The sequence below is a fragment of the Gracilinanus agilis genome, chromosome 3 (genome assembly GCF_016433145.1).
Source record: "Gracilinanus agilis isolate LMUSP501 chromosome 3, AgileGrace, whole genome shotgun sequence".
Taxonomy (NCBI): domain Eukaryota; kingdom Metazoa; phylum Chordata; class Mammalia; order Didelphimorphia; family Didelphidae; genus Gracilinanus; species Gracilinanus agilis.
The window spans coordinates 594,706,898-594,778,986 of NC_058132.1; the positions used below are offsets into that span (position 1 = coordinate 594,706,898).

At 37.9% G+C, this 72,089-nt stretch overlaps 2 protein-coding genes and 1 pseudogene across 2 annotated transcripts in view; 2 read left to right on the plus strand and 1 right to left on the minus strand.

Moving 5' to 3' along the window:
- The first annotated feature begins 6,146 nt into the window (after window positions 1–6,146).
- CFLAR (CASP8 and FADD like apoptosis regulator) lies at window positions 6,147–49,793 on the plus strand. The gene is made up of 10 exons (XM_044670639.1): window positions 6,147–6,207; window positions 14,163–14,586; window positions 19,234–19,339; window positions 22,211–22,346; window positions 23,873–23,928; window positions 27,941–27,998; window positions 30,483–30,532; window positions 31,396–31,474; window positions 45,005–45,524; window positions 47,237–49,793. The coding sequence occupies exons 2-10, from the start codon at window positions 14,213–14,215 to the stop codon at window positions 47,373–47,375; spliced, it is 1,518 nt and encodes a 505-aa protein (XP_044526574.1). The 5' UTR covers window positions 6,147–6,207; window positions 14,163–14,212; the 3' UTR covers window positions 47,376–49,793.
- On the minus strand, window positions 41,935–43,659 carry LOC123239195 (annotated as a pseudogene).
- A 14,235-nt stretch (window positions 49,794–64,028) lies between the features above and the next one.
- CASP10 (caspase 10) overlaps window positions 64,029–72,089 on the plus strand; it is a 27,965-nt gene continuing 19,904 nt past the window's right edge. The window contains exons 1-4 of the mRNA XM_044669399.1: window positions 64,029–64,128; window positions 69,067–69,423; window positions 69,927–70,020; window positions 70,537–70,672. Coding sequence (XP_044525334.1) covers window positions 69,110–69,423; window positions 69,927–70,020; window positions 70,537–70,672 — 544 coding nt within the window. The 5' untranslated portion in view covers window positions 64,029–64,128; window positions 69,067–69,109. The remainder of the gene's footprint in view (window positions 64,129–69,066; window positions 69,424–69,926; window positions 70,021–70,536; window positions 70,673–72,089) is intronic.

Sequence of the window (72,089 nt, forward strand, 5' to 3'; positions counted from 1 at the left end):
AGTTTTTTCTCTTTTAGTCCGTCAACAATCGAGTACTTTGCTATATGCTAATAATTGTTAGGCAGTATTTTGTGCATAGCACATTCTCAGGAAAAATTTGTACTAAGTATGTGTATGTGTTTATATGTTCCAGTGGGGTAGAGTGATCCTGGTTAAAGTTAACAAGGTTAAAGAATAAGGCCTTTGGGAGAGAAATAATAAGGCCTTTGTTCTGGCATTGAAATTGTTTCCTTGATAGAGGATAAATTCCAAGTCCATATATTCCATGGACTCCACCCAGAGAATTGGATTTTAAATAGTATGAAAGCAGAAAACCACAACCAAGAGGCTCAAGGTGAAGGGCTACAGGGATTGTGTTGGTTTATGATTTACTGGCCTCTTGTGAATCTTTGAGGCCCCTCCAAGGAACTACAAGACCATAAGAAAAGAGGAATCACAAGACCCAGGATTTAACAATTACTGATGACAGTCATGGAGGTTGAAGACTGTTTCAGCATACCTAGTGTTGACTGAGTTCTTGGGCTATGCAGGAACTAGGACTGAGGAGCTGTAAGGGATAGAGTCATGATGTAGAAGACCGAGATTTTCCCTTTCATTATTTCTAATAATTATGCAGACTGGGCAGTTCCTGGAAAAGGGAGTTCACTTTGTCAACTATAAGTGCATTCCCCTTTAGGGTATATTCACTAGTGAACCCTAATGCCTTCTTCCATTTTGAGAGTGTCCTCTTCTACAGATAAGTTCAGAGTACTCTCTAGGTCCCTGGGAGATGGGAATTAACCTTGGTTGTTGTGAGAGTGAGTCCTTTGTTCTTTGTAGTGTTTTGGGTTTGTTTGGTTGGTTTTTTTTGGTCTCTTTTGAATAATGTTGTTTCCACAATTCAACTAAATGCTTCCATGGAAGTGGAGTGCCCTTTTACCTATTCCCTTAAGACCTGGAAACTGTAGGTCTATTCTTATATGTATCCTACCAAGGTTGAACACCCTGGCTAGTTGTTCACAAGATAGCCTTGGCTGGTGAGCCTAAGGTTTGAGTGACTAGTGCCCTAGATTTTCAAGACATCTCAGATCTAAGAGGGAGTAACCTAGGGACTGATTCACAAGATATCCCAGATAAGATACAAGTTATACTTGTGAGTCTTGAGAGTGAGTGAATCAGGGAAGTTAGCTTGCAAGACATCTGAGGATGGAAAGCCTTAGGATTGAGCAGCTAACCCCTGCTGACAGGGAATCTGACAGGGTTCTAGACACCTTGGTTTCTTTTTATTTATTTATTCATTTATTTTAAAGTATTTTTTCACAGTTACATGATTCATGTTCTTCTCCCTCACCTCTTCCCTCTTCTCTCCCAGAGCTAACAAGTAATTCAACGGGGTTATACATGTATTATCACTTGATACCTATTTTCATATTATTCATTTTTGTAATAGAGGAATCTTTTAAAACCCAAACTCCAAATCCTATACCCATATAAACAAGTGATAAATCATTTTTTTCTTCTGTGTTTCTATTTCCCCAGTTCTTTCTGTTGAGGTGGATAGCATTCTTTCTAATAAGTCCCTCAGAATTGTCCTGGATCATTGCATTGCTATTTCATTTGATCATCCCAGTGTTTCAGCTCCTGTTTACAATGTTCTCCTGGTTCTGCTCATTTCACTCCACATCAGTTCATGGAGGTCTTTCCAGTTTTTATAGAAATCAAGCAGTTCATCATTCCTTTCCTCAAATAGTGTTCCATCAACATCAGATACCACAATTTGTTCAGCCTTTCCCCAATAGAGGGACACTCTCTCATTTTCCAATTTTTTGCCACCACAAAGAGCGCAGCTATAAATATTTTTGTACAAACTTTTTTTTATGTCTTTGGGGTACAAACCTAGTAGTGGTATTGCTGGATCAAAGGGCATGCATACTTTTAAAACTCTTTGGATATAGTTCCAAATTGCCTTCCAGAATGATTAGATCAATTTACAACTCTACCAGCAATGCATTAGTGTCATAGACACCTTGATTTGGATACAGATAAAGATCTGGGAATGGACTGGGGAAATCCAGAGTCACAAAAGGGATAAAACCCCAGCCTGTCTCCCCCTCCTGCAGATCTAGGAATGAAGGTGGTCAGAGATCAGCAGACTCAGAATGGCATATGGGAATTGGGCCTCTGGGACTGCTGAGGTTTGAAGTAGGTTTATTTACCTGTTGTCTCTCTCTTTTAACTCTGTGTTGTGGGTATTCACAGGTGGGAGGTTGAGAAGAAAAACCTTTATGTGATTTATTAGTTAACTCTGTCTCCCCACCATCATTCCAGAACATGGGGGAGGTTTGAAAGACAAGAGAATGAGTTAGGAGATTCAAAAAAGAACTTATATGTGAATTTTGAGGTTTTTTTAAACTCTAAGATAGCTTAACTGAATGAAAAGGGATTTTGCCCCCTGCTTTTTAGAAGACAAAGACTGGGAAAAGATCTGTTCAACACTTTTCCTCCTTTCTCCTCTGTTGGCCACAGAAAGGAAAGGTGGAAGAACAGAAAGAGATGTTTGATCTAAGAGGAATCCAATTAGAAAAGAGAGAAGGGACAAGGCCTAGAGATTCTCTCACACTCTTGAGGAGGACCAAAGAGACCAGTGGCTTCCCTGTCTAAAATTATAATTGATAAAGACAAGGCTGCTCTAATAGATAGAGATTGCATTCCAAATTCATGATGAACTATATGCCCTTAACCAGGCTCTGAGGATGCTAGGCAAACATAGATCAGAGTTGAGCACCTCATTCCATGGTATTTTGCAGGCGTTGATGAGGGCTTTGGAAATTGACCCGGACTCTTACACCCCATGATATCTCACCCCAGTGGGAAAATAGAGATAGAAATTATATATGTTTTTCTTCTCTTTAATCTTATTTTTCCTTACAGAAGAAAGCATTGATCTCTTAGACCCTACTTCTAGGTTTTCTGGTACACAAATTCCAGTTAGAAAATTGGATTTTTGATTCATGCCTAAGTTGATTCTGATTTGAAGGGGCCATTTCATATCTTCCTGACAACCATTATAGCTATAAGAACTTCCAAGAGAGGACTGTGTCCTGAACCAAGCTTGGAAAAATGATGGATTGATCCCAGTTTGAGAGATGCCCTTCCAGGTTCTCCTAGTAGACACAGCTGTGAGGATAGCTGAAAAAGTACTTACTGTGCCCAAGTGAAGGGGCCAGCAGCTCCTCTTGTCTTCTGAACAGCTGAGGCTTTGGAGGGTTAGCCCCAAAGGTGACATTCAGAACATTGGTGACTGATGATGAGATTGTATTGCCTGTATTTGGCCTGGGAATTTGTGTACTTTTAGGCATTTTAAGTCCTGATTCTTATTGTTTGTTATGTATTGTATGACCACCCTGATGGTGAGACCTAGAAGGGGACTACAGGGTTGGTATTGGGAGGGATCATTGTAATTTGGAAGATAGTGCTAGGTGTCAGAATCAGTGACACCAGAAATAGGGAGAAGTCCTGGAAAAGATTGGAGAAGTTACCAATTCCCCAATAACCATGATAGGCTCCTTTTTCTGTTTGTTCAAAGAAGAATGGGGCAGGTGGTATGGTTTTGGAGTAGAGACGGCAAGTTAAGATTACTTTGGAAAGTTTTTGATTGCCCCAGTCACCCACTGAAGCCTAGTTTGCTTCAACTAACAACTTCTCTGAGCATCCTACACTCAGCCTGATATAACAATGGCTAAGAATCTAAGGCAAGGCATTGAGATAGAGGTGAGGAGACTGAAATGGATGAAGCATAAAATCTGCAATTTGGTAAATCTGATTGTTATGCCTGCACAGGTGGGTGGCCAAGAGCACATGTTGTCACCCTTCCCTTTAGGGTTAGGTAAATATGATACTGAATTCAAATGTATGGTTACCCTCTTCTGAGAACTCAACCCAGAGAATTGCAGAGTGCTGGCTTCCCTACACTCACCCAGTAAGATAAGTGGCACAAAAGGGAGACCAGTGGCTAAAAGAGGGCTCTGGAATAACCACATGTATCTCATGACATGTGAGTAGAGAATTCAGTCCACAACAGCTGAAGCGAAGCCCAAGCATGGGTCATGACTGGCAACCCTGGTTTTGCAAATTTAAGCATCCCTCGGGCAAATCTCTGGTGGTAGAGCAAGAGAACCACACTGAAATGAGTCTTGATTAACTGGTCAGGAACATGGACCTTGGTAAAGTTGGAAATCCCATTCATGACAGTGTGTTTCAACCATTCTACCCATTCATATCAGTCACGGGAAAAGAGAGACACTTTTGGTCTCTCCTCAAGGCTCCTTCAATCAGTCAGTTTATTTAGATACAGTAGGAGTAGCTGGGAATGTCCTGGATGAGTTCAAAGCTAGAAACCCAATAGCAGAAAGATTTAACCCTGCAATTAGATACCTCTTGGGCTAATTGGTGGGACTTGATATCCTCAGACCCCTGGGCAAAGATTGTACCCATAATACTTGTTCTCATTTAGAGAACTGTGGGGATTCTAAGGAAACAAAAAGCCTTGGATCTAGATGGAATAGATGAGAGCACATTTAAACTGTAAGCTGAATTAATGCTTCAAAAATGGGGTGAGAAAACACACAATTAATGAAAAGAAAAAGGGGGAAATTGAATGGTATAAAATCTGTGTCTTTCTCATAAAAAGTATTAAATACCTAGATAGATGTTAGTACTTTCCCTTTTTTTTAGAACAACCACCCCCTCAAATAACCCAACAAAAAAACCCAACAAAAACCTTGTACTTTCCCATTTCAAAGGCCTTGAGGAGTGGAGTAACTCACAATCCATCAAATCTTGTGATTTACAACCCCAGTGATTCACTCATCTTTTACCTAGATGTCTAACTCACTTATCTTGTACAACCCAGTAATTCACTCATCTTTTTTTTTTTTTTAATAGGCAATTGGGGGGGTCAAGTGGCTTGCCCAGGGTCACACAGCTGGGAAGTGTCTGAGGCCACCTCCCATCTCTAGGCCCGGCTCTCAATCCACTGAGCTTCCCAGCTGCCCCCTTACTCATCTTTTAAAGTTGTCAAAGATGACCCAAAGTCTGACTGGAACAAAAGTTGGGAGGTGTGTGTGTGTGTGTGTGTGTGTGTGTGTGAAGATTATTTGATTGGAGACCCTATAAATTGAATCTTTTGGACTCAATACTTTGACATTCCTTAGGCACCAAAAGCTGAGGAATGTCCCTTTTGCTAAAGAATAAACTGCTGTCTTCTACTTTGGCTTCTGAGTTCCATTTGTGAACTTCTTTCAGTGGTAGGGCCCACTGTCTGCAGCCCCTTCCCATGCAAAGGGGAATTGGAAGGGAGGAGCTGGGAGAGATGATGGGGAAGTGACATGGAGGCCTTAGTCCAGGCAAGAGGTGGTGAAAATTCATCTGTGAGAGCCCATTTTTCAGAATTCAAAATTCTGTCGGGAAAGGGCATGAGGATTATGATAAGGTTGCCAGTACTCCATTAGGCCATTGTGAGGAAAATACTTTATAGACCTTGAAGTGCTCTATAAATGTAAGACCACATAATCTTGGCTAATAGGATCTTTTATAGATTGTCAATGGACAAGGAGAAATTTTGAAACTGCAGGCAAGTATTAGTTCATTAATAATTTCATAATTTAGTTTGCAAGTCTGGCCAAATACCAACCCTTCTCATTCCTCTTGGTTATTTGATGACTCCCCAGCAGTATCCTCTCTGTTTCCCCTCCCCCTAACTTCCTTCACAAAGAGAAATGAAACTGGTTCCAGAATTTTTGCCTCACATGACTCACTATGACAAACTGATTCTAACCATTGTTTTCTAGATTAGTTGATTGGGGGCTGCCACTTAATCTCTAAAGAATCTCCTTTATATATATGTAGTCATACTCTGGGCAGTGTAGCTTGGGGGAGCTGAAGTTAAGGGGTCAGTATATTCTTTAAATTAGCAAATGCTTTTCTGAGACACAGTATGAGGAGCTAGGTAATGCTATTTTCATAGTGGGCATTACAGATTCTTGCAAAACTAAACTAGTTTGTCAGTTGAGTTGGCAAAGGAACTATTTATAAGCTTAAATTGTAGTCTGAAAGTATTCAACAATTTTTGCAAACTACTTTGGATCTGTCTAGGATCCTGGAGATAGAACTGGAAGGAACTTCAGAGGCCATCTAGATTAACTCCTTCAGACGTGTGGTTTGTCCAAGGTAGGTCCACATAGATAGTAAGTGTCAGAAGTGGGATTTCAATGTATTGGCATAATGATATCATGATAAAGTATCTATTTCTCAGGTTGATCTTCCCACCCTCCTTTGGTAATTTAAACACATGCTTTAGTTGACTCTTAAAAACCTAACATTTCCCTATGTATCATCCTTTGGAACTTTAGAATCTAGTTTAAGGAAAAGGGCTATTCATTTCATGATACTTTATGGAGAAAGGTTGTTTTGCCTTTAGAATTTCTGTGGAAGAATCTTAATTCTATCAAAGTACTTTAATAATTTATAGTCTCACGTTTATTAAATTTGGGGTTTTTAAGTTTAACTTCAATTATTTCTAATTCTTAGGAAGTGATTCTATATGTTTCTATGTTCTTGAGCAAGGGGAAAAATCTCTGTCTAAAGATCTGAGTTCCAGTCCTGGCACTGACAGTTACGTGATTCTGGTTGCTCATATGAAAAATACTCATAGATAGAAAGACAGTTTTTTTCCTTAATTACATGAAATAACAATTTTCCATGTGTGTTTTCTTAAATTATAAGATCCAAATTGTCTCCTCCCCTCCCCTCCAGATGATAAGCAATTTGATCTGGGCTATACATGTATGGTCATGCATAACATATTTACATATTGGTCATTATTGTAAGAGAATATTCATATAAAATTAAAACTCAAAAATAAAAACATAAATAAACTAAGGTGAAAAATCATATGCTTTGATCTGCATTCTGACTCCAACAATTCTTTCTCTGGAGGTGGATAGAATTCTGTGTCATAAGTGGACATATGAACCAGTGGACAGTTCTTTGTCATAACTCCTTCAGAGTCGTCCTGGATCATTGTATTGCTGAGAGTAGCTAAGTTGACAGAAAGACAATTTACTAGATACTAAGCATTTTCTTTAGGATTAGAAATTAAACATGAAACGGTTAACTTGGAAAGATGATAAGTTCCAGAGAAGGGAGTTGTGAGTTAATAGTTTCTGTTGGAAGAGCTTGGTTATAGAGAAGTGTAAGATTTAAGGGTTGTGTGGATTCTTGTCTGTCTTTTAAGGTCTTTGTAGTGTAATGGCAACAATCAGCTATTTTGGTGGATAATTCCACATGACCTTGAGGAAGTCAGGCTCCTGAGAAGTGGAGTTATGCACTCCAGTATTTCAAGGATTTGTGATTTTTTTTTTTCACCAGTGTGGGGTACTACCTGTGGCCGTGACAATCAGCTCTTCTGCAAACCCAGGTAGAGAGTCTTCATGAGTTGCTCTAGCTGATCAATTTCATCTAGTACATGATCTTCTGGAATCATTTGGGCAGATTTCTTGGAATTTAACTAGGCTAGTCTTGTGGTTTGTCATGGTGTCTCTATCCAAAGTCTTCCCAGATCAAAGGGACCTCTTAGAGCTTAGTCTTTGCTGTTATTAAGTTTGAAGACCCAGGGTGACTTCTGTTACAGTGAGACATTGGGGTAGGATTTTCATGGTGAAAGGGCTTTATTGTAGTTTGTTTTAACCCTTACTTTCTGTCTTAGTAACACTCTTAAGATAGAAGGACAAGGGCTAGGCAAACAGAGTTAAGTGACTTGCTCAGGGTCACACACAGCTAGGAAGCAGCTGAGGTCAGATTTGAACTCAGATCCTCTCATCTCCAGACCTGGTATTCTGTCCACTGCACCACCTAGCTACCCATTTTATTGTGGCTTTAAAAGTTGTTCTAAAAATGGCCACCTTCGTTCACTTTTTTTTCCATTATTTCCCTTGATATTCTTGATCTTTTGTTCTTCCAAATGAACTTTGTTATAGTTTTTTCTAATTCAGTAAAAAAGTTTCTTGGTAGTTTGATAGGTATGGCACTAAATACGTAAATTAATTTGGGTAGAATGGTCATTTTTATTATGTTAGCTTGTCCTACCCATGAGCAATCAATGTTTTTCCAATTGTTTAGATCTAGTTTTAATTGTATGGAAAGTGTTTTGTAGTTGTGTTCCTATAATTCCTGTGTTTGGTAGGTAGATTCCTAAGTATTTTATATTGTCTAGGGTGATTTTAAATGGTATTTCTCTTTCTAACTCTTGTTGCTGAGATGTGTTGGAAATATATGGAACTGCTGATGATTTATGTGCTTTTATTTTGTATCCTGCAACTTTGCTGAAGTTGTTGATTATTTCCATTAGTTTTTTAGTTGATTCTCTAGGATTTTCTAAGTAGACCATCATATCATCTGCAAAGAGTGATAGCTTGGTCTCCTCATTGCCTATTTTAATAACTTCAATTTCTTTTTCTTCTCTAATTGCTACTGCTAGTGTTTCCAGTACAATGTTAAATAATAGAGGTGATAATGAGCATCCTTGTTTCACTCCTGATCTTATTGGGAATGCTTCTAATTTGTTCCCATTGCAGATGATGCTTGTTGATATTTTAAGATATATACTGTTTATTATTTTTAGGAAAGGCCCTTCTATTCCTATACTTTCTAATGTTTTCAATAGGAATGGGTGTTGTATTTTGTCAAAGGCCTTTTCAGCATTTATTGAGATAATCGTGATTTTTGTTGGTTTGCTTGTTGATATGGTCAATTATGTGGATGGTTTTCCTAATGTTGAAACATCCTTGTATTCCTGGTATAAATCCCACCTGATCATAATGAATAACCCTTGTGATTGCTTGCCTGGAGTCTTTTTGCTAGTATTCTATTTAAGATTTTTGCATCTATATTCATTAAGTAAATTGGTCTGTCGTTTTCTTTCTCTGTTTTTGATCTACCTGGCTTTGGGATCAGTACCATATTTGTGTCATAAAAGGAATTTGGTAGAATTCCTTCTTTGGTTATGTCAAATAATTTGAGGTCGCTAGTTGTTCTTTGAATGTTTGATAGAATGAACAATCCTATATTCTGTGGGTTACCTCATTAAACTTTGTTTAAAAAAAAACTATTGTATGAGCCCAAATTAACATGAACATATTTAATAATTATACCAAAGAACAAAAATTTATCTAAGAAAATAGATCTGAAGCTGGGAGGAATCAAAGAATCCAAAATTACAGACTTGGAAACTTAAGTGCAGAGAGGTTAAGTGATTTACCCAAGGTAGGTTCACCTATGTAGTAAGAAGCATCACCAGTGGAATTTGAATTCAGAGGCCCTGACTCTAGAGCAGTATTCTTTTCCACTGTACCATGCTGCCTCCTGAGATCTGATGAATCAATATTAAAAGTCAGAATTTTCCTGAAAATTATGTTTGTTTCCTCCTCCCCCCTTTTTTAAAAATAATTTTTATTTTTTAGAAAAGTTATCATGGTTACATGATTTGTGTTCTTATTTTCCCCTACACCCCCCATTCACCTCCCCCCCCCACCACCATAGCCGATGTGCATTTCCACTGGTTTTAACATGTGTCATCAATCAAGACTTATTTCCAAATTGTTAATACTTGCATTTGTGTGGTAGTTTCAAATCTACATCTCCAATCATGTCCGCCTCAACCCATGTGTTCAAGCAGTTGCTTTTCTTCTGTGTTTCTTCTCCTGTAGTTCTTCCTCTGAAAGTGATGAGCATTCTTTTCCATAAATCCCTCAGAATTGTTATGGATCATTGCATTGTTGCTAGTACAGAAGTCCATTACATTCTATTTTACTGCAGTGTATTGGTCTCTGTGTACAATGTTCTTCTGGCTCTGCTCCTTTCACTCTGCATCAATTCCTGGAGGTCTTTCCAGTTCACATGGAATTCCTCCAGTTTATTATTCCTTTGAGCACAATAGTATTCCATCACCAGCATATACCACAATTTGTTCAGTCCTCCCCCCCCCTTTTTTTTTTTTTTTAAATTTTAAACCCTTAACTTCTGTGTATTGACTTATAGGTGGAAGATTGGTAAGGGTAGGCAATGGGGGTCAAGTGACTTGCCCAGGGTCACACAGCTGGGAAGTGTCTGAGGCCAGATTTGAACCTAGGACCTCCCGTCTCTAGGCCTGGCTCTCAATCCACTGAGCTACCCAGCTGCCCCCCCCCCTTTTTTTTACCAGATCTCTTTCATGATTTGAAGCAGCTAGGTGGCACAGTGGATAGTGTGCTGGAATTGGAGTCAGAAAGACCTGAATTCAAATCCCACCTCAGACACTTACTAGCTATGTGAACCTAGGCAAGTCACTTAATCTCTCTTTGCCTCAGTTCACTCATCTGTAAAATAAGGATAATTCTTAGGTTATAATAGCACCCACTTCCCAGGATAGTGAGGGTCAAATATTGGTAACATATATAAGTTGTTCAGTCTGTTCTTCAGTTGCTTTGATCATGGTTCACCATTTCTTTCTCCAGCTCATTTTAACACATGTTAAGCAATCTTCAAATCTTAAAGCTCTTTAGTAATGCTAGCTGTTATATATTGCTTCTGTTGCCTTAGAATTGCATTTTATCCTACAAAATGGAAGCGTTCTGTTCAATTTAGCATCATAGGATTTTGGAACTGGAAGGGCCCTTAGAAGTCAGCTAATTTAATCTTATTTTGCAAATGAGCAAACACTCCACTTCTCAGAACTCTTAACTTCCTCAAGGTCATGTGCATCGCATATCATAGACCCGTTATTGTTGACTTGACTTAACATCTGACTGACATGTGGATCAGCATGTAATCTCTGTTCTACCTCTTATAATCTCTGCATATGACATATGCTCTCATTAAGGAATTCACCTGATTAGCACTGAAGAAATAAACAACTGCAAAATTCTTATGCCAAATGTAGGTTAATATTCTAGGGGCTAGAGGAAATAAATTACTCAGAAATATATATATATTTAAAAACTGACATCTTATTTTGTTGAATTGCACATAAATGTGTTTAGATAGAGTAGGGCTATATAACTGTGTATGTATGAGAGAGAGAGACAGAGAGAGAGAGTTTGGGGAGGGGAGAAGAAAGAGGGAAGGAGGAGGGAGAGGGAGAGACAGAGACAGAGAGAGGCACACACACAGAAAGGGAAGGGAGAGGGGGGGAAGAGAGAGAGAAGTGAAGCATTCATGGAGCTCTTTGCAAAATAATGTTTTCTTACCCATAATCATAATTGAAGGAGTCATAAGAGTTTTAAATTTCCCCTCTATTTTGGCTCCAGTATAGCCATTTTATTTGTGTATTTTAAATCTTTACCTTCTGCATTAGCATCAGTTCTTTTGTTTGCTTTTTCTTAAATCCTTACCTTCTGTCTTAGAATCGGTATTATATATTCGTTCTAAAGCAGAAGAGTGATAAGAGCTAGGTAATGAGAGTTAAGTGTCTTACCCAGGGACATACATCTAGGAAGTTTCCAAGGATAGATTTTTTTTGAAGGGAGTAGCATCAATGAGAACTCTAATGGGGATTGGAGCTAATAGGGGAAGGTGTCTAGCAGCAATCATCCCTCCATATCTGTCTTCCTTAAGTCAGGGACTGTCTATCCAAAATTGTGAACCATATTTTAATTTGTCACTTAATTATAAAACTTAGAGCTATGGTGGCAAATCTATGCATGCCAGAGGGGGCACTCAGAGTCTTCTCTGTGGGCACACCTGCATTACTCCAGTCCAGGGATCACCAGAGTTGGTTACCAGGAAGTCAGAGGGACATGGGTCAGGCTGCTCCCCTCCCCCTCACCTGAGAACATTTCTCACATCGCCCACCCCTCTAAAAGGTTCACCATCACTGACTTAGAGGATACATTCTACCAAGGCTCATGAAAAATGAATGGTTTGCTGAAGCAAGTTAGTGGAAGACGTTTGAATTAGTACTGACAGCTCCTATTTCTTCAGTCCAATAGCTTGGTAACTGAACTCCCTTTATATCTTAGTTGAGGCTCATATGTTGACTTGCCTCCCAATCCAAATAACTACTCCCATTTGTGTAATGAATTAAGGTAAGGTGTATAGAGCATTTCCCTTACTATAATCTTGTGAGATACATAGTCATAGTATAATTAACCTAATTTTACAAGTAAAGAAAACTGAGGTACAGAGTTGAAATGATTTCCATCCAGTGGAATGGAATGGGGTCTAGTAATTGGCTGAGTGGGTACTCAAGCTCATCTAAACATGGTGTAGTGGACTTAGAATCAGGTAGACCTGGTTCAAATCCTATCTCTGATACTTTATAGCTTTATGCCCTTAGGCAAGTAATTCAGCTTCTCTAAGTCTCACCTTCCTCATCTATAAACAAAGGAGTTGGACCCAGATCAGTGGTTGTTAAAATTTTTTGATAATGTACCCCATAGATAAAATTTTTCCAGGGCCCCTCCTATGTATATATTTGTTTATTTGTAAATTACTTATTTACATGTACTAATATGCTAACAATGGTGTACATTATAAAAATTAAGCAAAACTATATATTAAAAAAAGAGGAGATAAAAATAAAATATTTGATCCTAGAGTCAATAGAGCATGACTGGATTTTATTGAGTGCGTTGCTTGGTCAGACCAATACTATGGAACATGGACTGGAGAGGAAAGAGACTCAAAGCATGGAGACTAATTAAGAGACTATTTCCATAGTTTAGTCCTGAGTTAATAAAGGTCTGAATTAAGGTATTGGGATGTTTGCAAGGATGTTATAGAAGCAGAAACAATATAATTTGGCAATTGATTGGATATGTGGTCTTAGAAAGAGGGAGGAACTGAAGGAGGATTCCAGAGCCAATAGGGACCTTTTTGTTTTTGGAATGATTTTTGAACTTGGGTACTCCAGAAAGATATTGGTGCTCTCAACAGAAATAGAGAAGTTTGGGAGAGGGATTGGTTGAGTTGGGAGGAGATAATAAAATGAGGTCTGCTATGATCCTAGTGCAATCCATCTTCTTAACTGTGAGACTCACTCTATTCGACTAGGAATAAAAAAGGAGATGCTTTTACTCATTAGCCATTATCAAGAGTGCTTTCCCCAACCCAGAAGTGATCTGGAGGACAGGCTGTGGGTATACTTTGTATGGGGGAAGGAAGAGGGAATTTTATCTATGCAGCTACTGGTGCATACCTAACCATCCTAAAATGTTAATCTAGTGAAGAAAGGAAGAGGTTTCTATTTTCCACAGGAAGTAGATAGAGTGGGCACAATAATTGATGAAGGAGGTGTTGTGATTGTTTTGGAGTCAAGCCCTAGTAAAGAGAGGGTAGACTAGGACCCATCTTCCCACTTTTCCATTGGTTGATCATATGTCATTATTGTTGTTCAGTCATTCAGTTGTTTGACTTTTTGTGACTCCATGGACCATAGTAGGTCAGGCCATTCTATCCACCATCATAACTATCTATCCAACTTCATGTTCATTGTTTCCATGATATTATATAACCATCTCATCCTCTGCTGTCTTTTTTGCCTTTTGCCTTCAATCTTTCCCGATATCATGTTCTTTTCTAATGAGTCATATATCATTAGTGATGTCATCCTCAGGGTTCTCTTTTTGGAGACCATGACCTAGATAGCCTAAAAGTACTCTTTCAACACAAAATCCACAACATTGAGATGCACCTTTATTTTCCTGATTCCTTTTCTCCCACCCACAAAAAACTCCTATCTGCTCATTACCTGTCATTTCTCTGGTACTTTCCCTTAAAACTTGTATGATAGATTCGTTTCTGACTTTTTAATTTAAAACAAGCCCCAGATAATTCATCATGCAGGGTATTCTTAGTTTCACATCCTTTGGAAATTTACAGTGGGCTTAATTTTCTGTATTTAAACAAACCTAATGTATGTTTTGATTTTCATCTTATTTGCTGGGGCCCTTATTGGTAACTAGACTGAGCATTTAATTGGCCAAGTCTCAGTAGAAAAGGGAAAGAGTTAAGTATCGATTCTAGATAATAGCTAACTTGGGATCAAAGGACCATTAGATTCCAGAGCCAGTAGGGACCTTTTTGTCCAAACCTTGATATGAGATTTTTCTTTCCTTTCCTTTAAAAAACTTTCTCCATAAATCCTACAGAAACCTCCCTGTTGGAAAGAAGTTCCCAAGAACAAGAGACGCAATTAGAGATGGCTTCAAAAGGCGTTTTGTTTCTCATTGAAAAAAGACAACCACATACAGCCCTAGTACCACAGTGCCTCGGAATGACAGGGCATAGGATGTCAGCTCAAGTCATTCATCAGGTTGAAGAGGAATTAGATGAAGATGAAAAGGAGGTGATTCTTTTCTTATGCCGGGATCTTGCCCCAGATTTAACCACAAAGTTGGACTTACGGGATCTTCTATGCACCTTGAATGAGAAGGGCAAGCTACCTCCTGCTGGTTTGGCAGAATTGCTGTACAGAGTAAGGAGGTTTGACCTGCTAAAGAAGATAATGAAAACAGACAAAGCTTCGGTGGAAGCCAGCCTGATCAGATACCCAAAACTGGTTTCTGACTATAGGTAATTCACTCTTGACTAATTCTTAAGAGATGTTGGTTGGTCAGTAATTTGGAGATTGGGGTGAATGAAAAGGAAGATGGTAGCTACCAAATGGTAGGTATGAGGGACAGAGTCATAATAAAGGTAAAACGTTATTAATGATAATGCCTCATAGGATAAGATTCATAAAGTGCTTTTCTTACAACAAGCCTGAGAAGTATGTTGTGAAAGTGTTATTCTCTTTTAACAGATGAGGAAATGAAGGGTTAAACTCTTGCCCATAGTCACATAGTCAATAAATGTTAGAACTAGGGGGGCAGCTGGGTAGCTCAGTGGATTGAGAGCCAAGCCTAGAGACAGGAGGTCCTAGTTTCAAATCTGGCCTCAGATACTTCCTAGCTGTGTGACCCTGGGCAAGTCACTTGACCCCCATTGCCTACCCTTACCACTCTTCTGCCTTGAAGCCAATACACAGTATTGACTCCAAGACAGAAGGTAAGGGTTTAAAAAAAATGTTAGAACTAGGATTTGAATACAGATCTCCTGACTCCTACTTCAATTTCAAGGTTCTTTCTTCCTCCCCTACCCTTCAGGCTATATGTTTTACATAATTAAATGAGAAAAAGAATTGTTTAATTTTTGTATTTATGTTCCCAGTGTCTGGTGTATTGTAGTTCCTTAATAAATGCTTGCTTTATAAATACTATAATAATAATATATACTATAATGTATAATAATAAATGCCACCCTTCCTTTCTATGCATCCTCTCCCTATTCTTCTCTTCCATCGCAAACAAAAGGGAAGTGTAGGTTCTAAATGCTATACAGAGTATCTTAGAGTTTATTTATTTTGTGGTTAAACCCTTGCAATTAAAATAAGAGGACAGATGGTTTCTGCTTGAATGAAGAGATGGAAGGAGACAGGAATGAATAAGAGCTAGTAATTTCTGCCAAATTCATGAGATTCAACTGGAGAAGAAGTTCCATCAGTAACATATCTATGTCATTCAGGCCCTCGCAATTTTGAGCCTCATAGAGTTGGAAATTCTAGGATGTAAAGGACTTGCTTTAGAACTCTAGGTTTCTGAAGAGTTTTTCTAATTTTTTCTTTATCCTCTGTATCCTTTGAATTTCAGCCCAACCTCAGTCAACTGTTAGCGGGAAGTTAATTTCCTCTTATTTTAGGCCATCAACCCATCAACAAGCATTTTTTAGTAACTATTATTTGCCTGGCACTACCTTAGCTGCTAAAGATTTTTAGATAAAAATGAAAATAGTTCCTGCCCTTAAGGAGTTTATAATCTATGTAAGGAGGAGGGGAGAAATAAAAAATGTTCATAGACTAATAAATGCAAAGTGGTAGATAATAAATAAAAAGTGATGAGGATGGGAGGAATTGGGAATGGTCTTTGGAAGGAAGTAACCTGTAAGCTCCTCTTGGAGGGAAGTAGCCACTCAAAGAACAGAGGAGGAAGAATATTCTTGGCATTTGGAACAACAACTAGACAAATCTATGGAGGCATGAGATGGAATGTCATTTATGAGCAACAGCAAATGGAAGTAGGTCAATATAGAGTTCACAAAGAGGAGTAATCTATAATGTGCATTGTTGTGAGGATCAAATGAAATATTTGTAAAGCACTTAGCCCAGTGCCTCACATACAGTATGTGTTTAATAAATGCTCCCTTCCTCAACCTTTCCCTATAAGCTTAGAAAGATAAACTGGGGCCATATTGTTAACAGTTTTCAATAGTAAGTGCCAAATAGAGGAATTTGTATTTGATTTAGTGGCAGTAAAGAGCCACTGAAATTTCTCAAGCAGGAGAATGGCTTGGTCAAAGTTATGCTTTGGGAATATCCTTTTGGCAACTGTCTGGAGGATAGAGCAGAGAGATTAGAGGCAGGGAAATCAACTGCAAAGCTATCACAGTAGTCTAAGCAAGAGGTGATGCTGGCTTGAATTAGTGTCTTTGTCATGGGAGTAGAAAGAGATATGGGCAGAGGTGAGAGAAATGGTGATGAGCTAGGACAGCCAGACCTCTCACATGTCAAAGATGTTGAAAAGGGAATTTCTGCATTGGATGGGACGGTTGAACTAGACCTGTAAGGGTCTAGTTATAGAGAGCCAGCTCCCTATATGGTAGGGGTCCTGAGTGGCGTTTTGTGGCATTGGATTGTTAAGACAGGAAAAAGAAAATGAGAACAACCATACTAGTGGTTAGCCTATTTGATCCAACGCTATGGGATTTGGACTTTATTTAATACTGGTTTCAAACAAAGAACACAAAGAAAGAGTTACAGCTGTGAAGGGGTTACAAATCATACACAATCCATTAAAATCTAAAAAGTAGAGATATAGGTACAAGGACAAGGGCCAAATTCCAACCACCAATTAGTAGGGATTAATTCAGGGAGCAGAAATATATTTCATGGAGATGTTTACTAATTACGTTCTGCCTTGATTTACAGGTCTGCACCTGGTCAGATAAAGTCCGTCTCCAGCTTATCTAAGTAATATTTTTTTAGGGTTTAGGCTTCTTAATTATCGAGGAAATTGTTAACTCAGTAGCTGCTGGTCTTATTAAGGACTCAAAGTTTTTCAATAAATCTATAATGTTTTTCCAATAAGAAAAGGTATGGATCATAAAAGGTGTTAAAAGAGGGGTCTCAGATTTTTATCTGTTCTCTTATTGGCTTCCCACATCTAGTTTCTCTAAGATTCTATTATTCTGTAATAATTTCGGCCTGTCTTTGTGTTCTTGGTCTGTCCTATAAAGGACCACCAGAACTGTCTTTAGCGGCTATGAGTATATATGCTTCCAAGGATGAACTTTTGAGTTGTTGGGAGAAAGTAGAACATAGCTTGCCTTTAAGAGGCAAAATCCTCTCAGATCAAGTGGTTATTTTAGCTGGAATGTCTTATGTCTTCTTGCATCTTTTCCAAGCCATCCAGCGACTTTTTTAGGCAGAATGGAGTTGAAGGTCCTAGGGATCACCACAAAACCTTGCTTTAAATAGTAAATCCTATTAGTGCTAGATTTGGATAGGTTAGGGCCTCTCTTTTCTCCTGATTCACCACCATCACCATGGTGAATGGAGAAGGGATTCTATCCTAGTTAGACAGAGAAAAACCCGGCACAAAGCAAGCTAAATCTCAGAGGTAGGACTCCCTACTGTAGCCCAGATGCCATTCTATATAAGCAAATCTGAACCTTGTTGTTCTAGTACAGGACAAAGTGACAAAACAGGGTGATTGGGAATAGTACCCAAGATGTGCTGGTGTTCTACAGGAAAATGGGAATTGATTCTATTTCTATCATGAACTTGATTTTTTTCTAAACCCTTACCTTATTTTAGAATCAATACCATGTATTGGTTCCAAGGCCAAAGAGTGATAAGAGCTTGGCAATGGGAATTAAGTGACTTTCACATAGCTAGGAAGTACCTGAGGCTGGATTTGAATTCAGGACCTCCCATCACTAGGCCTGACTCTCAATCCATGAACTTAATTTTGATGGACCATTCCTCAAATAGGTCAAGATCACTTTGAATTCTTCCTAACATACAAGGTGTTAGAGACATGGGTCCTTTACTAATAACTTTATTGCCATCTTAAAGAAAAAAGATAGGGATTCTTTGGGGGAAGTTTTTTCTTTCTCTTTGTGGAAATTAGCTATGTTATTTATTATTATTATTTTTTTAAAAAATCCTTACCTTCCATGTTGGAGTCAATACTGTGTAATGGCTCCAAGGCAGAAGAGTGGTAAGGCCTAGGCAATGGGGGTTAAAGTGACTTGCCCAAGGTCACACAGTTAGGAAGTATCTGAGGTCAGATTTGAAACTAGGACCTCCTGTCTATAGGCCTGACTCTTAATCCACTGAGCCACCCAGCTGCCCCCTAGGTATGTTATTAATAGGCAAAAGAAGGAAAAAAGCAAAAAATGAGGAACCATAAGAGTATGAATTCACCTTTCTGAGTCCTCTTAAGGAAGGGACTCTTAATTAACTCTTTGTCTTGGACCTCTTCTGGAAGTTTGGTGAAACCTATGAAACCTTTCTTTGAATAATGTTTTTAAAAAACTGAAGGAAATGCTAACTCTCAGTTAGAGATTCATGAAAATAAGGATGTAATTCATTCCCCCCACCCCAATCCAATTTTATAGATCTCTTGAAAATTGTAATGAACCCTTGAGGTCTGTGGACTGAAGGTTGAGCCTCTGCCCTGAGGTTTTTCTTAGGAGTGATCCAGGCTCTTTGTGCCTATGGGGCAAGAATGGCAATGTAGCAGACTGTTAGAAGCAGGCAGGTGGATCTAGGACTGTGTTGGCAAAGTACTGCTGTGCCTGCTGGCCAGCATGGAGGAGCTACTCTGGTTCTTCCTCTTCCCAGCACCCAAGGACATTTGTGGTGTGCTCTGCCCCTCTGTCCAGCTGCCCAAAGCCAGCACTTCCTACTTCTACTCTCTCCAGTAAAGGGGGGTTTGGGGAGCTCACAGTCAGCTTGAAGTTGGCCTCTGGGCACGAGAATTTAAAAACTCAGTGCTGATCTAGGACCTTGGTTTGATCAGCTGGGACCAAGTCAGTTACTGTATTGGTGGGTTCTGATGTCATTTTTTTCAGGAGCAGGGACATTTCTGATCTCACTGAAGAAAATTCTCTGGTTTTTAGGGTGCTGATGACACAACTTAGTGAGGATATGGACAAATCGGAAGTGACTTCGTTCATTTTTCTACTAAGAGATTACATAGGAGGAGGGAAGCCATACAAGAACAAGGTGACTTTCCCCTCTCCCCAGTACCTTATTAAGGACAGCAGATTGGATACACGAAATGGGAGTGGGGAGGGCATGAGAAAAAGCGGGGGGGAGGGGAGGGGAGTCTGGGTGTCTGTGAGAGAATGAGAGTGAGAGTGAAGTGGGGGAAAGAATAGGACGAGGAAAGAATAGGAGAGGAGAGAAGGAAGGATGGAAGGAAGGAAATAGAGAGGAAGGAAAAAAAAGACAACGACAGAGAGACAGAGAACTCACCTATCATCATTAACATTATCAGGGTTGCCTAAGAGAACTCCTTTTCCTTCAACCTCAGTAGCATTTGTAAGAAGCCATGCTGTGTGTTCATAAGAAGATGGAAGGACTAAATAATAGGGTAAGGTAATAAGGAATAAGTAGGATAATAAAAGATGGAAGGAGATCTGGACATAAGGAGTTTAGTCAGAATTTCTCTGGGGAGAGCAGTTATCATAGATGCTTTTGGATAACTTGCTGGAAGGAAAATTGAGACAATATTTGTGGAGGAAAATGTGTCTGAAGGGAAGGTGGGTACAAACAGAAGAAAGCAAGTGAAGGAAGAGAAAAGGTGAGACCTAAAGTGTAATAGTACTCATAGGAAACTCTTTGGTGTTTCTTCAAGGCACTCAGAGTTTATTATTTCTGAGAACTTCATAGACTTCTTTCTCCTTTGCAATCAGAACAGTTTTTCTTCCTGACACATAACCTCAGCTAGAGGGAAGGGGAAGCATGTTTAGCTTATGCTGGGTAGATATAGGCAAAAAGCAACCATGTTTCCTCCTTGAACTTTTCCCAGCTTCTCTTTTCATTTCTCAATTGATGCAAGGCCATTATGGAAATATTTTAGAGACAGCACAAGAAGAGAGATTAGAGAGAGAGGGAAGAGAGGAAGTCCATAAATAATTCAAGGTTTATAAAACACTTTCCTTATGAAGTCCTGAAAGATGGGTAGTACAAGTAATATTATTCTCATTTTATCAATGAGGAAACAAAAATTTTCCTTATTATTTTGCTGTCCAAATCTAGTCTTCTTCCTAACTTCCCTCTTTCTGTTGAAGCATTTTTCCAGTTAGCCAAGTTTATAGCTTCAGGTCCCAACTCTTCACTCTTGTTCACATACAAGTCTTGTCCATTTTATCTCTACATTTCTCATCCCTTCTCACAGACCCACATTCACTACCTTTTGCTTGTATTGCTGAAGTTGGAAAAGGATTCAGCAAAGGAGACAGAGAACAGGAAGTTGGATGTTTAGGATGAAAACTGGGAAAGAGTGGTGGCTTCAAAATCTAGAGAAGAGGGAGAACTAAGGAGGAGAGAATGATCAACAATGTCAAAGGCTGCAGGGAGGTCAAGTAGAATGAACTGAGGATTAAGAAAAGGCCACTGGGATTTGTCAGTTAAGGGAATGGTGATGACTTTGGAGAAAGCATTTTTAGTGGAATGATACGGTCAAATGCTAGATTACAAGGGGTTAAAAAGAGAAAAGGGGACATCTCTTGTAGACAGTCTTTTTGAGGAGTTGAACTACAAAGGGCAGAAGAGATTGGGTATAGTTAGCAGGGATGGCAGGATCAAGTAAGGGCTTTATCTGGATGGTGGAAACATGGGCATGGTTGTAGATCGAAAGGAATGAGTCAGTAGATAGGGAGGGATTAAAAATAGAATAGAACATTAGGCAATTCTATGGAAGGTGAACCTAGATCAAATCCTTAGACACTTCCCAGCTGTGTGACCCTGGGCAAGTCACTTGATCCCCATTGCCCACCCTTACCACTCTTCCACCTAGGAGCCAATACACAGAAGTTAAGGGTTTAAAAAAAAGAAAAGAAAGAAAGAAAGTGAACCTAGAAGCTATCTATACTTAGGAAGTGGCTTTAGATAAAGTCTCCCTCCCTACTCTTAGGAATGTCTGAATTTTGTTAGTGGTGATAACATTCAACTTTATAGCTGGAGCTGGGCAGCTAGGTAGAGCTTTTGGAAGAAGTGAGTTCAAGTCCTGGGTTATTAGGTAGGTCACCCTGGTGATCTTTCTGAGCCTCACTTTTCTCATCTGTAAAATAAGTTCATCAATGATAACTATTATTTAGGATTTTTGGAAAATCAAAAGAGATAGTATATGTGGAAACACTTTGTGAACCACCATATAAATGGTAGCTCTTGATATAGTTCTATATATAGTAACTTCCTTGTTTTTTTTTTTTTGTTGTTGTTGTTTTTTGTTTTTTTACCTGGCTTTGAACCCTGAGAGTTTTTGGGAGATAATCAGATGAATAAATGAATAGCTATTAACTGTATGAATCAATAGGAATTAGAGGCATGCTATGTCCTTGTGAGCAGAGAATTATTTTGGAAACTTAAAAAAAATTACTCATTTTTTTTTCTAGAAATTGTTTTCCCATTACCATTTTCCCTCCTTTTTAGGGGAAGTCTTTAAAACTTTGCAAGTAGGGACCTAGTCAGATTTGTCAGCAAAAGGTGGAAACTACAGGAGATTTCTCAGATTGCTGCTCAAACAGATATTACAAGTCACCTCCCAGAGATCCTTTTGTGTTAGCAAGCTCCAGGGAATGGATTGCCTTTCTGAAGCCCAGCGGTGCATGAGGAGGGACCTTGCTCTTTTGGCTCAGAGGAATTTTGAATTAAAGACTATGTCAGGCTAGTTTGTGTTTGTGATGACCTTTGTAGGCCTTTTGTTCTTGAAGTTCCTGAGGGGAGTAAACACAGATCCTTTAATTTAACTGAGAGTAAATCATCTACCTTCTGTTTCCCCTTATAGGTTACTTGTCAACTCTCCTGACTCTTTTGCGCCTTGTGGTTATTATTATCATTATTTATTATTGTTCCTCTTTTTTTTTTAAGAGTTTCTTAGATGTTGTTATCGAATTAGAGAAGGTAAACCTGATTGCTCCTGACAAGTTAGATTTACTGGAAAAATGTCTGAAGAATATTCACAGGATTGATTTGAAGAAAAAAATTCAGAAATATAAACAGTCAGGTAAGAAGAATTTTGATCTCTCTACCTCCAGTATGATTCAGGCTTAAAAAAAAAACACTTGTACCTAGTAGATATTTAATGGAGGTTAGAAGAATTTTGACCTCTCACCTCAAGGTGACTCAGTCTAAAGAAATGCTTGTTGTAAACAGAAGCAACTTTGTCCTGTTTCGAATTGCTCAACATTTAGCTCATCAGCCATAGGAAGAGATCTCTTTCTCTTTTCCTTTGACAAATTAAATTTATCAGACTTAGTGTTTCAGTTCAGTTAAGTAGTTAGTGTTATTTGTATTTTAAAAAAAATCTTTACCTTCCTGTCTTAGAATGGATACCGAGTGAACAGGAGAACATTGTACACAGTAACTGAAACATTGTGGGATGATCAAATGTGATAGACTTTGCTACTAACAGCAATGCTATGACCCAGAACATCCCTGAGAGACTTATGAAAAGAACTCTATCCACATCTAGAGAAAGAACTGTGGGAATGGAAATGCAAAAGAAAACACATGGTTTTTCACTTGTTTATTTGGGTATATGATTTGGGATTTTGGTTTTAAAAGATTACTGTATTACAAAAATGAATAATACGGAAATAGGATTTGAGTCATAGTACATGTATAACCCAGTGGAATTGCTTGTCAACTATAGGAGGGGACAGGGAAGAGAGGAAGGAAACAACATGAATCATGTAACATTGGGAAACTTTTATATAAATTTGTTACTGGAATAAAACAAAGAAAATTGAAAAAACCCCAACAAGAATGGATACTGAGTATCAGTCCTAAGGCAGAAGAGTGGTACTGTCTAGACAATGGAGATTAAATGACTTGCCCAGGGTCTAATAGCTAGGACATATCTGAGGCTAAATTTGAATTCAGGACCTCCTATTTCCAGACCTGGCTCTGTATCCATTGAACTACCTAGCTGCTCTGAGTTATTTTTATTTCTAAAGATTATTGTTTTAATATTAGCATGATCATTTCCAAAAGCCATTCTTCCCCCCACCCCACCCCTTTAAGTCTTAAGAATACTAACACATGCAATGACCAACCATACTTTCCAAATGACAGGGAATGAAGCATGCTATACACCTCCTGATCTAGAAGTGGTGGATTCAGAGTTCAGAATGAGACATAAGTTTCTTGGATAAGACCAGTGTGGGAATTTGTTTTACTTAACTGTGTGTATTTGTTGCAAGGGTTTTATTTTTGTTTGTTTGTTTGTTTTCTGCTGGGAGAAAATGGAAAAAGAAAAAAAAGACTTTAACTGAAAAAAAATGTTAAGGTGGTTTCCCTTGGAAAGAATCATCACTTGTTAAATATTTTAGTGGTTTAAAGTCATACTTATTCTCTAATAAGACCAAGCAAAAATACCCTACCATGTCGAATTCTCATATTGTGCTGACTAGTGGCTTGCCTTTTTATTTTGGGGAGTTTTCTGTCACTTGTTAATATAATATAGGACAGGAAATTCAGGCTTGATAGTGACTTGCAAATGAGTCTTAGGATCTCTCTTTCTTTTTCCAGCTTTGGAAACAAACTATGTGAATGTAATCCAGGCAGATCCTTTTTATGGCTTAAAGGTAAGTCTATAGCAAACCTATAAACCTTTATAATAATATATTTTTGGGACCAGACCTAACTCAGGGTAGTTCAGCCTGTCAGGTTTGGGATTGGAATGTAAATTTAGGATTGGAATATAATGAGGCATTCATGAACCATAAGATGAAAGCTCAAAAATTTTTTACTTAGAACGATTAAAAAGGGAACAATTCTTTTAAAATGTAATGCTTTTAATGAACAAAAATCTATTTGCTTTCCCTCTTAGCTCCCTTCCACTGAGGGAAAAAAAAGAAAAAGAAAACCCTTAGAACAACAAGAAAGTTATTGTTATCTTATGTGACATTAAGAGGGACAATGTTTACAATAGGCAGTACTTTCTGCCAAGATCAACAACCAGTTAATGGGGCAGCTAGTTGGCTCATTGGATAGAGTTAGTCCTGGGTTTAGGAGGTCCTGGATTTAAATCTGTCCTCAGACGTTTCCTAACTGTGTGACCCTGGGCAAGTCACTTAAGCCCAATTGCCTAGCCTTTACTGCTCTTCTGCCTTGGAACCAATACTTATTGACAATTCTAAGGTGGAAGGTAAAGGTTTAATCAAAATCAATTAGCAAACATTATGCACCTACTATGTGCTAGACACTATGATCAGTATTATATATGAAGTATTATATTCATTTCTAGATTTTATGTTTTAGAAAAGATATTGATAACCTACAGATTATCCAGAGGGGAAGGCCCCCAGAGTATTATTAATGAGTTCATGCCTTAAGAGGATTAGCTAGAGGAAATGGGGATGTTTCACCAGGAGAAGACTTAGGAAGGAAGGAAGGACAGAGTGCCTTCAAACAGGAAAGGCTTCCCTATGGAAAACTAGATTTTTTTCTGCTTGGCCCAAAAGTTCAAAACTAGGAACAATGGGTAAAAGTTGTAAAGAGGAAATTTTTGGCAGCAAAGACAAACTTCTTCCTAACAAGAGCTATTTACAAAATGGAAAAGGCTTCCTTGGAGGTAAAGGTCTTCCAGCTACAGCTCAAGTATTGTTTTGTAGGAAAGATTCCCATTTAGACAGTTACCCAACATTTGGGAAGTATTTTACTGTGTGCCAGGTCTAATAATGAGCATTTGTTAAGCACTTAATGTGGACCAGACACTATTTTAAACTCTAGGGATATAAAGAAAGCCAGAAATAGGGTCCCTGCTCTCTAGGAACTCACATTCTAATGGAAGAGGCAATGTGCAAAAATTGTAAAGGCACTAGCAGGGGGTGGAGGAGACCAAGAAAGCCCGCCTAGAGAAATTGGTATTTGAGCTATCTTTTGAAGGAAGGCAGGAGACTTGGGAGATAAATGAAAAGGCAGAGAATGGAGCAGCTAGGTATGGATAGAGAACCAGGCCTAGAGATGGGATATTCTAGGTTCAAATCTACTCAGATCCTTCCTAGCCGGGTAACTCTTGGTGAGTCACTTGACCACAATTGTCTAGCCCTAACCACTCATTTTTTGCCTTGGAACAAATTCTAAGACAGAAGTTAAGGGTTTAAAAAAAAAAGAAAAGAAAAGGCAGAGTTTAAAGATGGAGTATTGTTTGCAAGGAATAGCAAGAAGTCTGATGTCATTGGATTCAAGAATACACTGAGGGGGCAGCTGGGTAGCTCAGTGGATCCAGAGCCAGGCCTAGAGACAGGAGGTCCTAGGTTCAAATCTGGCCTCAGACACTTCCCAGCTGTGTGACCCTGGGCAAGTCACTTGACCCTCATTGCCCACCCTTACCACTCTTCCACCAAGGAACTAATACACAGAAGTTAAGGGCTTAAAAAAAAAAAAAAAAAAAAAAAAGAATACACTGAATGAAGTTAAGGGAAGGAGACAAGAAGAGTAGGAAAGGGCCAAGTATGATAGCTTTAAGAGCCAGAAGATTTTATTTTTGATTCTGGAAGTCATTGGGAGCTTTTAGAGTACTGAGAAAATCTGGCTTCAGATACTTCTTAACTCTATGATCCTGGGCAAGTCACTTAACCCCAGCTGCCTAGCCTTTACCCTATGCTTTGGAACTGATACTTGGTATTGATTCTAAGACAGAAGGTAAGGGTTTTTTAAGAAGAATTTATTGAGAAGGGAGTGAGGGAGGTGATACGATTTCAGTGATTTTCTTTGTGTGTGTGTGTGTGTGTGTGTGTATAAAATGCTTCCAAGTATTAGCTAATTTACAAAGGGCTTTTCTTTTGTTTTTTGTTGTTAGTTATCAGGGAGGATTTTATGCTGGCAGATAGTTTAACCCCCCCAATCCACCCTCTCTAGTTAATCTTTTACCCTCAGAAGTTCTTTTTTCATTTATACTTTTATATTTTAATATCTTTAATATTTATGTTTATATATAATAAGCAATATTATAAATTACATAATTCATATATAAATAAAAAATAAAGCCAAAACCAAAATAAATAAATAAGATAAAAATATTTGCTATGTTTAATAATAATAAAAATAACTTTTTAATTTATACTTTTATACCACTCTTAGGTTTGGAGGGAGAATTAAGATCAAAGTGCAGTTTGGCTAAATAGTAAACTCTTTTGTAAAAATACTTTGAATAAAAACATTAACTACTATTTATTTTTGAATACACACTTCTTTTATTTTTAGTGATTTGGAATATTTTTATATGGTTTTGGTAGTTTGTATTTCTTCTTTTGAAAACCACTCCTTACTTGGTAAGAGTTTAAAAATAATAAAAATTAATGCTATTTCTGTGGCTCAGTGAATATAGTGCTAGACTTGGAGTCAGGAACACTCAACATTCTCTGAATTTGAATCTGGTCTCAGATACTTATTAGTCTTGTGATCATGGGCATCACTAAGCCCTATTTGCCGCAGTTTCCTCATCTGTAAAATGAGCTGTAGAAGGAAATGGCAAACTAGTTTCTTTGCCAAGAAAACCTCAAATGAGGTCACAAAGAATTAGGCATGACTGTAACAAGTGAACAGTAATAGAATCTATCTCTCTGTCTGTGTGTCTGTCTATCTATCTCTTTGACTGCCAAGTTGTGGTATCACTGGGTCAAGAGGTAGGCGGAGTTTGTAACTTTCTGGTTGTTGCATTAACCACTATTCTAATTAACATATAGAGCTAATAGCTCAGTGGATAGAGAGTCAAAAGTAGAGACAGGAAGTCCTGGGTTCAAATATGATCTCAGACTTCTAGGCAAGTCACTTAATTCCACTTTTCTAGCCCTTAACACTCTTCTTCTTTGGAATGGACACTTGATATTGATTCTAAGACAGAAGGGTTTAAAAAAAAAGTTGTATGGTATAACTTAAAGGATCTTAAGTGGGGTGAACTATCCCAGAGAACCCCCAAAGAGTGAGTCATTCAAGCCTGGGTTGCTGCTTTTATACCACATTCTTAACAGAACCCCATTTAAGATCCTTTAAGTTACAATGGTTAGTTGTTTCTACCCTCACTCCCACCATCCCAGTCTAGCATGGTACCCGAGACACAAGGGCCTTAATAAATGCTTTTTGACTGATTGATCATTCCTTTTTAGGCTCTCATTACCTCTCACTTCGACTATTACAATAGCTACTACCTGGCCTTTGTACTTCTAATCTGCTACCTTTTCAATCCATCCTTTCTTCTCCAGCCCAAGTAATCTTCCTAATGCAAAAATTGGATCATATTATGCTTCTTTTTAGGATTAATCCTTAGGAACTTTCCATTATCTAGTAATCGAAATAGTTGCTTATCTCGATATGTGCTGCACATTCTCTTTATCATAATTATTTATTTACTTAGTAGACCATAAATCTGCCCAGTGCTATCGCACTTTAATGTATTAGTCTCTGTTTTTTTTTCATTTTTGTACCCCTATGGCCTTATGGATGCTTAGTAAAGGTCTCGGCTTGCATTGTGGGACTTCTCTTTATGTATGGCTTCCCCTAGGGTAGTAGTTCTGTTGTATTGTATTGGCATGTAGTAGGATGAGTAAAGTGACTGAGAACAAAATGTAATATGATCCTGTTTTTTCTTTTAAGCTCAAGAATGGGATAAAAAAGGAAGAAAGACCAACCTTTGGACAATGTGGAATTTCAAGTAAGCCCATCTTTCCTTCACTCTAAAATAAACTTTAGGTACTTACTGTTGGTATTGCCCAAGTCATTCATTTTCCCCAACTGTGTGTTCTATCCTAATCAGAGACAGGGGTCTCTTTAAAGCAAGAGAGCTTATAACTAGCAGACTGATCGTGATCTTCATGAATTCTTCATCTAGGGCATGATAGAATTATTTGAATTATTTATATCAATTTAAGTAACAACCAGAATAATCCATTAGCTTCATCACTTTTGTTGTATTGTATGTTTTTATAAAGTGAGAGTTGACAAAAATATGATCTGGGACTATCACCCTAGTGGGCTGGTCATAGTCAATAACATGGTCTGCCTACCAAACATTGATTTAGTTCATTGATCCAAAGGAAGTAGATCACCATTATATTGATTTAATATAAGTGGAAAGAGCCCAGGATTTGGAATCAGAAGATTTGAAATGAGTTCAAATCTAGGCTCTTCCACTTACTACCAGTGTAGCCTTGGTCAAGTCCCATAACTCCTGTGGATTTTAGTTTCCTCATCCCTAAAATGAGGGACTTAAACTGGATAGGACAGCTGAGATCCCTTCCAATTATTAGATGCTATCATTCTATGAACCATGCCTCATCTCTCCAGAAAAAATTTCTCTTTCTTTTCCTCCCTCCCCCAAACCCCAACCAAGAAGCTCTCCCTTCTATAGGGAAGTAGAGAAAAAGAAGAAAGGAGATCTTCTGGAAAAGAGGATGCAGGGGAGGGAGGAAGAGGAGGAATTTTTTTTTCTTTAAATAACCCTTTTCTGTCTTAGAATCAATACTGAGTATTGGCTCCAAGGCATAAGAGTGGTAAGGGCTAGGCAATGGGGGTTAAGTGACTTGTCCAAGGTCACACAGCTAGGAAGTATCTGAGGCCAGATTTGAACCTAAGACCTCCCATCTTTAGGCCTGGCTCTCAATCCACTAAGCCACCCAGCTGCCCCCTTAAAAAAATTTTTTTTTAATTTAATTTTTTGGGGAAATTTTTTTTAAGAGAGGAGTCATGGTTTATAGAATAATATAGAGGGCACATTAATAAATCACATATGATATATCACACACATATACTCATATGTATATATACTCATACATAGCTATGCATACATAATGAAAGCCTAATATGACATAGCCTACAAAATAAGTATGACCCTCTCTATTTTCCACCATTATCAAAATTATAAAGGGGTTCTACCCTAGCAGAAGAATCACATAAACCCCAGAAATATAATTCAAGAAATTTAGCAATCTCACTGACTTGCATATGATATTAAATATTTGTGGCTGTACCGTATCATGCCTAAAATAGGTATAATTCAATTATTAAAGATGCATTATGGTACAATAGAGAGAAAGGCACTGAATTCAGAATCTAGATCTGGCTGGTTTCACCATTAACTAGCACTGCTGTTATAGGTAAAACACTTAACCTGTTCCAAGAAAGGAAGTTCAAAAGGGAACAGAAACCATCCGGGCAGTTTTCTTACCACCTTGTTAAATGAAGAAAAAAAAAGAAAGAAAGAAACCTGTCTACGTCTTGTTTTTTTCCTTTGTCTCCAAAATAAGAGTTCTGCCCTAGATTTCAGACTCACATATCGCTGACATTTGATGATTCTATATAGATGATCCTTCTTGACAATATCCAGGATTTCCCTAACAGCTGTGGAGAAGAAAAATGTGCATCAGACATGGAAGTTGCAGAGAGGGAAAAGAGAGATGGATAGGAAATTTGCCTTGCTTTATTTAGCTATGAGATTGGCATTTATTTCCTCTTTGGTTCTCTTACAAGGGGCCATCTATTGGCATTTCCTTCTGAGATTTGGATTTCTTAACATAGATATGTACTAACTTAACTCTGACTTCAGAGTAACCAAACATATTTAATTTAAAGAGAATTTATGAAGTGCCTACTATGTGTAAGACACAGCTGGGGATACAGAGACAAAAATGAAAAAAAGTGGCCTACCTGAAAAGAGCTTTTCTTTACTGGAAAAGCAAAAAACAAAGAAGCATTGAAATAGATACAGAGAAAAACAGGATGTAACCTTTGGGAATTTTGGCTTCATGTGAAAAGGTTCTATATTCCTTTTGCTTTAATAGTAATAATAATCATATTTTTATAGCAGCTGAAGGTTTCTGAAAAACACTTTCCTCTCACCAGCCTTTTAGTTGGGTAGTTAGACAAATAGTAGACAAAATCCCCTTAGTAAAAAGGGGATAATGATATTTGTCTAATAAGACTTAATAATAATGATGATGACGATAATGATGATTGATGACAATACTTTACTAAGCTAAGGAAATGGAGGCTCAGAAAGCTAAAATAACTAAAGTGATAGTCACACAGCTTTCCAGGGTCAGAGGTAGGATTGGAACCTGGGCCTTTCCTAGCTACAGATCTAATAGTCTTTTCTCTTACCTTCTCACATAACTATATTAACACCTTTCTTTTCTCTCAGCTGAACCAGTTAAACTATCCATTCAGGAATCCAGAAAATCCTTGCCTCAGGTCAGTGATCTGATTTTATTTTCTTCTCTCCCTTTTAAGAAAAAATACTGAATTCTTGACATGCTTCTAAGTTCATTTGTTCTTTGTTAAGGAGGGTAGTAAAATGAGATAAAGAGTACTCAGCTGCCTAATGTTATTTTTGGTTATTTTGGTTAATATTTCTCTTGAGAGAAGGGGACGTTAGCCTTCAGAAAGAGCATAATGTATGATTATTTTGGGGGAAAAATGAGCTTGGGTAACACAGAAAAGTCAAAATCACCTTTATCTCTTCTCAACTAAGTGCCCATATTGCCACTCATTGGAAAGTAGGAGTGGGTAGAGTCCTGATTCAGTTTTTGTTGGGGTGTGTTGTCAGCTCTACTTCTTGAGGAAATGCTTCTCTAAGAGTTACTGCCAGAAGCCAAGAGGAGCTTCCCTCCTTTCTTTGGAGAAGGGACTAATTTACATAAATCCTAAGAGAATCCCTTATGGCTGCAGGTCAGTAAATGCAGCCTCTCCTTTCTGTCTGGTTCAGAAGATCTCTGGGGATTAAAAGATAACCTAGTGTCAAAAGTACTTGAACAGAGGTGAGATAGTAGCTAAAAATGGTTTTGGAAAACTTAAAACAGAAATAGATTCCCTGTCTTGTAATTATTTCTCTTAACAGAAATAGGATCAGTGGAAAATATCAACATATTCCTCCAGCCTTCTGATTGGCTAATCTATATCAAAGTTTACAGAGAGATTATTAGAATTATTATAGAAAAGTTTTTAAGGGAAAGCAAGTGAGAGGAAACAGGGCATGTGATTATTTGACTGAGCCTGAAAGGGGCAGAGTAATATTCAGAATCTTTCTTAGTCTATTTTTTCCTCTTTCCTAACAGATGGCTGATGACATATACAGGCTAAGGAGCCAACCATTGGGCATCTGTTTAATAATTGATTGCATTGGCAATGATGCAGGTATGTATTGGCCTTGTGGATTAATTGGCTTCCTCCAATTAAATAGGACTCCTCACACTTTTATCCCTTTTTAAAAAGTTATTTTTATTGTCACACAAAACATACTTCCATATTGTTCATTGTTGTAAGAGCACACTCATACATAACCAAAACCCCAAAATAAAACCATAAATACACTGATATGAAAGACAATTCCAACAATTCCAACTTCTCTGGTGCTGGAGAGCATTCCCTGTCAATGTCTTTCAGGATTGTCCCAGATCATTGCATTGCTGAGAGTAGCCAAGTTTTCACAGATAATCATCATCCAATATTGCTGTTATTGTGTACAGTGTTCTCCCACTTCTGTTTATTTCCCTCTGCATCAGTTCTTGCAGATCTTTCCAGCTTTTTCTGAAATCATCTTGCTTATCATTTCTTATAGCACAATAGTATTCCATCACCAACATGTACCACAATTTGTTCAGCCATTCCTTGGTTACTGGAGATCCCCTAAATTTCTAATTCTTTGCCACTACAAAAAAGAACATCTATAAATATTTTTTGTACATTTGGTCTTTTCTCTTTTTTTATTATCTCTTTGGGATATAGACTCAGTAGTGGTATTACCCAGATCAAAGGGTATGCAATTTTATAGCCCTTTGGGCATAGTTCCAAATTGCCCTCTAGAATGATTGGATGAGTACACAACTCCACCAACAATGTATTAGCTAATTTTGCCACATCTCCAACATTTACCACTTTCCTTTACTGCCTTATTGGCCAATCTGTTAGGTGTGAGGTGGTACCTCAATGATGTTTTAATTTACATTGATTTTTTCATATGATTATTGATGGTTTTGATTTCTTCATCTGAAAATTGCTTGTTCATATCCTTTAACCATTTGTCAATTGGGACATGGTCAAGCTTTTATCCAATGCTGCTTAACCACTTTTCAGTTGTAGTAAACTTAAACAAAACTGTAGCATGGGCCATAGCACTGGGAGATTGTTGAGCTTTTTCTTCTTTAGTGAATTTGAAACAAGTTGAAATGATTTATGTTTCAGGAGGAGTTTCATAAAAAAATATGACTTCATGGAGGTAAGAGGCTTATTAACTTGGAAATAACACAGAAATACCAAAGTAGTCAGAAAAACCAAGTCTTTAATCAGGAAAGGGATAAGTCCAATATTTGGCCCTTTACTCAGAGTCTGGAGCTAAAACTTTCACAGGGTCTACACCCTGGAACTTTGGGAACATTAGCCCTGGGGGTGACACTGCACTACATGATGACTCTAAGGAGCCATTAAAGTGGGAAGCTTAAATACTTTTCTTGGGGAATATGGGGACTGAGGATGAGAGGGGTAGTTGATTGGCTTTACAATAGTAACAAAAGAAAATGAGAAGTCCCAGACAGGAATAACAGTGAGGGGCCTGATGTTTTGCTATAGACACAAAAAGGGGGAAGATCTAGCTAAGGACTGGGCTGCTTAGGTAAAGGACTTTGGCCTATTGGGGAGAAACCATTGGGGCAAAAGAGATACTTAATACCTGATGGGATTAACCATCCCCACTTAAACTACTTTAAGGTCTGTTGTTACTCTGAGACTCCTGAAGTTGGGTTTTCCTTCAGGGAGAAACTCTCATGTGTCAAGGTCAAACTTGAGGCTTTCACTTTCAAGCTAACTAAACTGGGAGTCATAGAATCTTACTAGGCTACAAGTTAGGGAGCTTCTAGATTTCACGCTGACAGGCTGTAAGATATTGAATCATTACTCAGTGAAATATTTTCTGGAGGTATTCCAGGAGCGGAGTGAGATATCTGCCTAGGATCCATTGGATGCAATCTAGCTAAGGATGATGGTCTTTTTGATCTTTTGACACTATATTTGGGATTTCATAGTTTTAATTTCATATTGGCCAATTATATTTGCATTTGGATTGGTTCTTCAGTTAGAATTATATGTGTGACTCAAATAGCATCATTGCTGATTCAACCAAAGAAAGGGAACTAGTCCAAAAAAGGAGACAAAAGTATGTATTTATTCTTTATTTAGAGAAAGGGAGGAACTGGCCATTCTATGTCTTAGAGTCCTCTAAACCCTGGACATATATTCCTTGGGTATTTGAGAACTATTTTTCAGAACCAGTTAAACTTATCCTGGTAAGTTTCCAGAAAAGAATCTTCAGAAGAGGTTAAAAGAATCAGGCAGTCTTAGATTAAGTGCCTTTTCCCCTCCAGGTGTCCTATTTTTTTCTTTTAGCTCAGGGAAATGTGACCATACAAAGACTTTCATTTTCCCTCACCTTCCTTCTCTCTTCTCCTCCCTTATTTCCCCTCTCCCCCTCTCTTCCCTTCTCTTCTCATTTCTCCTTTCCCCTCTCTTCTCTCTTCTTGAACTCTCTTCTCTTTTCAAGAGAGATAAAAGATGTGAATAATATTGTCCTGCCCTCACCCAGAGTGTTAGTAGGACCTTGTTTTCTCTATGGCATCATCTTGAACATAGATGAAACATTGTACAGATTGCTTTCCAGAGAACACAGCCTCTCAGAGAATCCCAGAGACTCAATACTTGCCCTTTGTAAGAATGCATAATCCCAGATGCTCACTAGCTGAACATTTTGTTCTTTGTAGATATCTTCATTCTTGGCTTATCTGATCTGAATTCCAAAGTTATTACTCAAGGTCTTTCCATAGCTCTATTAGGCAAATAGCCCTCCTATACAAAATATCTCTTAATATTTGTGTGTAAATATGCAACCTACTTGGTATGCAGTAAATATTTGAATTTGTTGGATGAATGGATCTCCATGAGAAGAATTTTTATAGGGGTCATATCTATTCAGAAACTTTGTGGTGTGGTGGCTTAAAGGGCCATCCTGGGAGACCAGAAGACTTAGTTTTGTGTCTGGTCTGACACATACTGGCTCTGTGACCCCAGGTAAACTTAACCTATCTAAGCCCGGAGAGTCAATCCCAAAAAATGAGTCTGAAACCAGCAATGCAAAATACAAAGGGACTTTATTGTCTAGCTTAAGGCTAGGGACTTAGGCTGACAATTCAGACATGGACCCTGAGCTGTGGGGGAGCTGAGTATTTAAGGATGAGCAGGCAGGGGGTGGGGCGCCAGGATCTTGGGGAACAGGATGTCTGCAAGGTTGAAGTTCCTGTAGATAGGAAGGATGTCTGCAAGGGGAGTTCCTGCAGATAAGAAGGATGTCTGCAAGGGGAGTTCCTGCAGATAAGGCTGTTTTATCATGTAAGGGTTAGGCTCTGGAGACCAAAGGTCTCCAAGCCCGTTTCACTATAGTGTCATACAGAGGTCTGGATTAATTATGACTCTCTCTAGGTTCCACACTATATGCCCAATAAAATCACTGATCCAATTTATGGCTATATCTATTTGTGAATGGAGACAGATGCTTAAAGAACTATGGTCTATATTTCCCTCATACCCCTCAGGTTTGTAGATTTTTAAAAAGTAAAAAAAAAATTTTAACAGTTTGCCCACAGTAATAGCAGACATCCTATTTACTTATCTAACTAACCACTCCTCAGTCTCCCTTACTCTATCCTCCTCTAGATCATGCCCTCTAATTGTAGTTGACTCTCAAGTTTCTATCCTGGAGCCTCTTCTCTTCTCCTTCTATACTATTTCAGTTGGAGATCTCATTAGCTCCCATGGATTTAATTATAACCTCTATGCTGATGATTCTCAAATCTATGTTTCCTGCCCCAAACTCTTGAGCTGACCTCCAATCCCATATCTCCAGCTGCTTTAACAACTAAATGTCCAGAAGATTCTCCTACTTATTAAGACATCTGAAAGTCAATATGTCCAAAACAAAACTCATTATTATCTCCCTGACACCCATTAAGGTAGAGAGCAACACAATCCTCCTAGTCCCTCTGATTCAAAACCTAGGAGTCATCTTGGATTTATTATCTCTCACCCGACTCCCCTCAGATCCTATCTATTGCCAAGGTCTGCTGATTTCACCTTTGCCACATTTCTTTGAATACATGGCCCTTCTCTCCTCTAATACTGCCACCATTTTAGTGGCCTATCGTTCAATCCTAGACTATTGAAATATCCTCTTGGTAAGTCTACCCACCTTAAAATTCTCTCCCCACTCCAATTCAGCTTCCATCCAACTCCTAAACTGATTTTCCTAAAGTGCAGATTCAATTATATCAGGTCCCAATTCAAGAAATTTCACTGGCTTCTAGTTGCTTCTAGGAACAAATACAAAATGCATTGTTTGGAAATCAAAACCCTCTAAAACTAGCCACCTCCTATCTTTCCAGTCTTCTTTCATTTTATTCCCACCACATATTTTTTGATCTAGTGACACTGGCTTCCTGACTGTTTCACCTAGAAGAATCTCCATCCCTTATCTCTGGACATTCTGTTTGGTGTCCCCCATGCCTGTAACACTCTTCCTCCTCAGCTCAGACTACTGACCTTCAACAGGAAGCCTCCCCCCATCTCTTAGTTCTAGTGCCTTCCCTCTGTTAATTATTTCCTTTTCTGTATATAGATTCCTTTCTCTGTATTTGCATGTTGCCTCCTCCATTAGATTGTAAGCTCCTTGAGGGGAGGGACTGTCTTTTTTTCTCTTTTTGTATCGCTAGTGCTTAGGTGCCTGGCACATACTAGGTCCTTAATAAGTATTGTTTGACTACTTATGTCAAAGAACTAGATATTTGGGATGAGGTGGTAGGAAACACTGTGTCACAGGTGATTATCTCTGGAGGTTGGTCTGAAGCTCAAAATCTTTCAGCTTCCTGTGTAAAAGATGATAGTTGTAGGTTTAGAAGAATGGCTTTCCTTTTCATTTCTTTCTAGCCCTTCTAAAAAAACCTTGCAAAATAAAAATTCAAAATATGCTTGCTTTTTACCTGGACTTAGCTTCAGATTTGCCAATTTTTTTTTTAACTCTTACTTTCCATCTTAGAATCAATACTATGTATTGGTTTCAAGGCAGAAGAGCAGTAAGGGTGAGACGATGGGGGTTAAGTGACTTGCCCAGGGTCACACAGCTAAGAAGTGACTAAGGCTAAGTTTGAACCCAGTTCCTCCTGTCTCTGGCTGTCAATCCATTAGCTGCCCCCTGCCAATTGGTTTTTTTTTTTTTTTTTTTTTTTTTTTTTTTTTTTTTTTTAGTTTAAACCCTTAACTTCTGTGTATTGACTTATAGGTGGAAGAGTTGGTAAGGGTAGGCAATGGGGGTCAAGTGACTTGCCCAAGGTCACACAGCTGGGAAGTGTCTGAGGCCGCTGCCAATTGGTTTTTAAAACCTTCCATGTAAGAGACACTTGCATAAGCAGAGCTTTCTCCACCAATATCCCATCAGAACTCATGAGAAGCTAAAAATAGTAGAGAAGTCTTGTGAGCTATCTGGCTTGAGCCCAGCTGCACAGCCTTCATTATTATTTCTTATTTCCCTTAATAGTGCAGAGAGACAGGCTGAATCAGTAACACTTACCTAGCCCCACATTTGAAGATGCCACCTCAACCCCAGAGCATGCGGCAGTAGTCTTGGCCTCTGCGTTTTTGTCTAGATTGAGAAGCTGAAAATGAAATTTGGTATTTTTGAGGTCTGGATCCCTGAGATGGAACAGATGAAAGGACAGAGCCCTTCAAAAAAAAAGAGAGAGAGAGAACTTTTTCAGTGTATTAGGTTCTATTTTTAAAAATTTTATTGAAGGCTTCTGGGTTTTAAAAAATTCTTTAATAGGCAAGGAGGTTATTTCTTGTATGCAAAATGCTATCCCTACCATGAGTATCTTGTTCTAAGACTTCCTCACTTCATTATCACACCTTCTTATTACTAAGGGTTTTTTTTTTTTTAAACCCTAACCTTCTATCTTAGAATCCATACTAAGTTTCTGTTCTAAGGTAGGAGAGTGGTACAGGCTAGACAATGGAGATTAAATGACTTGCCCAGGGCCAGACAGCTAGGAAATGTCTGAGGTCAAATTGAACTTAAAACCTCCTGGTTTTTTAAGGTCTCCAGTTTTGGCTTTCAATCCACTGAATCACCTGGTCTAGATGTATGTTCTCCTTCACCACTGAACAAAGAAAAAGAGTTAAGCAAAACCAACTGAAACAAATGCAGTATCACATTTAATATTTCATACAAGTAGTCCCCAACCTCTCTACCAACAATGGAGAAGTGTGTTGTGTCAGTGGATTGTCGATTTAGGGATGGAAAGGAACTTAAGAGGCCATTTTGTGCAACCCTCACATTTCATAAATGAAAAAGGATGGTGCTTACAGAAGTTTAGGGCCTCACCCCTGGTCTCTCACAGCTGGAATTTGGACCCAGATCCTCTCACTCTAGGTCCTCTTTCACTGTCTCCTGCTGCCCTTCATATGTTCTTTAGGGCCATCACTTGAGTTGAGCCACCTCCATTGTCTGGGCTCGGGCAGAGGGAGGTGAGTATGCCACATGTGGCATGAATGATTCCTGTTTGCTTTGTGGTACTTGAATTTGGAAACATACCCCAAATAGATGAGGTGCTGTGTAATTTGAATCTGTTACCCTAAAAACTATGATCCCCATCAAAACAACGATTCCCAGCACCTTACTCACTTCCTGTCTGGTGTAGATAGGATATAAATTGGACATAGACAGGATATAAATTGGGTGGAGTTTGATGTCTCCCTCTCTTTCCTTCTTGTCCTGGCTTTGGTGGAGTGGGGATTTTTGAGCAGGTAGAAAAACTTAGTCATGTGATTCTATTTTGTCAGATAATAAACTTTATAAAAATAATACTTGAAGTATTGCACACTAATTTAAATCTTACATTTAGTGTCTGAAAAAAAGATATCAATGATTTCAAGTGGTTTGTCCTTCTAGAATTTGCCTTGTTACATTTTAAAAAAGAATAAATGTTTTATTGATACTTTTTTTAAACCTTACTTTCCATCTTAGAATCAATATTATGTATTAGTTCTAAGAAGAGTGGTAAGGGCTAAGTGATGGTGGTCAAGTAACTTCCCTAGGGTTACTCTAAAAAGTGTCAAGCTAGATTTGACCCTAGGACTTGCTGTCTCCAGGCCTGGCTCTCTATCCACTGAACAACCTAGCTGTTCTTTGTTGATATTAAAAAAAAAAAAAAAAAAAAAAAAAAAAGGCCCACTTCTCAGTGACTCTTCTTTCCCTTATCCCTAGTAGCTAAGAGTTAGGGGATTTAGGTGGTAAAGTAGACAGAGTTCCTGGATACAGAAAGACTCTTTTTCATGAGTTCAAGTCTAGCTTCAGACACTTACTAGCCATGTAACCCTAGGCAAATCACTAAGCCTCATTTCCCTCAGTTTCCTCAACTGTAAAATGAATTGGAGAAGAAAATGGCAAACCATTCTAGTGTTTTTGTCAAGAAAATCCTAAATTGGGTCATGAACAGTTAGGCAAGATGGAAAATACCTGAACAACAATAACTAATTCTCTTGAAAGAAAAAAGTTAAGCAAAACAAATCAATATATTGGCCCCATCTGCCTTCCTCTCTGGTATCATAATTGGCCACTCTTTTAGAGTCTTCTAATGTTATCTTCTCATTGTGGTCATGGCATAGCTGGTCTTGGTTCTGCTTACTTCACTGTGTCATTTCTTTCAAGTTTTCTCATGTTTCTCTGAATTCTTCATAGTCATTTCTCAATAGCTTAATTAAATTTATTTCAATTATATAACACGATTTGTTCAATCATTAGCATTAATTTTCTCATATTCTTATTTTATGTGGTTTTAAAATTAATATTCAATATCTCCAAAGTATAGTATTTATAAAGATTTATTAATATTTAACTAGAGAGCTAGAGAACCCAGGGAATGTTCAACATTCAATTCATGTGGAAGACAGAGGGTGTGGCAGAGTGAACCCAAACTATATATAGACTGTGAAATGATGCACATATATGAAAGGCAAAAGGAATTGTGGGTAATTCAGAAAGCAATTTTGGGCAATGCAGTTCCAGGGGTTCAAGATTTTCCAACTATACAATTTATATTATATTAGTTATATGGAAATTAAATAAAATAGAAAATTCAAGGTATAGTCTCAGGTCACTAAACTATCTAATAGCTTTCTTTATTAGTTTGTAAAAAGAATTCCTTTGGGTGTAGCTGGGTGATGACTAGGTGAGGATAGAGAGCCAGGCCTGGAGATGGTAGGTCCTGGGTTCAAATTTGACTTCAGACACTTCTTAGTTAGTTGACTCTGGGCAAGTCACTTAACCCCAGTTATCTAGCCCTCACTGCTCTTCTGCCTTAGAACTGATACTTGATGTAGATTCCAAGATGAGTAAGGGTTTTAAAAAAAAAAAGCTAATGGGAACAAACTTGGAAAGTTATGAATTTATCTTTTTCATCAGTGATGCCCTTGTTCATCCTGTGTATATAGTTTACAGTTTCATTTTGATCATAAAAAATTAACAGAGATAATTGAGTTATCCTATTGAAGGACATAGATAAAGAAAATTGGGAGAGGAGGCATTTTATCAATAGTTTAAAAAAAAAGGTCATGAGCCAGTTTGAGATAAACTGCCCCCATAATTACTCTCATAAAATTCAGGGGAGAATATCTTGCTTCGGTGTGAGCCTTGCCCTCTCTATCATTTGAATTCATAGATGTCAGCCCCTTTTTACAGCTGATCAAACTGTAGCCTGGGGGTATTATGACTTACTCATGGTCATATAGCTAGTAAGTTAGAGAAGCAAGACTTTCCTGATTCTCAGACCAGCACTCTTTTCATTACACTCAAGTGCTTCTTTCTAAGTGACATGAATTGTAGTTTTTGGACTTGGTGGGTAGAGCCAGGTCTAGAGTCAAGAAAACCCAAGTTCAAATCTGGCCTCAGACACTTATCACCTGTATGACCCATGGCAAATCACATAATCCTGCTTGCCTCACTTTCCTCATCTGTAAAATGAGCTGGAAAAGTAAATGGTGAACAACTCCAGTATCTTTGTCAAGAAAATCCCAAAAGGGATCATGAAGAGACTGAAAAGACTGAGTAGCAAACAACTTCCTGACTCCAGGCCCAGCACTGTGCATCTCCTACCTGCCCCCTTGATGGCAGATACCCAGCTGTAGAGGGGGAAATACTTGGCAGTAATATAGAGAAGCTTCCATTTTGGCCATTTTCATTTTGAACAGAACTCTTCATAGGCCAATTACTGACATCTTTATTTTCCCTTTTGGAAAATGGCTCTAATACTTCTAGGTACTTTCTTATTCTCTGGCCAGGATCAAGCGGATTATTTGTTATCTGCAAAATACTATCAGTACACTTCTTATTTTGTCCTTGGGCATACTTCCTTCCTTCTGACTTAGTTACCACATCCTCTTATAATTAGGTTTTAAAGATATTTCAGGCTTCCTTTGTGCTCCAGATTAAAATTAAACCCAGTGATTTAATTACTTTTTTTTTTTTTTTTAATTTTAGGTTTCTTCACTAAAGTATTTCTTGCCCCATGGTTCTCCCTGCTCTAGGCTTTGATAAAAGTCCAAAGAACTCTGTACTTTGAACTTCTTTAGGGAAGCTATAATTGGTTCATATGCAACTGTATCAGCATTTACTAAGAATGTACTGTGTATTTAGCCACTGAGATTGCCAAGAGAGACATAATAAAAGCCCTGCTCTCCAGGAGCTTAACATTAAGTGGAGGAATTGAGAGCTTTTGAGAATGTCCTAGGAGAGAAGATGGCCACATTCAGTGATATGTTACCAGTGATGAGTTTGTAGCAAGGGTAGGGAGGGAATAATAATACTAATAATAAAATCAGTAACATATTTATATAGCGTTTACTATGTATCAGGCATTCTGCTAAGTGCTTTACAATTATTATCTCATTTGATCCTCATAATAATCCCAGGAGGTAGGTGCTATTACTATCCCCATTTTACAGATGAGAAAACAGGCAAATGGAAGTTAAATGGCTTGCCCAGGTCACCCAGTTGGTAAGTATCTGAGGCCAGATTTGAACTCAAGTCTTCATGATTATAGGCCTGGTGTTTCCACCATGCCACTTGACTGCTCTCCAAAATCAGTTGAATAGCCATAGACATCATTAGCTAGCTTGGCTATATTGACTTCATCTATGTAAAATTCTCACTTAAGCTAGGTTTTAGTTTTCTAGATCTTGATTTATCCGGGCATATTCTTCAGGGCTGACACCTTCTGCTTCCTCTTTTGGCACTTGCCCATTTTCTGGATGATAAGCCAGGGAAGGAAAGACTCAAATTGGTCAATTTTACTGTTATTTAGCATCTAGTAGAAAGCTTGGTTGAGAAAAAGATTGAAAGCATTGTCTAAAATGAACTGTGAGACTTTGGGTTATTCTTGGTCCTCATTTTCTCTTAGTTATTTACCATCACCTTGGATAAATAAACCAAATAGCTCCTGATTTATTTCAGCCAATAGAAACACTTTTCTTTTTTTTGAATGTTTTACTTCTTATTATCCTTTATTTATTTATTGAGAAACACTTTTCCAGACAATTTACAATTGGATATTTCAAATAAAACCAATTCCCGATAAAACCAAAACAAAATACTGTCAGAAAAGCTTTTTTAGAAGAGAAAAATTAAATTAAATTAAATTAAAGGTTAGTAGGGTCCAGGCTACACACAAGAAACCTGTGAAATTTGAGGGTCGGCTCAAGGTGCAGGGGTAGCAATAGAGGGTCTAGGAGATAAATTTTGCTCAGCAGAGGGCACCCCCACTCGCTGAGGCATAGTAGGGAGCTCTCAAGAAACCTGGATATTACTGGCTGGAGTTAGGTGTTGAAGAGCCCAGCATGCCTGGATTGATGAATGATGTTTGGTACTCCTTGGAAGCCTTGACATCTTCCACCTTGTTGCCATCGGGGATTGGGTCTCATCTGGGCTATTTGATTGGGAGCATAATAAGGAGGTCTATTCTGAGCCTATGGCACTGCTGGCATGAAACAGCCCCCAGGAGTTGGCTGAAACTGATTGATGATAGTGTTGGCAGGTAGGGCTCTCATTCCTGCAATACACTGCATATATTGATTGGTTAGGTGGGCTTTCCTTTCTTCTTTCCTCTGTGCAAGTGCAACATACAGGGGCTTTGAGTCCACAATGCGTCCATTCATTTCTGTCACTGCTTTGGTCTTCATCAGGTGAAGAGAAGCAGACAAAGCCAAAGCCTTTACTTCTCCCATCCTTGAGCCTCACGTTGGCACTGGTAATTGATCCAAAAGGAGAAAATTCCTTCCTTAATTTTTCATCATCAATGGTGTTGTTTAAAATTCAGGGAAGTGTCTAGCAGACACCTATGGACATGTGAGAGACTTTGAAACTACATTTCCCATGATTCCTCATGGCAAACAGGAAGTATGATGATGTAAGAGAGGGGTTAAATCTCCTGGGTGAGGAGGAAGTCGCTCTCTTAGCTAGGAGGCACGGGCTATACGAAAGGTAAATATGGCTGAGGCAATATGAATTCTTACAGGCACGTGGTCTAATGGTTCTATCCCTATCAGCATGGCTTTAATTAAACTACTAATTTCTATATTTATATCAGTCTTTATCATTTTTAATCGTAACAATTATGGCAACCAGAAGTTTGGAATTCGAATTCTCAATTTTCCAGACAGCCTAAAGAGAGCCATGCCTGTTTTTTGACCGTCTTGCTCATCTTTTTTGGGCAATTTAAAAAAAAAGGAAAGTGGTTGAGAAGCATGTCATTCATCTTCTCGAAGGCCCTATCTGCAGCATCCTGGGTCTCAAAGTGCACAAATACGTAGCCTTTAGAACTATTTTCATCATATACCACCTTGCGGGACAAGATGTTCCCAAATGCTGAAAAGGTGTCATAAAGTGCTTTGTTGTCTATGCACTTATCCAGGTTTTTAAAGAAAACATTGCCAACTTCTGATTTCCTCAATGAGGGATCCCATTGAGACCACATGATACAAATTGGTTTGCCTTTAATTACATCAAAGTTCATGGCATCCAGGGCACGTTCCATATCAGCAGGCTGCTGAAAGTTGACATAGGCCTACCTCAGGGAGCATCTGGTAATCATTTCCCTAGTGACCTGGATGGACAGCCTAGTCCAGTGGGGCTGAACATCTCATATAGCATGGCTTTGGTGCCCCCTGAGTGCAAGTCACCGACATATAGGGAGGCTATGGGGTAACTGCTGGCAGCATTGTTCATCTCCTCACCCCCCAATGCCCTGAGCCCCACCAGGAGGAACTCTTTTGAGCTTGGATACAGAAGACAGGCATGCAGGGGGCCAGACCCTCAGGTGGGTAGGAGGAGCTGGGCAAAGGTCTCTTTTCTCAAGCCAAGTGCCTTCAATGCTTACTTGGAGCTTGAGTTTTTTAAAATTAAATTAAATTTTTTTGGGGGGGGAGTTTGGAGGTGGGAGGCCAGGGTGCACTAAGCTAAGGGGAAGAAGGGGAGAGATAGATAGATAGATAGATAGATAGATAGATAGAGAGAGAGAGAGAGAGAGAGAGAGTGAAACACGTTTCCATAGTTTCCTGACCAGCCTTTCTGCTAGGTGCCAACTGACAATGGAAATGACCCGATTTAACTAGGAATAGTTGAAGATGAGTTTCCCTCACTCCAGCTTGGCACTCTATCCAATGTGCCACCTTGGTGCCTCTCTATAATAATATATTAATATTAATATATCCTTTTTTCCCTTCTTTCTCAGAAGAAACTGAGAAGTAGTGACATTGTCCTAAAGAGAAAACAGGAACTTAGTGGACAACCCAAAGGGACTTTGAAAGATATTGGAATTCTAAGGGGCAGCTAGGTAGTATAGTGGATAGAGCACTAGTCCTGGGATTGAGAGAACCTGGATGCAAATCTAGCCTCCAACACTTCCTCAGACAGAACCAGGCAGAAAAGAGTGTTATAAATAGACACATAACTAGTGTCTGAGACAAGTGACCCTGGGCAAGTCACTTAACCCCAATTTCCTAGCACTCTTCTGCCTTGGAACTAATATATAGTATTGATTCTAAGACTTAAGGGAAGGGTTTATAATAAACAAACAAATATATATATATATATATATACATATACACTTTTTTTAAAAAGGGTATATTATAAAAAAGAAGTTTAGCATTCAGCCTAAATGGGATTGAGACAAATAACCGGAATGGGGTTAGTTGTTTCATCTCTTATTTAGTTTCTTGCTTTAACTGAAATAAGAAACCAAATGGGAGTCAGTCGGCTTTGACAGAGGGGATCTATCTCCCTCTAGTGGTCACTTTTAGTAACAACAGGAATCTCCCACTCTTGGGACTTGTAGGGAAGTGGTAGAAAAAGGAGAACCAGGCAGAAAAGAGTCTTCTCGATAGACCCAGACGAGCTGTGGGTGTTCCTTTCTTGCCTGCCCATTCTCTCACAGCCCCTCATTGCCCAACAACTGCCTTTGACATCCCTACTCTAAAAATCCCAATACCATTGGAGAAACATTAGAAAATCTACAGATTTCCTACCAGGTTTCTCTTTGCAAATCCTCTCAAATGGGTATGTCCTGCTTTTCTTTTTTCCAGAGACACTTAGGGCCACATTCACTTCCCTGGGGTTTGAGGTGCAGTGTCACCAGTGCCTGCGAGCAGAAGAAATCCACAAGACCCTTTGTCAAGTTGCCTGTCTCACCTCGCATCAGGACTATGACATTTTTGTGTGTATTGTGATCAGTCGAGGTAACTCGGAGGGGATTTTTGGAGTAAACCACCAGACTTACTCAGTGTTCCCTCTGCATCAGATAAAGAAGTTTTTCACTGGGGATGCTTGCCCTTTGCTCTCGGGGAAACCCAAACTCTTTTTTATTCAGAACTATATAACAGCAGAAGACCAGCAAGAACCAAATAATCTCTTGGAGGTGGATGGAGGTGGCAGCAAAGCAGGAAATACTCTTTGGCAGAGATCTGTAAGATCAGCTGTGCCTCAAGAAGCCGACATCTTTTGGAGTGTGTGCACCGTGAATGTGTCTGTGCTGGAGAAATCCCCCAATTCATCATCTTTCTACCTGCGTTCCCTGTCGCAGCTCCTACGTCGACCTGAGGAGAGGTGAGCGGCACTGACCACCTCAATAGACCTCTGCGTGGATCAGAAAATGTTGTGGCATTTATGCGGGGTTATTCTGGATTAAAAAGAGAACTCTTTTTCTTTGAACACTAAACATAACAGCAGCTTAAAACCCAGTAGTTTAGCAGCAATGCAATGACCCAGGACAATTCTGAGGGACTTATGAGAAAGAATGCTATCCATATTCATAGGAAGAACTGGGGGAGGAGAAATACAGAAGAAAAACAACTGCTTAAACACATGGGCTGATGGGGATATCATTGGGGATGTAGATGCTAAAAAATCACCCTCATGCAACTATCAATAATATGATCAGTGATACATATAAAACCCAGTGGAATTGCAAATCAGCTACAGGGAGGGGGGTGGTTTGGGGGAAGAGGGAAAGAACATGAATCATGTAACCATGGAAAAATATCCTACATAAAACAAAAACAAAACAAAAAACCCAGTAGTTTCTGGGTTTTAAGATAGATAAGGTCAAACTAGGTATGTGATTTAGATATAAAGGGTGATATTAAAAATAAATTAGGGGAACATAGAATAGTTTACCTGTCAGATCTATGGAGAAGGGAAGAATTTATAACCAAACAAGAGGTAGAGAACATTACAAGATGTAAAATGAATAATTTTGATTATATTAAATTAAAAAGGTTTTGTACAAATGAAACCAATGCAACCAAGATTAGAAGGGAAGCGATAAACTAGGAAAAAATTTTTATAACAAATTTCTCTCACAAGTCTTATTTTTCAGTATATAAAGAACTAAATAAAATTTATAAGAATACAAGTCATTTTCCAGTTGATAAATGGTCAAAGTATATAAATAATCAGTTTTCAAATGAAGAAATCAAAGGTATCAATAATCATATGAAAAAATTCTCTAAATCCCTCTTGATTAGAGAGATGCTAATTAAAACAACTCTGAAGCACCACCTCACACCTATCCAATTGGCTAATATGACAGTAAAGGAAAATGATAAATGTTGGCAGGGATATGACAAAATTGGGACACTAATGCATTGCTGATAGAGCTTTGAACTTATCCATCCATCCTGGAGGGCAGTTTGGAATTATGCCAAAAGGGCTATAAAATAATACATACCTTTTGATCCAGTAATACCATTTCTAGGTTTATATCTGAGAGAGATCAAAAAAGAGGGGGAAAGGACTTATTTGTGCAAAAATATTTATAGTTGCTCTTTTTGTGGTGGCAAGGAATGGGAAATTGAAAAGAGATGTCCCTCAATTGGGGAATGACTGAACAAATTGTGTATATAATGGTGATAGAATACTATTGTGCTAATAAGGAATGATGAACAGAATGGTTTCAGAAAGAGCTGGAAAGACCTTCATGGACTGATGCAGAGTAAAATAAGCAGAACCAGGAAATTATACACAGTAACAGCAATATTGTAGAATGATCAACTGTGATAGACTTACCTTTTATCGGCAATGCAATGATCCAGAGCATTTCAGAGGGACTTATGGTAGAGAATGCTATCTACTTCCAGAGAAAGAATGGTTAGAGTCAGTTGAAAGCATATGAAATTTTGATTGTTTATTTGGATTTATATTTTTGGGTTTTGGTTTTATAAGATTACTCACTTACAAAAATGAACAATATGGAAATTTTTTAAAAAAAGGCATTTTCCTTGCTAGGCATTCATTTTTCTCTCTTCTTCCTTTTTCAGAAGATGCTCGCTTTTGAGTCTCCACACTGATCTCAACAACAAAATCTTTGACTGGAACAGCAGAGTGAATCCTGAAGAGCAGTACTCTATCCTGTTAGAACATACCTTGAGGAAGAAAATTGTTCTTTCCTATAGATGAGACAAAAAAAAGTTTCACATGATATTAACAGATGGGACCACAGTCCCTAATGCATAGTTTTCTTCTGTGCCTTGAATGTGTTTATGTAGTGTGGTTGCTGTGGGATGAGGTCTTGGTCCTCGGAGATGTTCCCCATTGAAATGATGAGAATGGGATTTTTGAATCCTGAGTAGTGTTCAATCATCCTTGACCAGAGAACCAAGGAATAAGTGATACAGATATTAAGTTTGGTCTCTTAGTCTGCATTTGCTTATCCATTGATCTGGGAAATTATGGTATTATATTGTATTGTTAGTAAGGGATGACTTTTCTTTCCTTCTTGGAAATGAAAGTAGTCTAATGTCCTAAAACCACCATTTCTAATTATTTTTGTCTTTTTTTCTAAGGAAAGTACCACTTAATTAAGGGCTTGCTGATGTGCTTTCAGGATATATCTATAGCTCATATCTTTGTGTAATGGTTGCAAAACTACCTTCAGAAGGAGTCCGAGAAGGATCTTCTGACCTGGCAGCCTTTGTACTATCTCACTGAGCTCAATGGAGCTGAACTGATAATTGTGTTCTTATTTCCTTTTATCCACACAAATATAATCTCAAGATTATATAACATACTGACCTCTCTTTAGGCACTTTTGGGAACCTAAAACACAGGTTATACATAATACCTTTTAAAAAAGTATACATAACTTATCAAGATAGTTACAAGTGGTATACCTTTTAATATTTATTTATGTCCTCATTTACTTTTATGTAAAGTCTTCTTGACTATCATATATTTTTAAACATAAAAGTATGTAATTTTCCATGACTAAATTTGTATTAAGTATCTGCTCTATGCCTCTCACTGCAGAAGTATAGAACAGAGTAGACTCTGAAAACATGTAATTAGTTCTAAATAATGGTATTTGGGGTGGAGGGAGAGAGAATTACAAGATGATGTTGAGAATGAAATGCAAAACTGTAGTAATTTGCAAAGAAGTTTATTAAATTATCCAGTAGAGGAGGAGAGCTGAAAAAAAGAGTGGCCCAATTCCTTCGAATGTCTGAAAGTTACACATTACAGTGAGCAAAAACTCCTCACATTCCACGCATCAGTCTTCAGATCTGCGTGAGTTTCTAGTTAGTATAGCCTATTCCTGAGTTAAGTATTAAACAAATCTGATCTCTAAGCATCAGACCTGGCTTTCTTAGCCCTTTTGGGCTCAGATCAAACAATGCAATCAAGTTTTCTCACAGTGGAAAATTTGGGTTTGATGTAAGTGGGAAAAATAAATTCCCCAACAATTATCATTCTCTTCAAATGGAAAGTGGAAAGGAATGGGTTCCCCCTCACTAATGGTCTTCAAGTGATGGCTTGGGTATATTGTGAAAGGATTAATTTTCATTTGTGATTTGGACTAATGATCTCTGTATTTCTTGGGAATCAACTCCAAGAAACCTCTATTCCTTTTCCTTTCCACTCTGCATCACTTCCTCATCTGTTCTTGCTGTGAGCATAATTTTTACAAGCTTTGCTCATTCATTACAAATTCAAGTAAGTACTATCAACTTCTTGGTCTTATAATTCAGAAGAAATTTCTATAAAACAAGTATGATTTTATCATGTCTTTTAATTTTCCTTTAATTAAGTGACTTTAAATTTGAGCACTTTAATGGAAGTATTTCAAGAATAATATACATTTACATGTTCGTATATATCAACATCAAAAAAACTTATCTAAGTCAATAATATGTTGGAAAAAAATCTTGACATATTTTATAGATTTGATTGTGTGTTTGGTTTTTGTTATACTTCTTTTTTTCCCCCAATGATGAAATGTGATATATATTATAGAGAAGAGATAGATTTAGGGTACAGAATGAAAAATATAATTCTGTATGCAGCTATTTGGGGGATTTCTTTTGCTCAATTTATACATATTTGTTACAAGAAATTTCTTATCTTGTTTCAGGTCAGGTAGAAGAGAGAGGGAAAGAAAATAGATTTCTGCTGTGTTTGTTTTCTTTAAATAGTGAGAGGAAATTCTGCAGATAATGAATGGTGCATTTACTTTTGAGATGAGAGCACTATTATTATGGGAGTAATCTGGAAATGTAAATAAATGTTTTTTAAATAAAATATATGAATAAAAGTTCACTTTTTAAAAGAGAAGTCATTGTCTCTGAATCTTCTTTTCCTCATTTGTAAAATGAAGAGTCTATACTAGATGGTTTGTGAAGGTCTTTTCCATTGGTTTGTCACTTTAACACCATTTTGAACTCTGAAATCTTCAGGGCTCTCTTTTTTAATTTGTTCTTTATATAGTTCTAGGAAAAACTACTATGTGCAATTGTCACTTACTGTAAGATTACTTGATTTCAGACAAAACAATGTGTTTGAGGTGCATTTAGGAATCAAGGTTATAACTGTATTAATAAAATCTTATTACTATCATTTTAAATAGTATTGATCTCTTTGTTTTGCATTGCCTAAACGTCTCCCCATATCTCTTCCTCTGTCCTCCAACAGCTATCCTTTAAAAAAAATTTTTTGGGGGGGGGCAGCTGGGTAGCTCAGTGGATTGAGAGCCAGGCCTAGAGACGGGAGGTCCTAGGTTCAAATCTGGCCTCAGACACTTCCCAGCTGTGTCACCCTGGGCAAGTCATTTGACCCCCATTGCCCACCCTTACCACTCTTCCACCAAAGAGCCAATATACAGAAGTTAAGGGTTTAAAAAAAAAGCAAAAAAAAAAATTTTTTTTTAAGAAATAAGAGAAAGAGAAAAGAAATCAGCAAAACCAATTAAGATATTGGAAAAAATCTTAAAATATCTGCAATGTTACACATCCATGAACTCCTCAGCTCTGTAAAGAAGTTGGGGGGAAGTGTTTTCTCATATTTTTGCTTTGGGTTAATATCTTTTAATGACAAAATCTGTGTTATTGTGTTTGTAATAGGCATATCTGTGTCGATTTTTTAAAAATAATTTTTATTTTTTAGAAAAGTTATCATGGTTACATGATTCATGTTCTTACTTTCCCCTTCACCCCCCAACTTCCTCCCCCCATAGCCGATGCACATTTCCACTGGTTTTAACATGTATCATCCAGCAAGACTTATTTCCAAATTGTTGACAGTTGCATTGGTATGGTAGTTTTGAGTCTACATCCCCAATCATGTCTGCCTCAACCCACGTGTTCAAGCAGTTGCTTTTCTTCTGTATTTCTACTCCTGCAGTTCTTCCTCTGAATGTGGGTAGCATTCTTTTCCATAAATCCCTCAGAATTGTCTTGGGTCATTGCATTGCTGCTAGTATAGATGTCTATTACATTTTATTTTACCACAGTGTATCAGTCTCTGTGTACAGTGTTCTTCTGGCTCTGCTCCTTTCACTCTGCATCAATTCCTGGAAGTCTTTCCAGTGCACATGGAATTCCTCCAGTTTATTATTCCTTTGAGCACAATAGTATTCCATCACCAACAGATACCACAATTTGTTCAGCAATTCCCCAATTGAAGGGCATACCCTTGCTTTCCAGTTTTTTTGCCACCACAAAGAACGCAGCTATAAATATTTTTGTGCAAGTCTGTTTATCTATGATCTCTTTGGGGGTACAATCCCAGCAATGGTATGGCTGGATCAAAGAGCAGGCATTCTTTTATTGCTCTTTGGGCATAGTTCCAAATTGCCATCCACAATGGTTGGATCAGTTCACAACTCCACCAGCAGTGCATTAACGTCCCAATTTTGCCACATCCTCTCCAACGTTCATTACTCTCCCCTTCTCTCATTCTAGCCAATCTGCTAGGTGTGAGTTGATACCTTAGAGTTGTTTTCATTTGCATTTCTCTAATTATTAGAGATTTAGAACACTTTCTCATGTGCTTATTGATACTTTTGATTTCTTTATCTGAAAATTGCCTATTCATGTCCCTTGCCCATTTATATTGGGGAATGGCTTGATTTTTATACAATTGATTTAGCTCTTTGTATATTTGAATAATTAGACCTCTGTCAGAATTTTTCGTTATAAAGATTTTTTCCCAATTTTTTGTTTTCCTTCTGCTTTTGACTACATTGTTTTCATTTGTACAAAAGCTTTTTAATTTAGTATAATCAAAATCATTTATTTTAAATTTTGTAATTTTTTTCTAACTCTTGCTTGGTTTTAAAATCTTTTCTTTCCCAGAGATCTGACAAGTATACTATTCTGTGTTCACTTAATTTATTTATAGCTTCCCTCTTTATATTCAGGTCATTCACCCATTCTGAATTTATCTTGGTGTAGGGTGTGAGATGTTTGTCTAAACTTAATCTTTCCCATATTGTTTCCCAATTTTCCCAGCAGTTTTTGTCCAATAGTGGATTTTTGTCCCAAAAGTTGGGCTCTTTGGGTTTATCATACACGGTCTTGCTGATGTCACTTACCCCAAGTCTATTCCACTGATCCTCCCTTCTGTCTCTTAGCCAATACCATATTGTTTTGATGACTACTGCTTTATAGTATAGCTTAATATCTGGTACTGCTAGGCCACCTTCCTTCACATTTTTTTCATTATTTCCTTTGATATTCTTGCTCTTTTGTTATTCCATATGAACTTTGTTATAGTTGTTTCTAATTCAGTAAAGTTTTTTGGTAGTCTGATAGGTATGGCACTAAATAAATAAATTAATTTGGGTAGAATGTTCATTTTTATTATGTTAGCTCATCCTACCCATGAGCAATCAATGTTTTTCCAATTGTTTAGATCTAGTTTTAATTGTTTGGAAAGCGTTTTGTAGTTGTGTTCGTATAATTCCTGTGTTTATTTTGGTAGATAGATTCCTAAGTATTTTGCATTGTCTAGGGTGATTTTAAATGGTGTTTCTCTTTCTACCTCTTGCTGTTGTGATGTGTTGGAGATATATAGAAATGCTGATGTGATGAATTGTCACTTTCTGGCTTCTTGTAAAAATTTTTCTTTTACTTGGAAGCTCTTGAATTTGGCTATTATATTCCTGGGGGGTTGTCTTTTCAGGGTTTAGTGTAGAGGGTGATCTATGGATCCTTTCAATGGCTATATTGCCCTCTTGTTGTAGAACTTCAGGGCAGTTTTGCTGAATAATTTCTTTTAGTATGGAGTCCAAATTTCTATTAATTTCTGCTTTTTCAGGAAGACCAATGATTCTCAAATTGTCTCTTCTAGACCTGTTTTTTTGATCTGTCAGTTTCTCAGTGAGATATTTCATGTTTCCTTCTATTTTATCAGTCTTTTGACATTGCTTTCTTTGTTCTTGCTGTCTTGAGAAATCATTGGCTTCTACTTGCCCAATTCTTGTCTTTAGAGACTGGTTTTCTGCTATAATCTTTTGATTTTCCTTTCAATTTGGTCCATCCTATTTTCCAGCTGTTTGATTTTCATCTCCAATTTGCTTATCAATTTTTTTGATTTGGGGGCATCTTTTTCAAATTTCCCTTGTTTTCAGCTATAATCTTTTGGTTTTCCTTTTCAATCTGGTCTGTTTGGTTCTTCAAGGCTTCCAGCTGGTCATTTCTGGTCAATTGCTTATCAATTACTTTGATTTCTGAGCCTCACTTTCCAATTGCGAAATTTTGCCTTTTAAACTGTTATTTTCTTGCCAGATCCCTTCCATCTTTCTCATAATCTCATATTTGAACTGTAAAAGTGAAATTTGGGAAATGCCATCTAAAAGTATATATATATTTACTATGGACACGTGGGGACCTTAAAACTACATTTCCCGTGGTCCAACAGGTTTCCGGTTTGGTTCTTTGGGCGTGGGGATGCCTGCGTCACCACGCAGAGGACTGTTTAAATGGGAGGAGTATCCAAAAGGAAGTGCTCTTGGCTAGCAGATTTCAGGAAGAGACAGGAGGTAACAATAATGGCTGGGCGACAGTTTTAAATTCTTACAAGAGCATGGTCTAATGACTTTATCTATCAGCATGGCTTTAATTAAAATACTAATATCTATTATTATATCAGCCTTTATTATTTTTTATCTTTATAGAACTCTTCAAGAACTTGTGACCAGTTTTAATTTTTTTGGGAAGGTTTGGATATGGTTACTTGTTTGTTCTCCTCTGCTGTTTGCTCTGTTGTCTGGATTTTTTTGTGTAAAAGTTGTTGAGTGTTAAAGATTTCTCCTTGATCTTTCTCTTCTGGGATTCTTGTGTCTGACTTGCCATTGTTAGCCCAGCACCCTCTCAGCTTTATCCTCACGCTCAGGGTCTGTCTGCTCTCTTTAGGCTCCTGAGGTCTTAGGTCTAGTTGTTCTCAAGGTCAAGCCTCCTTGTGGTCCCCTTGCTTATTCCTCTGCCCGAAGTTCCTTTAACAGTCTCAGGGTGCTGCTTCCACAGTCATGTTTTTCCCAATTTGTTAAGCTAATCCCAGCATATATTAGTCTTTCCTGCCTCTTACACACCCTTCCACAGAAACCAGTTAATTTAATTAAGTAATTTAAGTTAAAACCCCTAAGTTCTTTCTCCTTATAAAAAATCACATTTTCTCATTAATCAAAGGAGATGAATCAGAACTTAAATACTATCAATGAAAATCTGTAGATTCACAAATATATTCCAAACATTGACTATATATTTATAATAAAAAATGTAAATCAAATTGGAGTCATTGTAAAACATTTTTAATATCACAAAATGTTTTTAAACATTCTTTTGCATCTCTTTCACACTACATCTGCTTTTTTTCATATCTTGGTTGTTTGGGCACTCATCTCCCTATTTGTCTAAAATTAGATTATAAATTTCTTGGGAAAAACCCTCATGTCTTATCTGTTTTTATATCTACAGCACCGGCATAGTACCCTGTGCAGAAGATCCCTTAGGAAATGTTTGTTGACTTGAGTTGAAACTTGCCCCTGTAACATATATTCCACTCATTTGGGGATTTCCCATGGTTGCTGAGTTCAATATAAGGATGATACATGAGTTGAGTTCCCATTGAGTGCTTACTTGTCCCAATCTGTTATAGGAGTTTTGGGACTGAAAAAGGAACTAATTCACCATCATAAAAGCCAGTAATGCCTTTAAAAGTAATCGATCTTGATTATGGCTAGAGCTATCATTTACAATTTTGGTGCCAGGGGCAAGTTGCATAAAAACACTCTGATACCAGTTATGTATTTCATAATGTGAAAGTTAAGAATCATGACAATTTCAGCTGAATAGGAGCAGGAATCAATTACTATAGTTACTTGTTTTAGCTTTTTTCCTAGCTAAGATCAGTTTCTAAGCCCTTAAAGGTGTGGATGTGTTTGATTTTATGCCTTTTTTCCTTGGAGAAGCATCCTCATTCAGTTAGTTGACATATTTTTAGCTCTGTTATTAGTTAGCATCACAGTCCCACTTAGTGCCCAAAAGGGTCATGTAGGAAGATGTGAGACCTGCACCCTCACCCTTCTCCACAAAAGGTCCATAGCCCTTATTCCTGGGAGTTAGGATCATTGATTCCAATTCATCTCTTCCCCGACTGAAGGCAAAGCAATGTGTCTCCTATGTGGTCAGGATCTCCCTCTGAGTCTTCCTTTTGCTGGGAATAAATACCAGCACCCCTTTTCACTTGTCTTTCCAGTTCCTAGCATGCCTAGGGCAAGTCATTTAACCTCTGTGCCTTTGTATCCTCATCTGTAAAATTAGAAGGTTGAATTTAAAGGTCTTTAAATTCCCTTCCAGGTTTAAATCTATGGTCCTATGTTATGGGGAGAATTTGGGAAAGATGTGTGGTAAAAGGGGATTTTGAAGGGAGGTTGTCAGGGACTTGCTAGGTAAGTAATATGGGATACAGGTAGGCTGGAATAGGGAGATTCAGGATACAATATGGGGCTGAAGTCAGGGAGTATAGCACTGAAGGGAACAAAGATCTTCAGGGAGAGGATGAATTAATCTAAATAGGCAAAGACAGCAGGGCTTATAGACTAGTACTTAGACTAAAGACAAACTGAGGGAAATAGACTGAACTGAAATTAACTACAGGTTTTAGTTAATTTCACAGGAAGGGACTTGTTTTTGAGTTACACCTTCCTTCAAGATGGATACCCCGGCTTCCCTTCAAACCCAGAGTATGTTGGTTCTTTCCCACTTCTTCCCTTTCTTACTAATTAACTGACAAAGTAACTAACAGGTCTGTTGAAACACAAAAGGGTTTATTGTCTTCTCAGGTTGATTTGTCAGGAAAAGTGGATTCAGGAAGCCCTAACAGTTGTTTAAAGATACCTCAGGTGGGGGAAGGGAAGCAGAGATGGAGTCTGAGCAAGGTCCTGCCTTAGCTCAGCTCTCAAGGTGCTTTTGATGTCTAAAGGGAATAAATTGATAACTAACTAACCTTTCTAGATAAGATACTGCCAAATTATAGTTAAACCCCTCACAGATTTGACCTACTCTCTGATTTACTCTCCTTATTCACTTCACAGACATTTAAGGTAAGGGAAGGAAGGTAGGAAATAAGGTAGGGTATGGAGATACAAAGGGTTTGTCTAAATTAACAATTCTTAAATAAATATTCCAAAAACTAGCCTAAATTTCAATTCTACAGTTAGGCAAGGAAGCAGCTTAGCTGGTCTGACTCTCTCTCCAGAGAGAGAGTCCCATCTCTGTCACATATAAGCTGAGTTGACTCTGGACAAGGTAAAGTCACCTTTTCCTTGCCCTGAGGCAACTAATCCTAACTGACTGGGAGTTTGCTCTAGAGGAGTTCATTAAATCATTGAAATCACAAACCAACTGCCCTCTCTTTAAGATTCTAAACTCCTAACTAATTTCAGAACTCGGCCAAAGCTTGAAAAAACTGTCATGACCCCCTCTCTCTGTATTACACCTATCATCCTGTAACCTGGCCCATGAGCCTTCATTTGATGTTTACTTTGTTTCTTCTCTTTTTATGAGCTGATACTTCTCACAATCTTTCACCATCCTCATCCATAGGATTATTCAAATAGTTGATTATTCCCACCAGGCAGGAGCAGATAATGTCCACCTTAACTTGCCTATGGAAAATGAGCAGGGAGGCCCATGTATTAGACCAGAAACCCAGTGAAAGGCTTTAGAGACTCACTATGGGGCTGAAAGGAGGACATGTGACTATGTCCAAGTTGGGACAAACTCATTCTGTACTTGCAAAGCTGCAAGTGTTCTGGGGCTGGGGCTGCTCCCCTTGTTTCAATACTGACTTTGTAAGCCTTAGCAAAGTGCTGTATGAATGAAAGATATGATGTAGAGAAGGAAGAAATGCTTTGATGGGAGGACTTCCTTCCTGTTCCCCTATTCCCTTCTCTCCCCCTGTAAAATACATGTACCTCTTTCAGCAGAGACAGTGTGGCAAAGCTCATAAAAATCATGGCAGCTCAACCTTGCCTAAGGTACTTCTTTCTCAAGGCATGAACAAAATGGACCCATTCAATAAAAGCTGACCTTGGAATTAGAATGACCCAAGTTCAAGTCCCATCTCTGTCACATATAAGCTGAGGTGACTCTGGACAAGGTAAAGTCACCTTTTCCTTGCCCTGAGGCAACTAATCCTAACTGACTGGGAGTTTGCTCTAGAGGAGTTCATTAAATCATTGAAATCACAAATCCAGACCAAAAAAAAAAAAAAAACAACACCAAACAAACCTCTAAATAATGTACTAGAACATGGACAGAATAAATCTTTTAATATATATTTTAAATATTTTATTTTTTCCAATTACAAGTAAAAAATTATATACATATTTTTAATTTCTAGCTCCAAATTCTCTCCTGCCTTCCCCTTCCCCCTCCTCAAGAAGGCAAACAGTTTGATAGGGTATACTGTATTAAATGTTTTGGAAAAATAGAATAACTTCATTAGGAAGATCTGGGTTTTGGCCCCTTTCTTCTCCTAAGTACATTTAATTTTCTGGACCAAACTCACCCTGAGTCCTCTCTTCCTAAACACATGGTCCCTTCTATCTCACCGTTGTGGTGATGAGTACAGGGAAGATCTAGATGAAATTCATGTGCTTGGAAAAGGAATTCACAAAAGAGCTGAGAAATGGAAAGAAAAAGCCTGGGAAGAAAACTTCCGAGTACATTAGCCTTTAATATGAATTATGAGTCATACAAAAACAAAAGGTCTGCAGACACACCAAATGTGATCTGAGTTGAAATGGGTGATTTATAGAAACAAATTTTTATTTTTATTTTTTTAATTTTTGTTTTGAATGTCTTCCCATAGTTACATATTTCAGTTATAGAAACAAATTTATAATGAAAAACAGCTTGGGAGCCAATGTGGCAACTATGTGGCTCAGTGGATTGAGAGCCAGATCTAGAGATGGAAGGTGCCAGGTTCAAATCTAACCTCATATACTTCCTAGCTGGGTAAGTCACTTAACCCCAATTACCTAGCCCTTACTGGTCTTCTGCCTTGAAACAAATACACAGTATAGATTCAAAGACCAAAGGTAAGGATTAAAAGAAAAGAAAAGGGGTGTGAATTTGAGGGAGAATTTAAAGGAGTTGTTCCTGACCTAAGTAAACAGGGGATATTCTTGACATCAATAACAGGGGTTTATAAGACAGAAAAAATGTTAAGAAACCTTTTTTTTTTCTGACAAGTCACCTAAAAATAAGCATTTATTTATTTTATTTTTATTTTTATTTTGAATATTTTCCCATATTTACATGTTTCATGTTCTTTCCCTCTCCCCAAACCCCCTTAGCCGATGCACAACTCCACTGGGTTTTACACATATTATTGATCAAGACCTAATTCCATATTATTGATAGTTGGACTAGAGTTATCGTTTAGTGTCTACATCCCCAATAATATCCCCATCAGCCCATGTGTTCAAGCAGTTGTTTTTCCTCTGTGTTTCTCTTCCCACAGTTCTTCCTCTGAATGTGGCTAGTTTTCTTTCTCATAAGTCCATCAGCCTCTGACAAGTCACTTTGACCAGAGTGCTCTCTGTAGATTCTTACATTCAATTTTCCCACTATTGCCAGCATTCAGAGTGTGGAATTGGCAGGGAAACTTGGTAGTTTAAAGAGTTTGATCCAGCTGGTGCTGCTGAAGAAGGGAAGTCTCCCTTTAGCAGCCAGCTATCAGAAGGAGAATTAAAGCCTATGAATTCTAGCTTAATCTAATATTTGTTCCTAGAAAACAATCTTTATTACTTCATTTATCTGCTACTAAATGATTAGCTTAAATATTAAGCTCAAGTATTAAAGTCGATTCAACTCAGCTATTAAACCTCCAAACAGCTGGGACTGTCTCTGCCTACAAAATCAGATCAATCCACCACAGGTTTAGCTTAATAATTATACTTCTTAATCAGTAATCATCCCTAATCAATAGTCAAACTTACAAAAATTGGAATGGGAATGAGGCCCTTTTTCTCCAGCAGGGGCTCACTGAAGCTAACAGCTGTCTCCACAGTGCCATCATAGGGTGGGAGAATTCTTTGGTCTGCCAGAGCTCCCTTTCAACGCCCTGCCCCCAAACAACAATAGAGCATTGTCCATTTAACTAGGGCCCAAACTAAAGTCTAAGGTTGCAAGTATTGCTGTGATTGTGTCTTCATAGCACAAAGCAGAACTTTGCAATTAACTATTGAATTGGATCAGTGTAGACCAGAGGTGGAATAATTCACATCCCTAAATGCATTTGTGGAAACCTGACTCAGTTGTTTTGATTTTCTGCTGCAGGTACAATTGATCCAGGTGATGCCAAACAGTAATTTCCTTTTGTCCTGGGTGGGCATTTTCCAGGTTGTAAACCAGAGCATTGTCACCTGCATTCCTTTTTCACAGGGAGTTTGTCCTCAATTCAAGCTTCCTCTACTGCCCCATCTGGTGTGAAGGTGACTCTTGGACTCTCAACCAACCAATCAGTCAGTCAGTCAGTAAAGGTCTATTAAGCACAGGCTATGTTCTAAGCACTGTGCTCCATCCTGGAACTCAAAGACAAAACCAGAACAGTTTCTGTCTACATCCTTGAAGACTCTGCCAAAGGAGTACCAATTCTGATAGAGCCCACCAAAGTGGAAAGACTTCACAGTGAGGCCCATAGCAGGGCTGTGTATGTGGTTATTGGGTGGGGATCAGACCAGCCAGAAGCATCATCATTCCATCAGATTCCAGGGGCTGGATATAATGGCACTGGGAAGTGAAAGGCCAGTCATGAACTAGGTTGTGGAGGCTATCTTGTCTGCAGATCAGTGCTGTGGGACTGTCCCTTGCCTTATAAAATAGCTAGTCTTTCTAAATATTGCTGGAAGTGGATTCTAGAGAGCTTGGGCTCTAGATATTTCTTGCTTGCTCCAGGCAACCATGTGAGAGAATTAGAAAATGACTTCTGGATCTATATGAATCAGGACTGGCTCTTGTGTGGGAAAGCCTAATGACTCAAGTGTTATACACCAGGATAATGGTAACTTTGCCTGTAGGTGCAATGATCTGGGCCCAACTGTGGACATTTTGGCCAAGAGGAGCATAAAGATAGTTCTTAAAGTTTTGGTGGAAAGCTCATAACACCCCAGGGAATCTTCTTGCCCATGCTTTCCTTCTTGCCAGTTGTTTTTGTCCTCCTGAGCTGTGATTAAACTGCCTTTTGGGAACTTCCACCTGAGAATACTGGAATATAATGTAAGTAGATTGATTTTTTGTTTGAACTGTTGTGTTCTGAGTGATCCATTATAGTAAATATTAATAGTTACCTGAACACAGGGGGATGCAAAATAAGGGGATGGGTCTCTCTGCTTCTTTCTTTTTTTCTGGTTACAAACCTATTTTGAGTTGTGTCTCTAGAGTTGGGTAGGACAAGAGTCAATTTTCTGTTTTCTTCCTCTTCTTCCTCCTCACTTCAATAACTATATTTCAATATAATTGTTTCCGTTGTTGTCCTAAGAAAGCATTATGCCCTAAGAAAGGGTCCACAGGCTTCACTAAGCTGCCAAAGACATCTGTGAATCCTAAAAAGTCAAGAACTCCTCTAGGAAATAGAACTGGATATAGCTTTAGGCCAGGTTCAAATCTTAGAAAAATATGCCAGGTACATAAGAAAGGCCAACAAACAAGAAAAAAAGGAAAGAAAAGAAAATAAGAAAGGAAGACAAATAGATTTGCCATTCCAACCTCATATTTCTCCCCTTATTTCCCTGGAAATTCTAGATGTAACTGTGTGATCTTGGGTAAGTTGCTTGATCTCTTTGTGAGGAAGTTTTTTCATCTGTAAAATTAGGGCATTAGAAAACATGAACTCATAGTCTCAATCTATCCCTAGTTCTATGATACTATTACACTAAGTATCAATAACTTTCAAGTGGAGGCTCAAATGAAATATAATTTGCCATGCCAGAAAAAGGTGTGTGTGTGTGTGTGTGTGTGTGTGTGTGTGTGTGTGTGTGTACATTTATGGCTATGGAGTGTATGGGATATTCAGGGAGGCCTAGTGCCTCTGGCGTGAGGGCTTGCTAAGAACACTTTTCAGGGCTACTCAAGCTCCTTTGGTGTCCATCTTTCACCCAACTCTCACCTGTGGCTCTAAGGTGCTATAGTATGTCCAGGGGCCATACTCCAGTAAAAATCACATTGGCAGACAGACTTAACCAGGTTGAAGGGAACTGACAGGCTTCAAACCTCTCCAAGAGTAGGATGTCAACCCCAAGCAAGCGACGAGTTCCCCCAGAGGGATGGGTGAAGGAAAACAATTTGTTTCAAGGGCCATGAAGCCAGCTAAAGCAGATATTGGGATCAATTAGAGCTTGGTCAGACATCAAAGATGCCAAAGTCATCCAATTCATCCTGGACCATCCATAGTCATCATAATTTTTGTCTTGCCACTAAACTTTGTTGACTATAGAAAAGAGTAAGGTAGATGATTTTGTGCAACTCTGCCTCACATAAATCCAATTTGGATACAAATGAAGATATTTCTCTGTGATGTCATTGGCCCTCTTTTTTTTTTTTAAGTGTGAATAACAATGCCTAGGCAGAGAATTCTCATCCAAATAAGCCTTATTTAATAAGGGATGAAGCAAATCCCAGAAGATATAATAGATCAGGGAAATCAGCAAACTATGGTTGAAGGGTTAAATCTGGCCACCATCTGCTTTTATATGGTGGTTTTTTGATATGAAGGGTTTTTGAATTTTTTAATTAGGTTTACACTTTAAGTATATATTTTAATAGTTATATTTTAAAATAAATTTATATTTTAAAATTTTAATATATTTTTAATAAAAAATACTTGTATTTGAAATTTTCTAAACATTTAAAAATAAGGTTTATATTTTAAATGTAATCTTAAATAGTTACATTTTAAAATAAAGTTGTATTTAAAAACTAAAAAATGTAAAAAACTATTCTTAGGTCTTCTGGCCAGAGTTGGCTCTCAAATCATTATTTGTTGACCCCTGAAATAGGCCATTTGATTTAATTAAATGAAGAAGCTTTTACATGAAAAAAGAAATCAACACAATTAATTTGAGAAGGAACTCTGTTAACTGGTAAAAATCTTCACATGAAATAACTCTGATAGTGGGTCTGATATCCAAGGTATGTAGAGAATTAACATGGATATAAGACATAGGACAATTCTCTAATGGATAAAGGCTATGAACAAATAATTTTTAATTTTTTACCAATTAGTTTCCCAAGTTATATGATCAAACTTATCTCCCTCCCTTCCTTTCCCTCTCCCAGTGTTGGCAGGTGATTCAATCTGGAGTTACATATGTATTATCATGCAAAACATATTTGCATTTTGTTCATTTTTGTAGTGAGTAATCTTTTAGATGAACAAATCATCTTCTAGACAATCTTATTTATTTGTTTGTTTGTTTGTTTGTTTATTTATTTAAACCCTTAACTTCTGTGTATTGGCTCCTAGGTGGAAGAGTGGTAAGGGTGGGCAATGGGGGTCAAGTGACTTGCCCAGGGTCACACAGCTGGGAATTGTCTGAGGCCGGATTTGAACCTAGGACCGCAGTCTCTAGGCCTGGCTTTCAAACCACTGAGCTACCCAGCTGCCCCTGAACAAATTATTTTCAAAAGATTAACAAATAAACAAACAAATAAATACATTGAACAGATATATCTCAAAAGAAACAACCAGGTGGAAGATTTTTCTGAATCAGTAATAAGAAAAATGTAAAGGCAACCAAGTCGCAAGTTTCATTTCCCATGCAACAACTGGCAAAAATGAGAAAGTTGACAATAATCAATGTCAGAGGGACTGTGGGAACACAGGTACTGCCTGGCCCCACTTTTTAGGTTTATACTTGTGATATCTCTTTCGCCTGAAGAAAATGCTGTTTTCCTATGTCAGAATTAGAACCAGTTGGGGGCAGTACAGGATAGGATAAGAGTCTAAGAAGTGGTCAAAAAAAAAAATGGGAAAATGAAAGAAATGAGCAGAAGTGCCATATCCATAGGCAAAGAAGTTGGCTGTAGGTTCTTCGGTATAGGAATGTTCTTGTAGATGGGGTGAGTCATTTGTGTGGGATATGAACACATGGGTATGTTTGGTGTTGGGAGTGGGGGGCATTTGTTTTTGTAGGTGTAATAGAGGAACCATTTACCTTCTCCTTCCCCCCAACCGGGCTGATGCATAGGAGTCACAGAATGAATATGACTTGCAATTTTTCACTTTTTATATGGGTATAGGATTTGGGGTTTTGGTTTTAAAGATTACTCTATTAAAAAAAATAAATAATAAGGAAATAAAATTTGAGCGATAACACATGTATAACCCAGTGGACTTGTTTGTCAGCTCCAGGAGGGGGGAGGGAAGAGGCGAGAGAGGGAACATGAATCATGTAACCATGGAAACATTTAAAAACAAACAAATAAATAATAATTAAAAATCAGGATACTTTAATTCCATTTCAAACTTCTTTGAAAGGGCAGTTACCAAGAATTAGTCATATCAAATGGATTATTTTAATTAAAGCAGCTGTAAGGGGAGACAGGATTCAGATGGGAGATTGGTAAATGAGAGAGGCAGCTTCCGGACATGCCGGGAATAGACAGACTCAGCCCATTTGCAGGGCAGGGCAAAAACTACTCCCCCCCCCCCCCTTCATTCTCCCAATCTGTCTCATTCAAACAGAATACTTGGATCCCAAGACATGCGACATCTTTCTTTTCCCAAGCTGCATTTACTTCATATTTACCCATCTGGGACTGTCTGCTATGAACTTTCCTTTCTTTATTTGCTGACTTTATTTGGTTTCAATGAATTAATTGTTGGGAGCATTTTAAAGTTATTTTAAGTTATTTCATAAGTTCCTGTTTCAGACTTGGGGAAAAATGAAAGTAAAAACAAAAAGCTTCCTGACTCAGCTTTAGGCCAAGAAATACAACTTCTAGTAAGTTAAATTAGTCCTTCATTGTCTGAGATGTGGCAGGCTCACGTAATACTTCCTAAGGCCACACATTTATGGAGGGGAATCATGGCATGACAGATTGAGAAGGAAATGCCTCCTTTCAAAGAGGATAGATCCTGCTTGATCCTCCATATCCAACTGGCTCTTTAATGGCTACTTGGAGTTAGAATTTTCCTAGTTTGCCACTGAATTCTGAGACAGTGACAGCTTCTTATTGTCTTTCCTGTTTCTGGTTCACTTTCCACATCTTCACAGAGAGGATAACTGCAATCTCAGAAGACTAATGTCCAAAGTGCCTTATTTTGGAATTTGAAAAATAAGACATGTAACGGGTTCTTGTGCTGTATAATAGGAAAGACCTTGGAATTTAGGACTGGCGCATCACAACAGGAAGATTCAGTAAACAAGGTATGTGCCCAGAGGGATATGGCTGCTTAATTAGGGCTGGAAGATTTTGTACATATACTGTAATTTTTTTTTTTTTGGCACATTTACTAAAATGCTGGCTGGATTTGGCCTCTTTCTCTTAACTGTCATTGTTTTACATGTGGTTGAGTGCTTGTCTAATTTCTCCATGTTGCATGAGAATGAGGGCTAAAACCATGGGTATGAAGCAAATCTAACAAATAAGTGAAACATTGAAACTGGTTTCATGGTTTATACTCCCACCAATGGCGGCTCCTTGAATCAAACTACTTAGTAGCAACAATCTTTGAGTTGTTATATTGTAAAGTATCTTATCTTGCCTTGGTATAGGGGTCAGAAATCCGATGGGGAGCCAATAAATAGTTTGATGTTCTGTCCTAGCTTTGCCAGTATATAGTTATGTGACTTTCATATGGATTTTAGAATTAGAAAGGATGTTAGAGGTCGTTTCATTCACTCAGTCCAATCTCCTTATTTTGTAGAAAACAGAATGGAAGCCCAAGAAAAATGAAATAAATCAGTTCATTACTTTAAGTTCTATAATCATTAAGCTGTGACTCCTGGCTCAGTCCAGTACCTTTCCCACTAAACTAAGCTAAGTATCTTCAAAAGGGTTCTTTGCAAGGTTGCAAATGCAGGAAATTTAATGGCAGATAGAGTTTGAATCCAGACATTTTTTTTTTTTTTACAGATTCAGTGCCCTTTCTACTACATGGAAAGTCTTATTTTGGGCAAATCTCTTCATTCCATCTTTAAAACATTGGATTTGTCTAGATCTCTAAGGTCCTTTCAAGCTGTGATGTTTTAGAATGAATCAATTAGAATGGGTTAGGTTGGCAGGCATAATTTAGCTTTGTATTTGAAGTAAGCTTCCCAACTGTTTGCTAGTGGTGTTTCTGTAGATTATCAGAACAATTTAGCAAATTTTATAGGAAGCATTATCTGGGTCCTATCTGTACTATGTGCACATTTATATGATATTTGAATGATTTCTTTTTAAAAATAAATCCCCCTCTTTCCCAGGACTTTTCTCAGTTATTCCTCCCCCTTCTCTACAACCTTCACCCCTGTTCCTTGTTAGGGCACTAACCTAGAGGCATTTTAAAATGCCTGACAATTAGAAAATGTTCATCATATGGCAGAGACTATCTCATTTTTATCTTTGCATAAATTTATTGCCCGGCACAGTACCTGTTCTAGGACCACAAGGTAGATTCTTAATAAATATCTATATTTGAATGACTCATAAAAAATGTTTATCATAAATCCAGGCCTTCTTCTAGCTAGTACCTCCACACTAGTGGCCCCTTCCTGACTTGGTGGTCATAGCAAAACATATCAGACCCTTGGTAGACATGTCCCCAAAGTTGTGAGTCATATATTAATCTTATTCCTTATATGTAACATCTTGTCTTTAGGACTGATTTCAGATTTTTTATCTTGCTCTGCTTCTGCCATTGTAGTCCAATTAAATAATGTAGTCCAATTATTTAGTTCTTCTTTCATTTCTGGGGAAGAAAGAAAGCTTTATAATTGGATTAATATACTAACTGGATGAATCTCGGTAGATACATTCCCAAATATTTTATAACTTTTGTACTTATCTTATTTTTTAAACTTTTACTTCCATCTTGGAACCAATACTGTGTGTTGGTTCCAAGGCAGAAGAGCAGTAAAGGTTAGCCAATGGAAGTTAAATGACTTGCCCAGAGTCACATAGCTAGGACGTGTCTGAGGCTTGGTTCTCAATCCACTGAACCATCTAACTGCCTCCCTGGTGTTATTTTAAGTGGAACTTCTCTTTCTAGCTCTTCCTGATAAGTTTTGTTGGAAACATATGGGAATGGGAATGATTTATGTGAATTTATTTAACATTTTTACGTCATTATACATTGGGGTCACTGATCAGTAGTTTTCTTTTCCTCTTTTATCTCTCCTTGGTTTAGGTATCAGTACCATATTTATATTATAAATAGAGATTGGAAGGATTCCATAGGAAACAACAGAGGAAATAACATGCATTTCTCCAATGTAGCATGTTCATGCAGCTAGGTGGTACAATGGATAGAGCACTAGGGCTGGAGTCAGAAAGACCAAAGTTCAAATCTAGCATCAGACACTTATTAGCTGTGTGATTTTGAGCAAGTCACTTAGTTCTGTTTACTTTGGTTTCCTCAACTATAAAAATTTTCAGTGTTGGTAGTCCTTGAAAACTATCTATTTACTAAGTTATAAAGGAATTGCTATATGTGTATCTTTTTTACTATCATTTTCTTTCTTAGAATGTAATATAGTAGTTTTATGTATGGGAGGCTATCAGCCTTTGTTTTTTGGTGAAGATGGAAAAATCTCATAGGGTCTCTTCACTCTCTTTGGTGGGCAAGGAAAGAAAGGTATATAAAATGCTCCCTGAATAGAGAGAAAGGGAAGCTAGTAGTTTATTTCTTTTTGTTTATTTATTTTCTTAACCCTTACCTTCTGTCTTGGAATCAATACTGTGTATTGGCTCCAAGGCAGAAGAATGGTAAGGGTAGGCAAATGGGGGTCAAATGACTTGCCCAGGGTCACATAGCTGGGAAGTGTGTGAGATCAGATTTGAATCCAGGACCTCCCATCTTTAGGCCTGGCTCTCAATCCACTGAGCTACCCAGCCGCCCCCCCCCCCATTTATTTATTTATTTATTTATTTATTTTTAACCCTTAACTTCTGTGTATTGGTTCCTTGGTGGAAGAGTGGTAAGGGTGGGCAATGGGGGTCAAGTGACTTGCCCAGGGTCACACAGCTGGGAAGTGTCTGAGGCCAGATTTGAACCTAGGACCTCCCGTCTCTAGGCTTGGCTCTCAATCCACTGAGCTACCCAGCTGCCCCCCATTTATTTCTTTTTAAAGAAATCACTAAGCCTTTATTTCACTTATCGAATTTTAAAGAATCACTAATTCACATACCAGAATTAATCAACAAATATTTATTAAATAGCCACTATAGGCTAAGTGCTAGGAGTACGTAGACAAAGATGAATCTGTTTCTGTCTATGAAAAGCTCACATTCTCAAAATATGCTTATTCCTGTCAAAAACAAACAAACCACTAGAGAGAGTAAGAATAAATGGAACTTTCTTTAACATGATAAGAAGTATCTATCTAAAACCATCAGAAGTATCCGAAATGGACATGAGCTAAAAGCATTCCCAATGAGATCACAGGTGAATTAAGAATGCCCATAGTGGCTATTTAATAAATATTTGTTGATTAATTCTGGTATGTGAATTAGTGATTCTTTAAAATTCAATAAGTGAAATAAAGGCTTATGCTAACTACGAGAATTATAGAAGAAAAAGATAGTAAAGGAATTAAAGTCAGCAGTGTCTAGATATAGACAATTACCTTATACCCTTTACCAAGATAAGGTCAAAATGAGTATATGATTTAGACATAAAGGGTGATACCATAAATAAACTAGGGGAATATAGAATGGTTTACCAGTCAGATCTATGGGCAAGAGAAGAGACTAAACAAGAGATAGAAAATATTATGATACGTAAAATGAATAATTTTGACAATACTAAATTAAAAAGGTTTTGTACAAATAAAACCAACATAACCAAGACTATAAGGGAAACAACAACTGGCAAAAAATGCTTATGGTAAATTTCTCTGATAAAGGCCTCATTTCTCAGATATAAATTTATGAGAATATAAATCATTCCTCAACTCAAAGGATATGAACATGCCATTTTCAGATGAAGAAATCAAAGATATCAATAATTATATGAAAAAATGTTTTAAATCATTCCTGATTAGAGAAATACACATTAAAACAACTCTGAGGTACCACCTCACCTATTAGATTGACCAATATAACAGTATAGGAAAGTGATAAATGTTGGAGGGGATGGAGCAAAATTGGGATTCTATTGCATTGTTGGCGGGGTTGCAAACTAATCCAACAATTCTTGAGGGCCATTTGGAACTATATTCAATGGGTTATAAAATTGTATATTGCCTTTGATCTAGCAATACCACTACTAGGTCTGAATCCCAAAGAAAAAAAATTTTAAGGGAAAAGGGCCTATTTGTGCCAAAATACTTACAGCAGTCTTTTTGTGGTAGCAAAGAATTCAAAATTGAGATGATGTCCATCATTTGGGGAATGGCTGAACAAATTGTGGCATATGATTATAATGGAATACTATTGTGTTATGAGGAATGATGAGCAGGATGATTTCAGAAAATCTGGAAAGCCATACATGAATTGATGTAGAGTGAAATGAGCAGAACAAGAACATTGTACATCGTAACAGCAATATTGTATGATGATCAACTCTGAAAGACTTAGCTATTCTCAGCAATCCAACACTCTAAGACAATCCTGAAGGGCTTATGACAAAGAATGCTATCCACCTCCAGAGAAAAGAACTGATGGACTCTTGAATGCAAATCAAAACAAACTATTTTACATTTCTTTTTATATTTTTATTTGGGGTTTTTTGTTTTATATGATTATTCTCTCATAACAATGATCACTGTGGAAATATATTTTGCATGATCATACATGCATAACCCAGATCAAATTGCTTACCTTTTCCAAGAAGGGAGAAGGAAGGAGAGAGGGAGACAGTTTGGATCTTATGATTTTGGAAAATGTGTGCGGAAAAAATGTTAACACATGGAATTGGAAAAGGAAAATACAAAAAAAAAAAAAAAAGAACAAAGAGAAACTTCCATTCTATTGAGTGAGACATATATACATATTTTGGGTATACAAGACATGTTTTAAAAATACAGGGTAATTTTTATAATTCTGGTAATTCTAGAGACTAGAATAATCTCTTCCCTTCCATTGGCTTCCTCTGCATTTAATCTCTTTTCCCAAGAGTTGAGCACGACTTACATTGTAGTTTTCTTTGTTTTTGTTTTTAGAAGGTCACCATTTTGCCCTTAATAGTCAAGATCTAGTCTCAAAATGGAAGATAACAGTAAAATCAAGTTTCACCAGCAGCTTCTTTCCATTAATGAAAAACTGGGACTTGAGGAAGTAGAAGCCCTTAAATTTCTCTGCAGTGACTTGATCTCACCTAAGAATCTTGAGGATATAAAGTCAGCTCACAAACTGTTCCAGAAGTTCATGGATGAAGATTTATTGAATGAAGAAGATTCTTTCCTAGTGGCAGAGCTCCTCTTCCTAATTAAGCATCATAATCTACTACAAAAAATTGGGTATACAAAGGAAAAAGTAATGAAAGAACTTTCTTCCAAAAGGAAAATTTCTTCATACAGGTAAAGTTTCTGATATTTGGGCTAATTTGAGGGGAATTACAGTTCTTCTTGGATTGAATAAATGTGAGTAACCCACACTAGAATTCTGAAAGCCAAATAAACAAATATTTATTGTCACCCATTGTACATAGCACTGGATCTGGTATGGATGGGTCTTGGGATGTTGGGGTTGGGGGGCATGTGAAGAAGGACCCAAAAATTCTGATAAGGCTCTGTTTCTGTCTTCATTGAGTTTATAGTCTAGTAAATGATACTCCCTGGTTCTCCTACAGAGAACACTTGAGAGTGATTGAATCATTGGAAGAGACTCGGGCATCTTGTATTTGTTTAGATAAATAGGGAGTACTTGAACCCTCTTCTGTCTAGGTGATGCCTTTTCTCATTCTCTTTATCAACTGAACCCATTAGTAAGGGAATGAAGGAAATGAAAGGAGACACAAATTGGGCTCCTCTGTTATGTCTGTGGAGCATTCATTACTAATGTCATTGAATTCATATCTCAGAGTCATGCTTTACGACCTCTCTGAGGAAATCACTACAGAAGATTTTGAACGTATCAAATTCATCATGGCAGATCATATTCCAAAGACATTAATGGTGAGTGGGGAAATTGACGACCTTTCTAACTTTTAACCATTTCTGGTTCTGCTTGTGTAGGTTGTCTATTTATGAGGGTTCTCGCCTGCTCTCATCCTCTCTCTCTTTCTTTCCAAGAAAATTGGCTCTGCAAATAGCAAGATAATGAATAAGCCAGTAAAAAAAAAAAAGAAAGAAAGAAAACCAGCCCAGAGGTTTTGGCTCTCCTTGTTTTCATCTGCTGCCCATGGAAAGTACCAGAGGGGCAAAGATGGTAGCATTCACTTGCATGGCCCTCCTGATTGGGTTAACACTTGCTATGGGCTCCATCACTTCAGCCTTCTGGCTGCTGCCTGGGTCTTCTTCAGCTCTCTCTTTCCTGTTTGCCCCATAGTAGACCTGGGAAGCTTGACATGAAAATTCTTAGCATGTGGGCCAGTCCTTTCCCCTGCACTTATCCACATGCTTGAGACCAAAACGGCCAACATAAATCAGACCACAATGCTGGCCTATATGCTAATGCTGACTCTATTTCAGACCTTTTTAAGTCTTCTGAGACATATGGAGAAACAAAACCTTTTAAGTGAGAAGAATCTGGAGATGCTGGTGGATGTATGCAAGCCTTTGTCAAGAAATCTCATAAAAAGGATTGACCAATACAAATGTGAGAGAGGTAAGTTGCCTGAGTTTGAGCTGCTACCAGACTACAGAAGCATTGTAATCAATGAGCAGGTATCATTGATGACTTTTGCATTCAGAGGGTCACAGAACTTGAGGAATTTTCAGTTGAGGAAATTGGAGTGCAAGGAATGCATGCGTCTGGGCTATTTAATAAATGCTGGCTGATAAGTTAATTGAACTTGAGTGGGGTCCTCCACAGTTCCAAGTTTGATGCCCACTTCTTAAAATTTCTCCCTATATAATGACCTCAGACTCACTTCTTCCCTAATTATCTTTTCTACCGAATAGCTCTATCTACCCTGACTAACTGTACAAGTGTATTTCCTGCTATTGTAGTATAATTGGGTAACTCTGGACATGGCCAGAAATAAAAATATGCCTTTGGCACTGACCACAAAACTGGTTTCCTCCGAGTTCCTTTCACCTGATGTTCCCAAAACAGGGAGGGGGAAAAAGAGAGGTTCAATCTTCAGAAATTTGACTTTTGAAAGCTTTAATCCTCTATCCAAAATATTTTAATCTTTTAGTAAACCAAGTAAGAGTGGTGTCAAACTCCAAAGTTAAAAATGAAATGAACTTGAACCCTAAATCCAATCTAAAAAACTTGGACAACATTCTTTGAAATAAACTGGGAGAGGGGAGGGACAGCTGGGTGGCTCAGTGGATTGAGAGCCAGGTCTTGAGACAGAAGATCCTAGGTTCAAATCTGACCTCCGACACTTCCTAGCTGTGTGACCCTGGACATGTTACTTAACCCCCATTGCCTAGCCCTTACCACTCTTCTGTCTTGGAACCAATACATAGCATTGATTCTGAGGCAAAAGGTAAGGGTTTAAAAAAAAAAAAGACAACCTGGGATGATTACATATGTAAAATCTACATCAGATTGCTTGTCAACTTAGGAAGGGGAGATGGGAGAGAAGGAAGAATGGTGAGAATTCAGCTCAAACTAAAAAAGAAAAGGAAATTTAAAATTGATTTTTCATATAATTGAGAAAAATAAAATAGTTTTAATATTATTATTTATTAGTATTCATTACTATGTTAAATATATTTAATGTTATTATTAATATTAATTAAAAAAAAACAACCAGGGGGGTAGGCACTGTTGAAAACAGATGTCAGCATCTATATCCAAGGCAGGCTTCTTCTCACACCTGGATTTAAGCCCTTTCTCAAACATGAACATTATTTGAGACCCAGGGGAAAATCATGTCAACTGCCTGGGTCTCAGTTTCTTCATCTGTAAACTGAGGGGGGATGTATTTCATGACTTCTAGAGCCTTTCCTGTTTAAAATCTCTGATCCTATGAATTTGTATGTAACATCTTTTAAGGTGCTTATCCCAGCTACCACTCGCACTGACAAGTTGGACCCCCAGAATATGACCACAACGTTTCCTTAGGAAA

What these genes read in the sequence shown, in the direction of transcription:
- CFLAR (XM_044670639.1), top strand. Translation starts at nt 14,213, where the DNA reads ATGGCTTCAAAAGGCGTTTTGTTTCTCATTGAAAAAAGACAACCACAT. An exon ending in GGAAGCCATACAAGAACAAG is followed by an intron (nt 19,340 to 22,210) that starts GTGACTTTCCCC and finishes TTTTTTTTTAAG; the next exon opens with AGTTTCTTAGATGTTGTTAT. An exon ending in ATCCTTTTTATGGCTTAAAG is followed by an intron (nt 23,929 to 27,940) that starts GTAAGTCTATAG and finishes TTTTCTTTTAAG; the next exon opens with CTCAAGAATGGGATAAAAAA.